The sequence below is a fragment of the Cetorhinus maximus genome, chromosome 25 (assembly GCF_964194155.1).
Source record: "Cetorhinus maximus chromosome 25, sCetMax3.hap1.1, whole genome shotgun sequence".
In the NCBI taxonomy this organism is placed as follows: Eukaryota; Metazoa; Chordata; class Chondrichthyes; order Lamniformes; family Cetorhinidae; genus Cetorhinus; species Cetorhinus maximus.
In genome coordinates this window covers 46,945,977-47,016,416 of record NC_135903.1, presented here as the reverse complement: position 1 = coordinate 47,016,416, position 70,440 = coordinate 46,945,977, and positions in this window count along the sequence as shown.

Here is a 70,440-nt window from a genome sequence, read left to right as displayed (position 1 = left end):
AAAAGATCAACAACAACCTCAACATGGAAAAACTCCAACAATTTCAACAACAAACGCAACAATGAAAAACACCAAAAAATTCAACAACAACCTCAACTTTGACAAACATCAGCAAATTCAAGTACCTCAGCATTGAAAAACACAAAGAAATACAACTGCAACCTCAACTTTGAAAAATAGAAATAAGTTAAAAAAATACCATTGCTAACACCAATAAATTCAACAGCAACCTCAATATTGAAAATCAACTACGAATTCAACAACAACCTCAACATTGCAAAACAACATCAAATTCAAAAACAAAATCAATATTGAAAATCACGAACAATTTCAACAACAACCTCAACACTGAAAAACACCAAAAAATTCAACAACAACCTCAACATTCAAAAACAACAACAAGTTTAACAAAAACCTCAACAATGAAAAACACCAACAAATTCAACAAAAACCTCAACTTTTAAAAACACCAACAAATTCAACAACCTCAACATTGAAAAACAGCAAAAAATTCAACTGCAAACTCAACTTTGAAAAATACAAAAAAGTTTAAAAAAACATTGAACAACACATTCAACAACAACCTCAATATTGAAAAACACCAGCAGATTTAACAGCATCCTCAAAAATGAGAAACATCAATAAATTCAACAACAACAACGAAAAACACTACAAAATTGAACGAGAACCTCAACATTGAAAAACTCCAACAATTTCAACAACAACCTCAACAAAGACAAACACCAAAAAATCCAACAACAAACTCCACATTGAAAATCGCCAACAAATTCAACAACAACCTCAACAATGAAGAACATCAAAAAATTCAACTTCAACCTCAACATTCAAAAACACCAACAAATTCAACAAAAACCTCAACAATGAAAAACACGAACAAATTCAACAACAACCTCAACTTTGAAAAACACCAACAAATTAGACAACATCAACATTGAGAAACACCAACAAATTCAACTGCAAACTCAACTTTGAAAAATACAAAAAAATTTAAAAAAAAACAAATTGTTAACACCAATAAATTCAACAACAACCTCAATATTGAAAATCACCAACAAATTGAACAACCTCAACATTGTAAAACACCAGCAAATTCAACAACAACCTCAATATTGAAAATCACTGACAAATTCAGCAACAACTTCAACAATGAAAAACACCAAAAAATTGAACAACAACCTCAACTTTGATAGACACCAATAAATTCAACTGCAACCTCAACTGTGAAAAATACAAAAACTTCAAAAAAAACCATTGATAACACCAGTGAATTCAACAACAAACTTAATACTGAAAATCACCAACAAATTCAACAACAACCTCAACATTCAAAAACACCAACAAATTCAACAAAAACCTCAACAATGAAAAACTACCAAAAAATTCAACAACAACCTCAACTTTGAAAAACACCAACAACTTCAACAACATCAACATTGAAAAACACCAACAAATTCAACTGCAAACTCTACTTTGAAAATACAAAAAAGTTAAGAAAAAACCATTGATAACACCAACAAATTCAACAACAACCTCAATATTGAAAACCACCATCAAATTGAAAAACAACCTCAACATTGTAAAACACCAACAAATTCAACAACAACCTCAATATTGAAAATCACCGACAAATTCAACAACAACCTCAACAATGAAAAACACCAAAAAATTCAACAACAACCTCAACAATGAAAAACACCAAAAAGATCGACAACAACATCAACATGGAAAAACTCCAACAATTTCAACAACAACCGCAACAATGAAAAACACCAAAAAATTCAAAAAACAAAGTCAATATTGAAAATCAACAACAAATTCAACAACAACTTCAACAATGAAAAACCCCAAAAAATTCAACAACAACCTCAACATTCAATAACACCAACAAATTCAACTGCAACCTCAACTTTGAAAAATACAAGAATTTCAAATAGAACCATTGATAACACCAATAAATTAAACAACAAACCAAATATTGCAAAACACCAACAAATACAACAAAAATCTCAACATTGAAAAACTCCAACAAATTCAACAACAACTTCAACAATGAAAAACACCGAAAAATTCAACAACAACCTCAACATTCAAAAACACCAACAAATTTAACAAAAACCTCAACTTTGAAAAATACAAAAAAGTTAAAAAAATACCATTCATAACACCAATAAATTTCACAACAACCTCAATATTGAAAATCACCAACAAATTCAACAAGGACCTCAACATTGAAAATCTCCAACAATTTCAACAACAACCGCAACAATGAAAAACACCAAAAAATTCAAAAAGCAAACTCAACATTGAAAATCACCAAAAAATTCAACAACATCTTCAACATTCAAAAACACCAAAAAATTCAACAAAAACCTCAACAATGAAAAACAACAAAAAATTCAACAAAAACCTCAACTTTGAAAAACACCAACAAATTCAACAACATCAACATTGAAAAACACCAACAAATTCAACTGCAAACTCAACTTTGAAAAATACAAAAAAGTTAAAAAAAAACCATTGATAACACCAACAAATTCAACAACAACCTCAATATTGAAAACCACCAACAAATTGAAAAACAACCTCAACATTGTAAAACACCAACAAATTCAACAACAACCTCAATATTGAAAATCACCGACAAATTCAACAACAACCTCAACAATGAAAAACACCAAAAAATTCAACAACAACCTCAACAATGAAAAACACCAAAAAGATGAACAACAACATCAACATGGAAAAACTCCAACAATTTCAACAACAACCTTAACATTGAAAAACTCCAACAATTTCAACAGCAACAATGAAAAACACCAAAAAATTCAACAACAAACTCCACATTGAAATTCCTCAACAAATTCAACAACAACCACAACAATGAACAACATCAAAAAATTCAACATCAACCTCAACTTTGAAAAACAGCAACAAATCAACTGCAACCTCAACTGAGAAAAAAACAAAAAATTTCAGAAAAACGATTGATAACACCAATAAATTCAACAACAAACTTAGTATTGAAAATCACCAACAAATTCAACAACAACCTCAACATTCAAAAACACCAACAAATTCAACAAAGACCTCATCATTGAAAAACACCATCTAATTCAACAACAACCTCAACATTCAAAAACACCAACAAATTCAACAACAACCTCAACAATGAAAAACATCAAAAAATTCAACAACAACAACCTCAATATTGACAAACTCCAACAATTTCAACAGCAAGCGCAACAATGAAAAACACCAAAAAATTCAAAGACAAACTCGACATTGAAATTCACCAACAACTTTGAAAAACACCAACAAATTCAACTGCAACCTCAACTGTGAAAAATTCAATAAATTTCAGAAAAAAAACTATTGATAACACCAATAAATTCAGCAACAAACAACAGCATCAACATTCAAAAACACCAACAAATTCAACAAAAACCTCAAGAGTGAAAAACACAGAAAAATTCAACAACAACCTCAACTTTGAAAAACACCAACAAATTCAACACCATCAACATTGAAAAACACCAACAAATTCAACTGCAAATTCAACTTTGAAAAATACAAAAAAGTTAAAAAAAAAACCATTGATGACACCAATAAATTCAACACCAAACTTAATATTGAAAATCACCAACAAATTCAACAACAACCTCAAGATTGCAAAACAACAACAAATACAACAACCTCAACAAAGAAAAACAACAAAAAATTCAACAACAGCATCAACATTCAAAAACACCAACAAATTCAACAAAAACCTCAAGAGTGAAAAGCACCCTTGTTGTTGAATTTATTGGTGATTTTCAATGATGAGGTTGTTGAATTTATTGGTGTTGTCAATGGTTTTTTTTGATCTTTTTTGTATTTTTCAAAGTTGAGGTTGCGGTTGAATTTGTTGGTGTTTTTCAATGTTGAGGTTGTTGAATTTGTTGGCGTTTTTCAAAGTTGAGGTTGTTGTTGAATTTTTTGCTGTTTTTCATTGTTGAGGTTTTTGTTGAATTTGTTGGTGTTTTTGAATGTTGAGGTTGTTGTTGAATTTTTTGGAGTTTTTCAATGTTGAGGTTGTTGTTGAATCTGTTGGTGTTTTTCAATGCTGCGGTGGTTGAATTTGTTGGTGTTTTTCAAAGTTGACGTTGTTGTTGAATTTTTTGGAGTTTTTAATTGTTGAGGTTTTTGTTGAATTTTTTTGATGATTTTCATTGTTGATGTAGTTGTTGAATTTATTGGTGATTTTAAATAATGAGCTTCTTGTTGAATTTATTGGTGTATTCAATGTTTTTTATTGAATATTTTTGTATTTTTCAAAGTTGAGGTTGCAGTTGAATTTGTTGCTGTTTCTCAATGTTGAGGTTGTTGAATTTTTTGGTGTTTTTCAAAGTTGAGGTTGTTGTTGAATTTTTTGGTGTTTTTCATTGTTGAGTTTTTTGTTGAATTTGTTGTTGTTTTTGAATGTTGAGGTTGTTGTTGAATTTTTTGCTGTTTTTCATTGTTGAGGTTGTTGTTGAAATTGTTGGACTTATTCAATGTTGAGGTTGTTGTTGAATTTTTTGGTGTTTTTTATTTTTGATGTTGTTGTTGAATTTGTTGGTGTTTTCGCAAGTTGTGGTTGTTGTTGAACTTGTTGGTGTTTTTCAAAGTTGAGGTTGTTGTTGAATTTTTTGTTGTTTTTCAAGGTTGAGGTTTTTGGTGAATTTGTTGGTGTTTTTCAATGTTGAGATTGTTGTTGAATTTGTTGGTGTTTTTCAAAGTTGAGGTTGCTGTTCAATTTTTTGGTGTTTTTCAATGTTGATGTTTTTGTTGAATTTGTTGGTGTTTTTGAATGTTGAGGTTGTTGATGAGTGTTTTGTTGTTATTCATTGTTGAGGTTGTTTTTGAATTTGTTTGTGTTTTTGAATGTTGAGGTTGTTGTTGAATTGTTTGGTGTTTTTCATTGTTGTGGTCGTTGTTGTTGAATTTTTTGATATTTTTCATTGTTGAGGTTGTTGTAAAATTTGTTGGTGATTTTCAATATTGAGGTTGTTGTTGAATTTGTTGGTGTTATCAATTTTTATTTTGTTGAACCTTTTTGTATTTTTAAAAGTTGAGGTTGTTGTTGAATTTGTTGGTGTTTTTCAATGTTGAGGTTGTTGAATTTGTTGGTTTTTTTCAAAGCTGAGTTTGTTGTTGAATTTGTTGGTGTATTTGAATGTTGAGGTTGTTAAATCTGTTGGTGTTTTTCAAAATTGAGGTTGTAGTGGTATTTTTTGGTGTTTTTCATTGTTGAGGTTTTTGTTGAATTTCTGGTGTTTTTCATTGTTGAGGTCATTGTGGAATTTGTTTGTGATTTTCAATATTGAGGTTGTAGTTGAATTTGTTGGTGTTTTTCCATGTTGAGGTTTTTGAATTTGTTGCTGTTTTGCAAAGTTGAGGTTGTTGTTGAATATTTTGGTGTTTTTCAATCTTGAGGTTGTTGTTGAATTTTTTGGTGATTTTCAATATTGAGGTTGTTGTTGAATTTATTGGTGTATTCAATGCTTTCTTTTGAATCTTTTTGTATTTTTCAAATTTGAGGTTGCAGTTGAATTTGTTGCTCTTTCTCAAAGTTGAGGTTGTTGAATTTTTTGTTGTTTTTCAAAGTTGAGGTTATTGTTGAATGTTTTGATGTTATTCATTGCTGAGGTTGTTGTTGAATTTGTTGGTGATTTTCAATGTTGAGGTTGTTGAATTTATTGGCGTTATCAATGGTTTTTTTTGATCTATTTTGTATTTTTCAAAGTTGAGGTTGCGGTTGAATTTGTTGGTGTTTTTCAATGTTGAGGTTGTTGAATTTGTTGGCGTTTTTCAAAGTTGAGGTTGTTGTTGAATTTTTTTACTGTTTTTCATTGTTCAGGTTGTTGAATTTGTTGGTGTTTTAAAATGTTGAGGTTGTTGTTGAATTTGTTGGTGTTTTTCAATGCTGCGGTTGTTGAATTTGTTGGTGTTTTTCAAAGTTGACGTTGTTGTTGAAATTTTTGGAGATTTTAATTGTTGAAGTTTTTGTTGAATTTGTTGTTGTTTTTGAATGTTGAGGTTGTTGTTGAATTTTTTGCTGTTTTTCATTGTTGAGGTTGTTGTTGAAATTGTTGGAGTAATTCAATGTTGAGGTTGTTGTTGAATTTTTTGGTGTTTTTTATTGTTGAGGTTGTTGTTGAATTTGTTGGTGATTTTCAATGTTGAGGTTGTTGAATTTATTGGCGTTATCAATGGTTTTTTTTGATCTATTTTGTATTTTTCAAAGTTGAGGTTGCGGTTGAATTTGTTGGTGTTTTTCAATGTTGAGGTTGTTGAATTTGTTGGCGTTTTTCAAAGTTGAGGTTGTTGTTGAATTTTTTTACTGTTTTTCATTGTTCAGGTTGTTGAATTTGTTGGTGTTTTTGAATGTTGAGGTTGTTGTTGAATTTGTTGGTGTTTTTCAATGCTGCGGTTGTTGAATTTGTTGGTGTTTTTCAAAGTTGACGTTGTTGTTGAAATTTTTGGAGATTTTAATTGTTGAGGTTTTTGTTGAATTCGATGTTGTTTTTGAATGTTGAGGTTGTTGTTGAATTTTTTGCTGTTTTTCATTGTTGAGGTTGTTGTTGAAATTGTTGGAGTAATTCAATGTTGAGGTTGTTGTTGAATTTTTTGGTGTTTTTTATTGTTGAGGTTGTTGTTGAATTTGTTGGTGTTTTCGAATGTTGAGATTGTTGTTGAATTTGTTGGTGTTTTTCAAAGTTGAGGTTGTTGTTGAATTTTTTTGGTGTTTTTCAAGGTTGAGGTTTTTGGTGAATTTGTTGGTGTTTTTGAATGTTGAGATTGTTGTTGAATTTGTTGGTGTTTTTCAATATTGAGGTTGTTGTTGAACTTTTTGGTGTTTTTCATTGTTGAGGTTTTTGTTGAATTTGTTGGTGTTTTTGAATGTTGTGGTTGTTGTTGAATTTTTTGATGTTATCATTGTTGAGGTTTTTGTTGAATTTGTAGGTGTTTTGGAATGTTGAGGTTGTTGTTGAATTTTTTGATGTTTTTCATTGTTGAGGTTGTTGTTGAATTTTTTGGTGCTTTTGAATGTTGAGTTTGTTGTTGAATTTTTTGGTGTTTTTCATTGTTGAGGTTGTTTATGAATTTGTTGATGTTTTTCAATGTTGAGGTTATTGTTGAATTTGTTTGTGTTTTGCAATGTTGAAGTTGTTGTTGAATTTTTTGGTGTTTTTCATTGTTGAAATTTTGGTTGAATTTCTTGGTGTTTTTGAATGTTGAGGTTGCTGTTTTTATGTTTTGGTGTTTTTGAATGTTGAGGTTGTTGTTGAATTTTTTGGTGTTTTTCATTGTTTAGGTTGTTGTTGAATTTTATGGTGTTTTTCAATGTTGAGGTTTTTGTTGAATTTGTTGGTGTTTTTCAATGTTGTGGTTGTTGTTGAATTTTTTGGTGTTATCATTGTTGAGGTTTTTGTTGAATTTGTTGGTGTTTTGGAATGTTGAGGTTGCTGTTGAATTTTTTGATGTTTTTCATTGTTGAGGTTGTTGTTGAATTTTTTGGTAGTTTTGAATGTTGAGTTTGTTGTTGAATTTTTTGGTGTTTTTCATTGTTGAGGTTGTTGCTTTAATTGTTGGAGTTTTTCAATGTTGAGGTTTTTGTTGAATCCTTTGGTGATTTTCATTGTTGATGTCGTTGTTGTTGAATTTTTTCGTGTTATCAATCTGTTTTTTTAAACTCTTTTGTGTTTTTCAAACTTGAGTTTGCACTTTAATTTGTTGGTATTTTTCAATGTTGATGTTGTTGAATTTGTTGGTGTTTTTCAAAGTTGTGATTGTTGTTGAATGTTTTGGTGTTTTCATTGTTGAAGTTTTTGTTGAATTTCTTGGTGTTTTGGAATGTTGAGGTTGTTGTTGTATTTTTTGATGTTTTTCAATGTTGAGATTTATGTTGAATTTGATGGTGATTTTCAATTTTGAGTTTGTTGTTGAATTTTTTGGTGTTTTTCATTTTTGTGGTACTTGTTGAAATTGTTGCAGTTTTTCAATGTTGAGGTTGTTATTGATTATTTTGTTTTCTTTCATTGTTGAGGTTGTTGTTGAATTTTTTGGTGTTTTTCATTGTTGAGGTTGCAGTTGAATTTTTTGATGTTATTCATTGCTGAGGTTGTTGTTGAATTTCTTGGTGATTTTCAATGTTGAGGGTGTTGATGAGTGTTTTGTTGTTATTCATTGTTGAGGTTGTTTTTGAATTTGTTTGTGTTTTTGAATGTTGAGGTTGTTGTTGAATTGTTTGGTGTTTTTCATTGTTGTGGTCGTTGTTGTTGAATTTTTTGATATTTTTCATTGTTGAGGTTGTTGTAAAATTTGTTGGTGATTTTCAATATTGAGGTTGTTGTTGAATTTGTTGGTGTTATCAATTTTTATTTTGTTGAACCTTTTTGTATTTTTAAAAGTTGATGTTGTTGTTGAATTTGTTGGTGTTTTTCAATGTTGAGGTTGTTGAATTTGTTGGTGTTTTTCAAAGCTGAGTTTGTTGTTGAATTTGTTGGTGTATTTGAATGTTGAGGTTGTTAAATCTGTTGGTGTTTTTCAAAATTGAGGTTGTAGTGGTATTTTTTGGTGTTTTTCATTGTTGAGGTTTTTGTTGAATTTGTTGGTGTTTTTCATTGTTGAGGTCATTGTGGAATTTGTTTGTGATTTTCAATATTGAGGTTGTAGTTGAATTTGTTGGTGTTTTTCCATGTTGAGGTTTTTGAATTTGTTGCTGTTTTGCAAAGTTGAGGTTGTTGTTGAATATTTTGGTGTTTTTCAATGTTGAGGTTGTTGTTGAATTTTTTGGTGATTTTCAATATTGAGGTTGTTGTTGAATTTATTGGTGTATTCAATGCTTTTTTTTGAATCTTTTTGTATTTTTCAAATTTGAGGTTGCAGTTCAATTTGTTGCTGTTTCTCAAAGTTGAGGTTGTTGAATTTTTTGTTGTTTTTCAAAGTTGAGATTATTGTTGAATTTCTTTGCTGTTTTTCATTGTTGAGGTTGTTGAATTTGTTGGTGTTTTTGAATGTTGAGGTTGTTGTTGAATTTATTGGTGTTTTTCAATGTTGAGGTTGATGTTGAATTTGTTGGTGTTTTTCAATGCTGCGGTTGTTGAATTTGTTGGTGTTTTTCAAAGTTGACGTTGTTGTTGAATTTATTGGAGTTTTTAATTGTTGAGGTTTTTGTTGAATTTGGTGTTGTTTTTGAATGTTGAGGTTGTTGTTGAATTTTTTGCTGTTTTTCATTGTTGAGGTTGTTGTTGAAATTGTTGGAGTTATTCAATGTTGAGGTTGTTGTTGAATTTTTTGGTGTTTTTTATTGTTGAGGTTCTTTTGAATTTGTTGGTGTTTTCGAAAGTTGAGGTTGTTGTTGAATTTTTTTGGTGTTTTTCAAGGTTGAGGTTTTTGGTGAATTTGTTGGTGTTTTTGAATGTTGAGATTGTTGTTGAATTTGTTGGTGTTTTTCAAAGTTGAGGTTGCTGTTGAATTTTTTGGTGTTTTTCAATGTTGATGTTTTTATTGAATTTGTTGGTGTTTTTAAATGTTGAGGTTGTTGATGAATTTGTTGGTGATTTTGAATATTGAGGTTGTTGTTGAATTTTTGGTGTTTTTCAATGTTGAGGTTTTTGTTGAATTTGTTGGTGTTTTTCAATGTTGTGGTTGTTGTTGAATTTTTTGGTGTTATCATTGTTGAGGTTTTTGTTGAATTTGTAGGTGTTTTGGAATGATGAGGTTGTTGTTGAAGTTTTTGATGTTTTTCATTGTTGAGGTTGTTGTTGAATTTTTTGGTGCTTTTGAATGTTGAGTTTGTTGTTGAATTTTTTGGTGTTTTTCATTGTTGAGTTTGTTTATGAATTTGTTGGTGTTTTTCAATGTTGAGGTTATTGTTGAATTTGTTTGTGTTTTGCAATGTTGAAGTTGTTGTTGAATTTTTTGGTGTTTTTCATTGTTGAAATTTTGGTTGAATTCCTTGGTGTTTTTGAATGTTGAGGTTGTTGTTTTTATTTTTTGGTGTTTTTGAATGTTGAGGTTGTTGTTGAATTTTTTGGTGTTTTTCATTGTTTAGGTTGTTGTTGAATTTTATGGTGTTTTTCAATGTTGAGGTTTTTGTTGAATTTGTTGGTATTTTTCAATGTTGTGGTTGTTGTTGAATTTTTTGGTGTTATCATTGTTGAGGTTTTTGTTGAATTTGTTGGTGTTTTGGAATGTTGAGGTTGCTGTTGAATTTTTTGATGTTTTTCATTGTTGAGATTGTTGTTGAATTTTTTGGTGCTTTTGAATGTTGAGTTTGTTGTTGAATTTTTTGGTGTTTTTCATTGTTGAGGTTGTTGCTGTAATTGTTGGAGTTTTTCAATGTTGAGGCTTTTGTTGAATTCTTTGGTGATTTTGATTGTTGATGTCATTGTTGTTGAATTTTTTTGCTGTTTTTCATTGTTGAGGTTGTTGATGAATTTGTTGGTGATTTTCAATGTTGAGGTTGTTGTTGAATTTATTCGTGTTATCAATCTGTTTTTTTTTGAACTCTTTTGTGTTTTTCAAACTTGAGTTTGCACTTTAATTTGTTGGTATTTTTCAATGTTGATGTTGTTGAATTTGTTGGTGTTTTTCAAAGTTGTGATTGTTGTTGAATGTTTTGGTGTTTACATTGTTGAGGTTTTTGTTGAATTTCTTGGTGTTTTGGAATGTTGAGGTTGTTGTTGTATTTTTTGATGTTTTTCAATGTTGAGATTTATGTTGAATTTGATGGTGATTTTCAATTTTGAGTTTGTTGTTGAATTTTTTGGTGTTTTTCATTCTTGTGGTACTTGTTGAAATTGTTGCAGTTTTTCAATGTTGAGGTTGTTATTGATTATTTTGTTTTCTTTCATTGTTGAGGTTGTTGTTGAATTTTTTGGTGTTTTTCATTGTTGAGGTTGCAGTTGAATTTTTTGATGTTTTTCATTGCTGAGGTTGTTGTTGAATTTGTTGGTGATTTTCAATGTTGAGGTTGTTGAATTTGTTGGTGTTTTTCAAAGTTGAGGTTGTTGTAGAATTTTATGGTGCTTTTCATTGTTGAGGTTTTTGTTGAACTTGTTGGTATTTTTCAATGTTGAGGTAGTTGTTGAATTTGTTGCTGTTTTTCAATGTTGAGGTTGTTGAATTTGTTGGTGTGTTTCAAAGTTGATGTTGTTGTTGAATTTTTTGGTGTTTTTAATTGTTGAGATTTTTGTTGAATATGTTGGTAGTTATGAATGTTGAGGTTGTTGCTGAATTTTTTAATGTTTTCCACTGTTGAGGTTGGTGTTGAATTTGCTGCTCTTTTTCAATGTTGAGGTTGTTGAAGTTGTTCGTGTTTTTCAAAGTTGAGGTTGTTGTTGAATTTTATGGTGCTTTTCATTGTTGAGGTTTTTGTTGAACTTGTTGGTATTTTTCAATGTTGAGGTAGTTGTTGAATTTGTTGCTGTTTTTCAATGTTGAGGTTGTTGAATTTGTTGGTGTGTTTCAAAGTTGATGTTGTTGTTGAATTTTTTGGTGTTTTTAATTGTTGAGATTTTTGTTGAATATGTTGGTAGTTTTGAATGTTGAGGTTGTTGCTGAATTTTTTAATGTTTTCCACTGTTGAGGTTGGTGTTGAATTTGCTGCTCTTTTTCAATGTTGAGGTTGTTGAAGTTGTTCGTGTTTTTCAAAGTTGAGGTTGTTGTTGAATTTGTTTATTGTACTTTTTTGTATTTTTCCAAATTGAGGTTGCAATTGAATTTTTTGGTATTTTTAAATGTTGAGGTTGTTGAAGTTGTTGGTGTTTTTCATTGTTGAGGATTTTGTTGAATTTGTTGTTGTTTTTGAATGTTGAGGTTGTTGAATTTCTTGCTGTTATCAATGGCTTTTTTTGAACTTTTTTGTATTTTTCAATATTGAGGTTGTTGAATTTGTTGGTGTTTTTCAAAGTTGAGGTTGTTGTAGAATTTTATGGTGCTTTTCATTGTTGAGGTTTTTGGTGAATTTGTTGGTGTTTTTGAATGTTGAGATTGTTGTTGAATTTGTTGGTGTTTTTCAAAGTTGAGGTTGCTGTTGAATTTTTTGGTGTTTTTCAATGTTGATGTTTTTATTGAATTTGTTGGTGTTTTTAAATGTTGAGGTTGTTGATGAATTTGTTGGTGATTTTGAATATTGAGGTTGTTGTTGAATTTTTGGTGTTTTTCAATGTTGAGGTTTTTGTTGAATTTGTTGGTGTTTTTCAATGTTGTGGTTGTTGTTGAATTTTTTGGTGTTATCATTGTTGAGGTTTTTGTTGAATTTGTAGGTGTTTTGGAATGATGAGGTTGTTGTTGAAGTTTTTGATGTTTTTCATTGTTGCGGTTGTTGTTGAATTTTTTGGTGCTTTTGAATGTTGAGTTTGTTGTTGAATTTTTTGGTGTTTTTCATTGTTGAGTTTGTTTATGAATTTGTTGGTGTTTTTCAATGTTGAGGTTATTGTTGAATTTGTTTGTGTTTTGCAATGTTGAAGTTGTTGTTGAATTTTTTGGTGTTTTTCATTGTTGAAATTTTGGTTGAATTCCTTGGTGTTTTTGAATGTTGAGGTTGTTGTTTTTATTTTTTGGTGTTTTTGAATGTTGAGGTTGTTGTTGAATTTTTTGGTGTTTTTCATTGTTTAGGTTGTTGTTGAATTTTATGGTGTTTTTCAATGTTGAGGTTTTTGTTGAATTTGTTGGTATTTTTCAATGTTGTGGTTGTTGTTGAATTTTTTGGTGTTATCATTGTTGAGGTTTTTGTTGAATTTGTTGGTGTTTTGGAATGTTGAGGTTGCTGTTGAATTTTTTGATGTTTTTCATTGTTGAGATTGTTGTTGAATTTTTTGGTGCTTTTGAATGTTGAGTTTGTTGTTGAATTTTTTGGTGTTTTTCATTGTTGAGGTTGTTGCTGTAATTGTTGGAGTTTTTCAATGTTGAGGCTTTTGTTGAATTCTTTGGTGATTTTGATTGTTGATGTCATTGTTGTTGAATTTTTTTGCTGTTTTTCATTGTTGAGGTTGTTGATGAATTTGTTGGTGATTTTCAATGTTGAGGTTGTTGTTGAATTTATTCGTGTTATCAATCTGTTTTTTTTTTGAACTCTTTTGTGTTTTTCAAACTTGAGTTTGCACTTTAATTTGTTGGTATTTTTCAATGTTGATGTTGTTGAATTTGTTGGTGTTTTTCAAAGTTGTGATTGTTGTTGAATGTTTTGGTGTTTACATTGTTGAGGTTTTTGTTGAATTTCTTGGTGTTTTGGAATGTTGAGGTTGTTGTTGTATTTTTTGATGTTTTTCAATGTTGAGATTTATGTTGAATTTGATGGTGATTTTCAATTTTGAGTTTGTTGTTGAATTTTTTGGTGTTTTTCATTCTTGTGGTACTTGTTGAAATTGTTGCAGTTTTTCAATGTTGAGGTTGTTATTGATTATTTTGTTTTCTTTCATTGTTGAGGTTGTTGTTGAATTTTTTGGTGTTTTTCATTGTTGAGGTTGCAGTTGAATTTTTTGATGTTTTTCATTGCTGAGGTTGTTGTTGAATTTGTTGGTGATTTTCAATGTTGAGGTTGTTGAATTTGTTGGTGTTTTTCAAAGTTGAGGTTGTTGTAGAATTTTATGGTGCTTTTCATTGTTGAGGTTTTTGTTGAACTTGTTGGTATTTTTCAATGTTGAGGTAGTTGTTGAATTTGTTGCTGTTTTTCAATGTTGAGGTTGTTGAATTTGTTGGTGTGTTTCAAAGTTGATGTTGTTGTTGAATTTTTTGGTGTTTTTAATTGTTGAGATTTTTGTTGAATATGTTGGTAGTTATGAATGTTGAGGTTGTTGCTGAATTTTTTAATGTTTTCCACTGTTGAGGTTGGTGTTGAATTTGCTGCTCTTTTTCAATGTTGAGGTTGTTGAAGTTGTTCGTGTTTTTCAAAGTTGAGGTTGTTGTTGAATTTTATGGTGCTTTTCATTGTTGAGGTTTTTGTTGAACTTGTTGGTATTTTTCAATGTTGAGGTAGTTGTTGAATTTGTTGCTGTTTTTCAATGTTGAGGTTGTTGAATTTGTTGGTGTGTTTCAAAGTTGATGTTGTTGTTGAATTTTTTGGTGTTTTTAATTGTTGAGATTTTTGTTGAATATGTTGGTAGTTTTGAATGTTGAGGTTGTTGCTGAATTTTTTAATGTTTTCCACTGTTGAGGTTGGTGTTGAATTTGCTGCTCTTTTTCAATGTTGAGGTTGTTGAAGTTGTTCGTGTTTTTCAAAGTTGAGGTTGTTGTTGAATTTGTTTATTGTACTTTTTTGTATTTTTCCAAATTGAGGTTGCAATTGAATTTTTTGGTATTTTTAAATGTTGAGGTTGTTGAAGTTGTTGGTGTTTTTCATTGTTGAGGATTTTGTTGAATTTGTTGTTGTTTTTGAATGTTGAGGTTGTTGAATTTCTTGCTGTTATCAATGGCTTTTTTTGAACTTTTTTGTATTTTTCAATATTGAGGTTGTTGAATTTGTTGGTGTTTTTCAAAGTTGAGGTTGTTGTAGAATTTTATGGTGCTTTTCATTGTTGAGGTTTTTGGTGAATTTGTTGGTGTTTTTGAATGTTGAGATTGTTGTTGAATTTGTTGGTGTTTTTCAAAGTTGAGGTTGCTGTTGAATTTTTTGGTGTTTTTCAATGTTGATGTTTTTATTGAATTTGTTGGTGTTTTTAAATGTTGAGGTTGTTGATGAATTTGTTGGTGATTTTGAATATTGAGGTTGTTGTTGAATTTTTGGTGTTTTTCAATGTTGAGGTTTTTGTTGAATTTGTTGGTGTTTTTCAATGTTGTGGTTGTTGTTGAATTTTTTGGTGTTATCATTGTTGAGGTTTTTGTTGAATTTGTAGGTGTTTTGGAATGATGAGGTTGTTGTTGAAGTTTTTGATGTTTTTCATTGTTGAGGTTGTTGTTGAATTTTTTGGTGCTTTTGAATGTTGAGTTTGTTGTTGAATTTTTTGGTGTTTTTCATTGTTGAGTTTGTTTATGAATTTGTTGGTGTTTTTCAATGTTGAGGTTATTGTTGAATTTGTTTGTGTTTTGCAATGTTGAAGTTGTTGTTGAATTTTTTGGTGTTTTTCATTGTTGAAATTTTGGTTGAATTCCTTGGTGTTTTTGAATGTTGAGGTTGTTGTTTTTATTTTTTGGTGTTTTTGAATGTTGAGGTTGTTGTTGAATTTTTTGGTGTTTTTCATTGTTTAGGTTGTTGTTGAATTTTATGGTGTTTTTCAATGTTGAGGTTTTTGTTGAATTTGTTGGTATTTTTCAATGTTGTGGTTGTTGTTGAATTTTTTGGTGTTATCATTGTTGAGGTTTTTGTTGAATTTGTTGGTGTTTTGGAATGTTGAGGTTGCTGTTGAATTTTTTGATGTTTTTCATTGTTGAGATTGTTGTTGAATTTTTTGGTGCTTTTGAATGTTGAGTTTGTTGTTGAATTTTTTGGTGTTTTTCATTGTTGAGGTTGTTGCTGTAATTGTTGGAGTTTTTCAATGTTGAGGCTTTTGTTGAATTCTTTGGTGATTTTGATTGTTGATGTCATTGTTGTTGAATTTTTTTGCTGTTTTTCATTGTTGAGGTTGTTGATGAATTTGTTGGTGATTTTCAATGTTGAGGTTGTTGTTGAATTTATTCGTGTTATCAATCTGTTTTTTTTGAACTCTTTTGTGTTTTTCAAACTTGAGTTTGCACTTTAATTTGTTGGTATTTTTCAATGTTGATGTTGTTGAATTTGTTGGTGTTTTTCAAAGTTGTGATTGTTGTTGAATGTTTTGGTGTTTACATTGTTGAGGTTTTTGTTGAATTTCTTGGTGTTTTGGAATGTTGAGGTTGTTGTTGTATTTTTTGATGTTTTTCAATGTTGAGATTTATGTTGAATTTGATGGTGATTTTCAATTTTGAGTTTGTTGTTGAATTTTTTGGTGTTTTTCATTCTTGTGGTACTTGTTGAAATTGTTGCAGTTTTTCAATGTTGAGGTTGTTATTGATAATTTTGTTTTCTTTCATTGTTGAGGTTGTTGTTGAATTTTTTGGTGTTTTTCATTGTTGAGGTTGCAGTTGAATTTTTTGATGTTTTTCATTGCTGAGGTTGTTGTTGAATTTGTTGGTGATTTTCAATGTTGAGGTTGTTGAATTTGTTGGTGTTTTTCAAAGTTGAGGTTGTTGTAGAATTTTATGGTGCTTTTCATTGTTGAGGTTTTTGTTGAACTTGTTGGTATTTTTCAATGTTGAGGTAGTTGTTGAATTTGTTGCTGTTTTTCAATGTTGAGGTTGTTGAATTTGTTGGTGTGTTTCAAAGTTGATGTTGTTGTTGAATTTTTTGGTGTTTTTAATTGTTGAGATTTTTGTTGAATATGTTGGTAGTTTTGAATGTTGAGGTTGTTGCTGAATTTTTTAATGTTTTCCACTGTTGAGGTTGGTGTTGAATTTGCTGCTCTTTTTCAATGTTGAGGTTGTTGAAGTTGTTCGTGTTTTTCAAAGTTGAGGTTGTTGTTGAATTTTATGGTGCTTTTCATTGTTGAGGTTTTTGTTGAACTTGTTGGTATTTTTCAATGTTGAGGTAGTTGTTGAATTTGTTGCTGTTTTTCAATGTTGAGGTTGTTGAATTTGTTGGTGTGTTTCAAAGTTGATGTTGTTGTTGAATTTTTTGGTGTTTTTAATTGTTGAGATTTTTGTTGAATATGTTGGTAGTTTTGAATGTTGAGGTTGTTGCTGAATTTTTTAATGTTTTCCACTGTTGAGGTTGGTGTTGAATTTGCTGCTCTTTTTCAATGTTGAGGTTGTTGAAGTTGTTCGTGTTTTTCAAAGTTGAGGTTGTTGTTGAATTTGTTTATTGTACTTTTTTGTATTTTTCCAAATTGAGGTTGCAATTGAATTTTTTGGTATTTTTAAATGTTGAGGTTGTTGAAGTTGTTGGTGTTTTTCATTGTTGAGGATTTTGTTGAATTTGTTGTTGTTTTTGAATGTTGAGGTTGTTGAATTTCTTGCTGTTATCAATGGCTTTTTTTGAACTTTTTTGTATTTTTCAATATTGAGGTTGTTGAATTTGTTGGTGTTTTTCAAAGTTGAGGTTGTTGTAGAATTTTATGGTGCTTTTCATTGTTGAGGTTTTTGTTGAACTTGTTGGTATTTTTCAATGTTGAGGTAGTTGTTGAATTTGTTGCTGTTTTTCAATGTTGAGGTTGTTGAATTTGTTGGTGTGTTTCAAAGTTGATGTTGTTGTTGAATTTTTTGGTGTTTTTAATTGTTGAGATTTTTGTTGAATATGTTGGTAGTTTTGAATGTTGAGGTTGTTGTTGAATTTTTTGATGTTTTCCACTGTTGAGGTTGGTGTTGAATTTGCTGCTCTTTTTCAATGTTGAGGTTGTTGAAGTTGTTCGTGTTTTTCAAAGTTGAGGTTGTTGTTGAATTTGTTTATTGTACTTTTTTGCATTTTTCAAAAATGAGGTTGCAATTGAATTTTTAGGTATTTTTAAATGTTGAGGTTGTTGAAGTTGTTGGTGTTTTTCATTGTTGAGGATTTTGTTGAATTCGTTGGTGTTTTTGAATGTTGAGGTTGTTGAATTTGTTGGTGTTTTGCAATGTTGAGGTTGTTGTTGAGTTTGTTGGTGATTTTCAATATTGAGGTTGTTGTTGAATTTATTGGTGTTATCAATTGTTTTGTTTTAACCCTTTTGTATTTTTTAAAGTTGAGGTTGCTGTTGAATTTGTTGTTGTTTTTGAAAGTTGAGGTTGTTGTTGAATTTTTTGGAATTTTTCATTGTTGAGGTTTTTGTTGACTTTGTTGGTGTTTTTGAATGTTGAGGTAGATGAATTTGTTGGTGTTTTTCAAAGTTGAGGTTGTTGTTGAAAATTTTGGTGTTTTTCATTGTTGAGGTTTCTGTTGAATTTGTTGGTGTTTTTGAATGTTGACGTTGTTGAATTTGTTGGTGTTTTTCATTCTTGAGGTTTTTGTTGAATTTGCTGGTGTTTTTCATTGTTGAGGTTGTTGTTGTTGAATTTTTTGATGCCATTCATTGTTGAGGTTCTTGTTGAATTTGTTGGTGATTTTCAATGTTGAAGTTGTTGTTGAATTTATTCGTGTTATCAATGCTTTTTCATGAACTTTTTTGTATTTTTCAAAGTCGAGGTTGCAGGTGAATTTGTTGGTGTTATTCAATGTTGAGGTTGTTGAATTTGTTGGTGTTTTTCATTGTTGGAATTTTTGTTGAATTCGTTGGTGTTTTTGAATTTTGTTGTTGAATTTTGAGGTTGTTGTTGAATTTTTTGATGTTTTTAATTTTTGAGGTTGTTGTAGAATTAGTTGGTGATTTTCAATTTGAGTTTGTTGTTGAATTTATTGGTGTTATCAATGGCTTTGTTTTAACCCTTGTGTATTTTTCAAAGTTGAGCTTGCAGATGAATTTGTTGGATTTATTGAAAGTTGAGGTCCTTGTTGATTATTTTGATGTTTTTCATTGTTGAGGTTGTTGTTGAATTTGATGTTCTTTTTGAATGTTGAGGTTGTTGAATTTGTTGGTGTATTTCAAAGTTGAGGTTGTTGTTGAATTTTATGGTGCTTTTCATTGTTGAGGTTTTTGTTGAACTTGTTGGTATTTTTCAATGTTGAGGTAGTTGTTGAATTTGTTGCTGTTTTTCAATGTTGAGGTTGTTGAATTTGTTGGTGTGTTTCAAAGTTGATGTTGTTGTTGAATTTTTTGGTGTTTTTAATTGTTGAGATTTTTGTTGAATATGTTGGTAGTTTTGAATGTTGAGGTTGTTGCTGAATTTTTTAATGTTTTCCACTGTTGAGGTTGGTGTTGAATTTGCTGCTCTTTTTCAATGTTGAGGTTGTTGAAGTTGTTCGTGTTTTTCAAAGTTGAGGTTGTTGTTGAATTTGTTTATTGTACTTTTTTGTATTTTTCCAAATTGAGGTTGCAATTGAATTTTTTGGTATTTTTAAATGTTGAGGTTGTTGAAGTTGTTGGTGTTTTTCATTGTTGAGGATTTTGTTGAATTTGTTGTTGTTTTTGAATGTTGAGGTTGTTGAATTTCTTGCTGTTATCAATGGCTTTTTTTGAACTTTTTTGTATTTTTCAATATTGAGGTTGTTGAATTTGTTGGTGTTTTTCAAAGTTGAGGTTGTTGTAGAATTTTATGGTGCTTTTCATTGTTGAGGTTTTTGGTGAATTTGTTGGTGTTTTTGAATGTTGAGATTGTTGTTGAATTTGTTGGTGTTTTTCAAAGTTGAGGTTGCTGTTGAATTTTTTGGTGTTTTTCAATGTTGATGTTTTTATTGAATTTGTTGGTGTTTTTAAATGTTGAGGTTGTTGATGAATTTGTTGGTGATTTTGAATATTGAGGTTGTTGTTGAATTTTTGGTGTTTTTCAATGTTGAGGTTTTTGTTGAATTTGTTGGTGTTTTTCAATGTTGTGGTTGTTGTTGAATTTTTTGGTGTTATCATTGTTGAGGTTTTTGTTGAATTTGTAGGTGTTTTGGAATGATGAGGTTGTTGTTGAAGTTTTTGATGTTTTTCATTGTTGAGGTTGTTGTTGAATTTTTTGGTGCTTTTGAATGTTGAGTTTGTTGTTGAATTTTTTGGTGTTTTTCATTGTTGAGTTTGTTTATGAATTTGTTGGTGTTTTTCAATGTTGAGGTTATTGTTGAATTTGTTTGTGTTTTGCAATGTTGAAGTTGTTGTTGAATTTTTTGGTGTTTTTCATTGTTGAAATTTTGGTTGAATTCCTTGGTGTTTTTGAATGTTGAGGTTGTTGTTTTTATTTTTTGGTGTTTTTGAATGTTGAGGTTGTTGTTGAATTTTTTGGTGTTTTTCATTGTTTAGGTTGTTGTTGAATTTTATGGTGTTTTTCAATGTTGAGGTTTTTGTTGAATTTGTTGGTATTTTTCAATGTTGTGGTTGTTGTTGAATTTTTTGGTGTTATCATTGTTGAGGTTTTTGTTGAATTTGTTGGTGTTTTGGAATGTTGAGGTTGCTGTTGAATTTTTTGATGTTTTTCATTGTTGAGATTGTTGTTGAATTTTTTGGTGCTTTTGAATGTTGAGTTTGTTGTTGAATTTTTTGGTGTTTTTCATTGTTGAGGTTGTTGCTGTAATTGTTGGAGTTTTTCAATGTTGAGGCTTTTGTTGAATTCTTTGGTGATTTTGATTGTTGATGTCATTGTTGTTGAATTTTTTTGCTGTTTTTCATTGTTGAGGTTGTTGATGAATTTGTTGGTGATTTTCAATGTTGAGGTTGTTGTTGAATTTATTCGTGTTATCAATCTGTTTTTTTTGAACTCTTTTGTGTTTTTCAAACTTGAGTTTGCACTTTAATTTGTTGGTATTTTTCAATGTTGATGTTGTTGAATTTGTTGGTGTTTTTCAAAGTTGTGATTGTTGTTGAATGTTTTGGTGTTTACATTGTTGAGGTTTTTGTTGAATTTCTTGGTGTTTTGGAATGTTGAGGTTGTTGTTGTATTTTTTGATGTTTTTCAATGTTGAGATTTATGTTGAATTTGATGGTGATTTTCAATTTTGAGTTTGTTGTTGAATTTTTTGGTGTTTTTCATTCTTGTGGTACTTGTTGAAATTGTTGCAGTTTTTCAATGTTGAGGTTGTTATTGATAATTTTGTTTTCTTTCATTGTTGAGGTTGTTGTTGAATTTTTTGGTGTTTTTCATTGTTGAGGTTGCAGTTGAATTTTTTGATGTTTTTCATTGCTGAGGTTGTTGTTGAATTTGTTGGTGATTTTCAATGTTGAGGTTGTTGAATTTGTTGGTGTTTTTCAAAGTTGAGGTTGTTGTAGAATTTTATGGTGCTTTTCATTGTTGAGGTTTTTGTTGAACTTGTTGGTATTTTTCAATGTTGAGGTAGTTGTTGAATTTGTTGCTGTTTTTCAATGTTGAGGTTGTTGAATTTGTTGGTGTGTTTCAAAGTTGATGTTGTTGTTGAATTTTTTGGTGTTTTTAATTGTTGAGATTTTTGTTGAATATGTTGGTAGTTATGAATGTTGAGGTTGTTGCTGAATTTTTTAATGTTTTCCACTGTTGAGGTTGGTGTTGAATTTGCTGCTCTTTTTCAATGTTGAGGTTGTTGAAGTTGTTCGTGTTTTTCAAAGTTGAGGTTGTTGTTGAATTTTATGGTGCTTTTCATTGTTGAGGTTTTTGTTGAACTTGTTGGTATTTTTCAATGTTGAGGTAGTTGTTGAATTTGTTGCTGTTTTTCAATGTTGAGGTTGTTGAATTTGTTGGTGTGTTTCAAAGTTGATGTTGTTGTTGAATTTTTTGGTGTTTTTAATTGTTGAGATTTTTGTTGAATATGTTGGTAGTTTTGAATGTTGAGGTTGTTGCTGAATTTTTTAATGTTTTCCACTGTTGAGGTTGGTGTTGAATTTGCTGCTCTTTTTCAATGTTGAGGTTGTTGAAGTTGTTCGTGTTTTTCAAAGTTGAGGTTGTTGTTGAATTTGTTTATTGTACTTTTTTGTATTTTTCCAAATTGAGGTTGCAATTGAATTTTTTGGTATTTTTAAATGTTGAGGTTGTTGAAGTTGTTGGTGTTTTTCATTGTTGAGGATTTTGTTGAATTTGTTGTTGTTTTTGAATGTTGAGGTTGTTGAATTTCTTGCTGTTATCAATGGCTTTTTTTGAACTTTTTTGTATTTTTCAATATTGAGGTTGTTGAATTTGTTGGTGTTTTTCAAAGTTGAGGTTGTTGTAGAATTTTATGGTGCTTTTCATTGTTGAGGTTTTTGTTGAACTTGTTGGTATTTTTCAATGTTGAGGTAGTTGTTGAATTTGTTGCTGTTTTTCAATGTTGAGGTTGTTGAATTTGTTGGTGTGTTTCAAAGTTGATGTTGTTGTTGAATTTTTTGGTGTTTTTAATTGTTGAGATTTTTGTTGAATATGTTGGTAGTTTTGAATGTTGAGGTTGTTGTTGAATTTTTTGATGTTTTCCACTGTTGAGGTTGGTGTTGAATTTGCTGCTCTTTTTCAATGTTGAGGTTGTTGAAGTTGTTCGTGTTTTTCAAAGTTGAGGTTGTTGTTGAATTTGTTTATTGTACTTTTTTGCATTTTTCAAAAATGAGGTTGCAATTGAATTTTTAGGTATTTTTAAATGTTGAGGTTGTTGAAGTTGTTGGTGTTTTTCATTGTTGAGGATTTTGTTGAATTCGTTGGTGTTTTTGAATGTTGAGGTTGTTGAATTTGTTGGTGTTTTGCAATGTTGAGGTTGTTGTTGAGTTTGTTGGTGATTTTCAATATTGAGGTTGTTGTTGAATTTATTGGTGTTATCAATTGTTTTGTTTTAACCCTTTTGTATTTTTTAAAGTTGAGGTTGCTGTTGAATTTGTTGTTGTTTTTGAAAGTTGAGGTTGTTGTTGAATTTTTTGGAATTTTTCATTGTTGAGGTTTTTGTTGACTTTGTTGGTGTTTTTGAATGTTGAGGTAGATGAATTTGTTGGTGTTTTTCAAAGTTGAGGTTGTTGTTGAAAATTTTGGTGTTTTTCATTGTTGAGGTTTCTGTTGAATTTGTTGGTGTTTTTGAATGTTGACGTTGTTGAATTTGTTGGTGTTTTTCATTCTTGAGGTTTTTGTTGAATTTGCTGGTGTTTTTCATTGTTGAGGTTGTTGTTGTTGAATTTTTTGATGCCATTCATTGTTGAGGTTCTTGTTGAATTTGTTGGTGATTTTCAATGTTGAAGTTGTTGTTGAATTTATTCGTGTTATCAATGCTTTTTCATGAACTTTTTTGTATTTTTCAAAGTCGAGGTTGCAGGTGAATTTGTTGGTGTTATTCAATGTTGAGGTTGTTGAATTTGTTGGTGTTTTTCATTGTTGGAATTTTTGTTGAATTCGTTGGTGTTTTTGAATTTTGTTGTTGAATTTTGAGGTTGTTGTTGAATTTTTTGATGTTTTTAATTTTTGAGGTTGTTGTAGAATTAGTTGGTGATTTTCAATTTGAGTTTGTTGTTGAATTTATTGGTGTTATCAATGGCTTTGTTTTAACCCTTGTGTATTTTTCAAAGTTGAGCTTGCAGATGAATTTGTTGGATTTATTGAAAGTTGAGGTCCTTGTTGATTATTTTGATGTTTTTCATTGTTGAGGTTGTTGTTGAATTTGATGTTCTTTTTGAATGTTGAGGTTGTTGAATTTGTTGGTGTATTTCAAAGTTGAGATTGTTGTTGAATTTGTTGGTGATATTTAACATTGAGGTTGTTGTTGTATTTGTTGGTGTTATCAATTTTTATTTTGTTGAACTTCTTTGTATTTTTAAAAGTTGAGGTTGTTGTTGAATTTGTTGGTGTTTTTCAATGTTGAGGTTGTTGAATTTGTTGGTGTTTTTCAAAGTTGAGGTTGTTGTTGAATTTGTTGGTGTTTTTGAATGTTGAGGTTGTTGTTGAATTTGTTTGGTGATTTTCAATATTGAGGTTGTTGTTGAATTTGTTGATGTTTTTCATTGTTGAGGTTGTTGTTGATTTTGTTGCTGATTTTCAATGTTGAGTTTGTTGTTGAATTTTTTCTTACTTTTCATAGTTGAGGTTGTTGTTGAAATTGATGGAGTTTTTCAATGTTGATGTTGTTGTTGAATTTTTTGGTGTTTTTCATTGTTGAGGTTGTTGTTGTTGAATTTCTTAATGTCATTCATTGTTGAGGTTGTTGTTGAATTTATTGATGTTATCAATTGTTTTTTATGAACTTTCTTGTATTTTTCAAAGTTGAGATTGCTGTTGAATTTGTTGGTATTTTTCAATGTTGAGGTTCTTGACTTTGTTGTTGTTTTTTAAAGTTGAGGTTGTTGTTGAATTTTTTGGTGTTTTTCATTGTTGAAGTTTTCGTTGAATTTTTCGGTGTTTTTGAATGTTGAGGTTTTTATTGAATTTTTACATGTTTTTCATTTTTGAGGTTGTTGTTGAATTTGTTGGTGATTTTCAATTTTGTGTTTGTTGTTGAATATTTGGCTGTTTTTCATAGTTTAGGTTGTTGTTGAAATTGATGGAGCTTTTCAATGTTGAGGTTGTTGTTGAATTTTTTGGTGTTTTTCATTGTTGAGTTTGTTGTTGATGAATTATTTGATGTTATTCACTGTTGAGGTTGTTGTGGAATTTGTTGGTGATTTTCAATATTGAGGTTGTTGTTGAATTTAATGGTGTTATCATTGGTTTTTTTTGCACTTTTTTGTATTTTTCAAAATTGAGGTTGCAGTTGAATTTGTTGGTATTTTTCAATGTTAAGGTTGTTGTAATTGTTGGTGTTTTTCATTGTTGAGGATTTTGTTGAATTCGTTGCTGGTTTTGAACGTTGAGTTTTTTGAATTTGTTGGTGTTTTGCAATGTTGAGGTTGTTGTTGAGTTTGTTGGTGATTTTCAATACTGAGGTTGTTGTTGAATTTATTGGTGTTATCAATTGTTTTGTTTTAACCCTTTTGTATTTTTCAAAGTTGAGGTTGCAGTTGAATTTGTTGCTGTTTTTGAAAATTGAGGTTGTTGTTGAATTTTTTGGTATTTTTAATTGTTGAGGTTTTTGTTGACTTTGTTGGTGTTTTTGAATGTTGAGGTAGTTGAATTTGTTGGTGTTTTTCAAAGTTGAGGTTGTTGTTGTAAATTTTGGTGTTTTTCATTGTTGAGGTTTTTGTTGAATTTGTTGGTGTTTTTGAATGTTGAGGTTGTTGAATTTGTTGGTCTTTTTCATCCTTGAGGTTTTTGTTGAATTTGTTGGTGTTTTTCATTGTTGAGGTTGTTGTTGAATTTGTTGCTGATTTTCAATGTTGAGTTTGTTGTTGAATTGTTTGTTGTTTTTCATAGTTGAGGTTGTCACTGAAATTGTGGGAGTTTTTCAATGATCAGGTTGTTGTTGAATTTTTTGGTGTTTTTCATTGTTGAGGTTGTTGTTGTTGAATTTTTTGATGTCATTCATTGTTGAGGTTCTTGTTGAATTTGTTGGTGATTTTCAATACTGAAGTTGTTGTTGAATTTATTCGTGTTATCAAAGCTTTTATTATGAAATTTTTTGTATTTTTCAAAGTTGAGGTTGCAGTTGAATTTGTTGGTATTTTTCAATGTTGTAGTTGTTGAATTTGTTGGTGTTTTTTAAAGTTGAGGTTGTTGTTGAATTTTTTGATGTTTTTCATTTTTGAGATTGTTGTTGAATTTGTTGGTGATTTTCAATGTTGAGTTTGTTGTTGAATTATTTGGTGTTTTTCAATTTTGAGGTTGTTGTTGAATTTGTTGGTGTTTTGCAATGTTGAGGTTTTTGTTGAAATTTTTGGTGATTTTCAATATCGATGTTGTTGAATTTGCTGCTCTTATTCAATGTTGAGGTTGTTGAATTTGTTGGTGTTTTTTAAGGTTGAGGTTGTTGTTTAATTTGTTGGTGATATTTAATATAGAGGTTTTGTTGAATTTATTGGTGTTATAAATTATTATTTTGTTGAACTTTTTTGTATTTTTAAAGGTTAAGGTTGTAGTTGAATTTGTTGGTGTTTTTAAATGCTGAGATTGTTGTATTTGTTGGTGTTTTTCAATGTTGAGATGGTGTTGAATTTGTTGGTGTTTTTCAATGTTGAGGTTGTTGAATCTGTTGGTCTTTTTGAATGTTGAGGTTGTTGTTGAATTTTTTGATGTTTTTCGTTGTTGAGGTTGTTGTTGAAATTGTTGGAGTTTTTCAATGTTGTGTTTGTTGTTGAATTTTTTTGTGTTTTTCATTGTTGAGGTTGTTTTTGTTCAATTTTTTGATGTTATTCATTGTTGAGGTTGTTGTTGAATTTGTGGGTGATTTTCAATATTGAGGTTGTTAATTAATTTATTGGTGGTATCAATGTATTTTTTTTAACTTTTTTATATTTTTCAAAGTTCTAGTTGCAGTTGAATTTGTTGGTGTTTTTCAAAGTCGAGGATGTTGAATGTGTTGGTGCTTTTCAAAGTTGAGGTTGTGGTTGAATACTTTGGTGTTTTTCATTGTTGAGGTTTTTGTTCAATTTGTTGGTGTTTTGCAATGTTGAGAATGTTGTTGTCCTTGTTGGTGATTTTCAATATTGAGGTTGTTGTTGAATTTTTTGGTGTTTTTCATTGTTGAGGTTTTTGTTGAATTTGTTTTCTTTTGAATGTTCAGGTTTTTTTTTGAATTTTTTGTTGTTTTTCATTGTTGAGGCTGTTGTTGAATTTGTTGGAGATTTTCAAAGTTGAGTTTGTTGTTGAATTTTTCGGTGTTTTTCTTTATTGAGGTTGTTGTTGAAATTGTTGGAGTTTTTCAATGCTGAGGTTGTTAAATTTGTTGATGTATTTCAAAGTTGAGGTTGTTGTTGAATTTTTTTGGTGTTTTTCATTGTTGTGGTTTTTGTTGAATTTGTTGGTGCTTTTAAAAGATGAGGTTGTTGTTGAATTTTTGCGGTTTTTCATTGTTTATGTTTTGTTGAATTTGTTGGTGTTTTTGAATGTTGAGGTTGTTGGTGAATTTTTTAGTGTCTTTCAATGTTGAGTTTGTTGTTGAATTGTTTGGTGTTATTGAATGTTGAGGTTGTTGTTGAATTTGATGGTGATTTTCAATATTGAGGTTGTTGTTGAATTTATTGGTGTATTCAATGTTTTTTTTTTGAATCTTTTTGTATTTTTCAAAGTTGAGGTTGATGTTGTATTTGTTGCTGTTGTTTTAATGTTGAAGTTGTTGCATTTGTTGGTGTTTTTCAAAGCTGAGGTTGTTGTTGAATTTTTTGGTGTTTTTCATTGGTAATGTTGTTGTTGAATTTGTTGGTGTTATTGAATGTTGAGGTTGTTGTTGAATCATTTGCTGTTTTTCAATGTTGAGGTTGTTGTTGTTGAATTTTTGATGTTATTCATTGTTGAGGTTGTTGTTCAATTTGTTGGCGATTTTAAATACTCAGGTTATTGTTGAATTTATTCGTGTTATCAATGGATTGTTTTTTGAATTTTTTTCTATTTTTCAAAGTTGATGTTGCAGTTGAATATTTTGGTGTTTATCAATGTTGAGGTTGTTGTTGAATTTGATGGTGATATTCAATATTGAGGTTGTTAATGAATTTATTGGTGTGTTCAATGTTTCTTTTTAAATTTTTTTGTATTTTTCAAAGTTGAGGTTGCAGTTGAATTTGATGATGTTTTTCAATGTTGAGGTTGTTGAATTTGTTGGTGTTTTTCAAATTTGAGGTTGTTGTTGAATTTTTTGGTGTTTTTCATTGTAGAGGTTTTTGTTGAATTTGCTGGTGTTTTTGAATGTTGAGATTGGTGTTGAACTTTTTGGTGTTTTTCATTGTTGAGGTTTTTGTTGAATTTGTTGGTGTTTTTGAATGTTGACGTCGTTGTTGAATTTTTTGTTGTTTTTCATTGTTGAGGTTGTTGTTGAATTTGTTGGTGTTTTGCAATGTAGAGGTTGTTGTTGAATTTGTTGGTGATTTTCAATGTTGAGATTGTTGTTGAATTTATTGGTGTTATCAATATTTTTTATTGAACTTTTTTGTATTTTTCAAAGTTGAGGTTGCAGTTGAATTTGTTGGTGTTTTTCAATGTTGAGGTTTTTGAATTTGTTGGTGTGTTGCAATGTTGAGGTTGTTGTTGACTTGCTGGTAACTTTCAATATTGAGCTTGTTGTTGAATTAATTGTTGTTATCAATGGTTTTTTTTTTAACATTTTTGTACTATTCAAAGTTGAGTTTGCAGTTGAATTTTTTGTTGTTTTTCATTGTTGATGTTGATGTTGAATTTATTGGTGATATTAAATATTGAGGTTGTTTTTGAATTTGTTGGTGTTATCAATTCGTATTTTTTTGTACTTTTTTGTATTTTTAAAAGTTGAGGTTGTTGTTGAATTTGTTGGTGTTCTGCAATGTTGAGGTTGTTGAATTTGTTGGTGTTTTTTCAAAGTTGATGTTGTTGTTAGAATTATTTCTGTGTTTTTCATTGTTGAGGTTTTTGTTGAATTTGTTGGTGTTTTTGAATGTTGAGGTTGTTGATGTATTTTTTGGTGTTTTTCATTGTTGAGGTTGTTGTTGAATTTGTTGGTGTTTTTGAATGTTGAGGTTGTTGTTGAATTGTTTGGTGTTTTTCATTGTTGTCGTTGTTGTTGTTGTTGAATTTTTGATGTTTTTCATTGTTGAGGTTGTTGTTAAATTTGTTGCTCTTTTTCAATGTTGAGGTTGTTGAATTTGTTGGTGTTTTTCAAAGCTGAGTTTGTTGTTGAACTTGTTGGTGTATTTGAATGTTGAGGTTATTAAATCTGTTGGTGTTTTTCAAATTGAGGTTGTTGTTGAATTTTTTGTTGTTTTTCATTGTTGATGTTGATGTTGAATTTATTGGTGATATTAAATATTGAGGTTGTTTTTGAATTTGTTGGTGTTATCAATTCGTATTTTTTTGTACTTTTTTGTATTTTTAAAAGTTGAGGTTGTTGTTGAATTTGTTGGTGTTCTGCAATGTTGAGGTTGTTGAATTTGTTGGTGTTTTTTCAAAGTTGATGTTGTTGTTAGAATTATTTCTGTGTTTTTCATTGTTGAGGTTTTTGTTGAATTTGTTGGTGTTTTTGAATGTTGAGGTTGTTGATGTATTTTTTGGTGTTTTTCATTGTTGAGGTTGTTGTTGAATTTGTTGGTGTTTTTGAATGTTGAGGTTGTTGTTGAATTGTTTGGTGTTTTTCATTGTTGTCGTTGTTGTTGTTGTTGAATTTTTGATGTTTTTCATTGTTGAGGTTGTTGTTAAATTTGTTGCTCTTTTTCAATGTTGAGGTTGTTGAATTTGTTGGTGTTTTTCAAAGCTGAGTTTGTTGTTGAACTTGTTGGTGTATTTGAATGTTGAGGTTATTAAATCTGTTGGTGTTTTTCAAATTGAGGTTGTTGTTGAATTTTTTGGTGTTTTTCATTGTTGAGGTTTTTGTTGAATTTTTTGGTGTTTTTGAATGTTGAGGTTGTTGATGAATTTTTTGGTGTTTATCATTGTTGAGGTTGTTGAATTTCTTGGTATTTTTCAAAGTTGACGTTGTTGTTGAATTTTGTGGTGTTTTTAATTGTTGAGGTTTTTGTTGAATTTGTTGGTGATTTTGAATGTTGAGGTTGTTGTTGAATTTTTTGGTGTTTTTCATTGTTGAGGTTGTTGTTGAATTTGTTGGTGTTTTGCAATGTAGAGGTTGTTGTTGAATTTGTTGGTGATTTTCAATGTTGAGATTGTTGTTGAATTTATTGGTGTTATCAATATATTTTATTGAACTTTTTTGTATTTTTCAAAGTTGAGGTTGCAGTTGAATTTGTTGGTGTTTTTCAATGCTGAGGTTTTTGAATTTGTTGGTGTGTTGCAATGTTGAGGTTGTTGTTGACTTGCTGGTAATTTTCAATATTGAGCTTGTTGTTGAATTAATTGTTGTTATCAATGTTTTTTTTTGAACATTTTTGTAGTATTCAAAGTTGAGTTTGCAGTTGAATTTTTTGTTGTTTTTCATTGTTGATGTTGTTGTTGAATTTATTGGTGATATTAAATATTGAGGTTGTTTTTGAATTTGTTGGTGTTATCAATTCGTATTTTTTTGTACTTTTTTGTATTTTTAAAAGTTGAGGTTGTTGTTGAATTTGTTGGTGTTCTGCAATGTTGAGGTTGTTGAATTTGTTGGTGTTTTTTCAAAGTTGAGGTTGTTGTTAGAATTATTTCTGTGTTTTTCATTGTTGAGGTTTTTGTTGAATTTGTTGGTGTTTTTGAATGTTGAGGTTGATGTTGAATTTTTTGATCTTTTTCATTGTTGAGGTTGTTGTTCAATTTGTTGGTGATTTTCAATGTTGAGTTTTTTGTTGAATTTTGTGGTGTTTTAAATTGTTGTGGTTGTTGTTGAAATTGTTGGAGCATTTCTATGTTGAGGTTGTTGTTGAATATTATGGTGTTATTCATTGTTGAGGTTGTTGTTGTTGAATTTTTTGATGTTATTCATTATTGAGGTTGTAGTTCAATATGTTGGTGATTTTCAATATTGAGGTTGTTGTTGAATTTATTTGTGCTATCAATGGTTTTTTTAAAAATCTTTTTTCTATGTTTCAATGTTGAGGTTGCAGTAAAATTTGTTGGTGTTTTTCAATGTTGTGGTTTGGTGAATTTGATGGAGTTTTTCAAAATTGAGGTTGCTATTGAATTTTTTGTTGTTTTTCATTGTTGAGGCTGTTGTTGAATTTGTTGGTGATTTTCAAAGTTGAGTATGTTGTTGAATTTTTCGGTGAATTTTTCTTTGTTGAGGTTGTTGATGAAATTGTTGGAGTTTTTCAATGCTGAGGTTGTTGGTGAATTTTTTGGTATTTTTTATTTAGAGGTTGTTGTTGTTGAATTTTTTGATGTTATTCATTGTTCAGGTTGTTGTTGAATTTGTTGGTGATTTTCAATATTGAGGTTGGTGTTGAATTTATTGGTGCTTTCAATGGTTTTTTTTGAACTTTTTTGTATTTTTTAAAGTTGAGGTTGCAGTTGAATTTGTTGGTGTTTTTAAATGTTGAGGTTGTTGAATTTGTTGGTGTTTTTGAATGTTGAGGTTGTTGTTGAATTTTTGGAGTTTTTCATTGTTGAGGTTGTTGTTGAACTTGTTGGTGTTTTTCAATGTTGAGGTAGTTGTTGAATTTGTTGCTGTTTTTCAATGTTGAGGTTGTTGAATTTGTTGGTGTGTTTCAAAGTTGATGTTGTTGTTGAATTTTTTAATGTTTTCCACTGTTGAGGTTGGTGTTGAATTTGCTGCTCTTTTTCAATGTTGAGGTTGTTGAAGTTGTTCGTGTTTTTCAAAGTTGAGGTTGTTGTTGAATTTGTTTATTGTACTTTTTTGTATTTTTCCAAATTGAGGTTGCAATTGAATTTTTTGGTATTTTTAAATGTTGAGGTTGTTGAAGTTGTTGGTGTTTTTCATTGTTGAGGATTTTGTTGAATTTGTTGTTGTTTTTGAATGTTGAGGTTGTTGAATTTCTTGCTGTTATCAATGGCTTTTTTTGAACTTTTTTGTATTTTTCAATATTGAGGTTGTTGAATTTGTTGGTGTTTTTCAAAGTTGAGGTTGTTGTAGAATTTTATGGTGCTTTTCATTGTTGAGGTTTTTGTTGAACTTGTTGGTATTTTTCAATGTTGAGGTAGTTGTTGAATTTGTTGCTGTTTTTCAATGTTGAGGTTGTTGAATTTGTTGGTGTGTTTCAAAGTTGATGTTGTTGTTGAATTTTTTGGTGTTTTTAATTGTTGAGATTTTTGTTGAATATGTTGGTAGTTTTGAATGTTGAGGTTGTTGTTGAATTTTTTGATGTTTTCCACTGTTGAGGTTGGTGTTGAATTTGCTGCTCTTTTTCAATGTTGAGGTTGTTGAAGTTGTTCGTGTTTTTCAAAGTTGAGGTTGTTGTTGAATTTGTTTATTGTACTTTTTTGCATTTTTCAAAAATGAGGTTGCAATTGAATTTTTAGGTATTTTTAAATGTTGAGGTTGTTGAAGTTGTTGGTGTTTTTCATTGTTGAGGATTTTGTTGAATTCGTTGGTGTTTTTGAATGTTGAGGTTGTTGAATTTGTTGGTGTTTTGCAATGTTGAGGTTGTTGTTGAGTTTGTTGGTGATTTTCAATATTGAGGTTGTTGTTGAATTTATTGGTGTTATCAATTGTTTTGTTTTAACCCTTTTGTATTTTTTAAAGTTGAGGTTGCTGTTGAATTTGTTGTTGTTTTTGAAAGTTGAGGTTGTTGTTGAATTTTTTGGAATTTTTCATTGTTGAGGTTTTTGTTGACTTTGTTGGTGTTTTTGAATGTTGAGGTAGATGAATTTGTTGGTGTTTTTCAAAGTTGAGGTTGTTGTTGAAAATTTTGGTGTTTTTCATTGTTGAGGTTTCTGTTGAATTTGTTGGTGTTTTTGAATGTTGACGTTGTTGAATTTGTTGGTGTTTTTCATTCTTGAGGTTTTTGTTGAATTTGCTGGTGTTTTTCATTGTTGAGGTTGTTGTTGTTGAATTTTTTGATGCCATTCATTGTTGAGGTTCTTGTTGAATTTGTTGGTGATTTTCAATGTTGAAGTTGTTGTTGAATTTATTCGTGTTATCAATGCTTTTTCATGAACTTTTTTGTATTTTTCAAAGTCGAGGTTGCAGGTGAATTTGTTGGTGTTATTCAATGTTGAGGTTGTTGAATTTGTTGGTGTTTTTCATTGTTGGAATTTTTGTTGAATTCGTTGGTGTTTTTGAATTTTGTTGTTGAATTTTGAGGTTGTTGTTGAATTTTTTGATGTTTTTAATTTTTGAGGTTGTTGTAGAATTAGTTGGTGATTTTCAATTTGAGTTTGTTGTTGAATTTATTGGTGTTATCAATGGCTTTGTTTTAACCCTTGTGTATTTTTCAAAGTTGAGCTTGCAGATGAATTTGTTGGATTTATTGAAAGTTGAGGTCCTTGTTGATTATTTTGATGTTTTTCATTGTTGAGGTTGTTGTTGAATTTGATGTTCTTTTTGAATGTTGAGGTTGTTGAATTTGTTGGTGTATTTCAAAGTTGAGATTGTTGTTGAATTTGTTGGTGATATTTAACATTGAGGTTGTTGTTGTATTTGTTGGTGTTATCAATTTTTATTTTGTTGAACTTCTTTGTATTTTTAAAAGTTGAGGTTGTTGTTGAATTTGTTGGTGTTTTTCAATGTTGAGGTTGTTGAATTTGTTGGTGTTTTTCAAAGTTGAGGTTGTTGTTGAATTTGTTGGTGTTTTTGAATGTTGAGGTTGTTGTTGAATTTGTTTGGTGATTTTCAATATTGAGGTTGTTGTTGAATTTGTTGATGTTTTTCATTGTTGAGGTTGTTGTTGATTTTGTTGCTGATTTTCAATGTTGAGTTTGTTGTTGAATTTTTTCTTACTTTTCATAGTTGAGGTTGTTGTTGAAATTGATGGAGTTTTTCAATGTTGATGTTGTTGTTGAATTTTTTGGTGTTTTTCATTGTTGAGGTTGTTGTTGTTGAATTTCTTAATGTCATTCATTGTTGAGGTTGTTGTTGAATTTATTGATGTTATCAATTGTTTTTTATGAACTTTCTTGTATTTTTCAAAGTTGAGATTGCTGTTGAATTTGTTGGTATTTTTCAATGTTGAGGTTCTTGACTTTGTTGTTGTTTTTTAAAGTTGAGGTTGTTGTTGAATTTTTTGGTGTTTTTCATTGTTGAAGTTTTCGTTGAATTTTTCGGTGTTTTTGAATGTTGAGGTTTTTATTGAATTTTTACATGTTTTTCATTTTTGAGGTTGTTGTTGAATTTGTTGGTGATTTTCAATTTTGTGTTTGTTGTTGAATATTTGGCTGTTTTTCATAGTTTAGGTTGTTGTTGAAATTGATGGAGCTTTTCAATGTTGAGGTTGTTGTTGAATTTTTTGGTGTTTTTCATTGTTGAGTTTGTTGTTGATGAATTATTTGATGTTATTCACTGTTGAGGTTGTTGTGGAATTTGTTGGTGATTTTCAATATTGAGGTTGTTGTTGAATTTAATGGTGTTATCATTGGTTTTTTTTGCACTTTTTTGTATTTTTCAAAATTGAGGTTGCAGTTGAATTTGTTGGTATTTTTCAATGTTAAGGTTGTTGTAATTGTTGGTGTTTTTCATTGTTGAGGATTTTGTTGAATTCGTTGCTGGTTTTGAACGTTGAGTTTTTTGAATTTGTTGGTGTTTTGCAATGTTGAGGTTGTTGTTGAGTTTGTTGGTGATTTTCAATACTGAGGTTGTTGTTGAATTTATTGGTGTTATCAATTGTTTTGTTTTAACCCTTTTGTATTTTTCAAAGTTGAGGTTGCAGTTGAATTTGTTGCTGTTTTTGAAAATTGAGGTTGTTGTTGAATTTTTTGGTATTTTTAATTGTTGAGGTTTTTGTTGACTTTGTTGGTGTTTTTGAATGTTGAGGTAGTTGAATTTGTTGGTGTTTTTCAAAGTTGAGGTTGTTGTTGTAAATTTTGGTGTTTTTCATTGTTGAGGTTTTTGTTGAATTTGTTGGTGTTTTTGAATGTTGAGGTTGTTGAATTTGTTGGTCTTTTTCATCCTTGAGGTTTTTGTTGAATTTGTTGGTGTTTTTCATTGTTGAGGTTGTTGTTGAATTTGTTGCTGATTTTCAATGTTGAGTTTGTTGTTGAATTGTTTGTTGTTTTTCATAGTTGAGGTTGTCACTGAAATTGTGGGAGTTTTTCAATGATCAGGTTGTTGTTGAATTTTTTGGTGTTTTTCATTGTTGAGGTTGTTGTTGTTGAATTTTTTGATGTCATTCATTGTTGAGGTTCTTGTTGAATTTGTTGGTGATTTTCAATACTGAAGTTGTTGTTGAATTTATTCGTGTTATCAAAGCTTTTATTATGAAATTTTTTGTATTTTTCAAAGTTGAGGTTGCAGTTGAATTTGTTGGTATTTTTCAATGTTGTAGTTGTTGAATTTGTTGGTGTTTTTTAAAGTTGAGGTTGTTGTTGAATTTTTTGATGTTTTTCATTTTTGAGATTGTTGTTGAATTTGTTGGTGATTTTCAATGTTGAGTTTGTTGTTGAATTATTTGGTGTTTTTCAATTTTGAGGTTGTTGTTGAATTTGTTGGTGTTTTGCAATGTTGAGGTTTTTGTTGAAATTTTTGGTGATTTTCAATATCGATGTTGTTGAATTTGCTGCTCTTATTCAATGTTGAGGTTGTTGAATTTGTTGGTGTTTTTTAAGGTTGAGGTTGTTGTTTAATTTGTTGGTGATATTTAATATAGAGGTTTTGTTGAATTTATTGGTGTTATAAATTATTATTTTGTTGAACTTTTTTGTATTTTTAAAGGTTAAGGTTGTAGTTGAATTTGTTGGTGTTTTTAAATGCTGAGATTGTTGTATTTGTTGGTGTTTTTCAATGTTGAGATGGTGTTGAATTTGTTGGTGTTTTTCAATGTTGAGGTTGTTGAATCTGTTGGTCTTTTTGAATGTTGAGGTTGTTGTTGAATTTTTTGATGTTTTTCGTTGTTGAGGTTGTTGTTGAAATTGTTGGAGTTTTTCAATGTTGTGTTTGTTGTTGAATTTTTTTGTGTTTTTCATTGTTGAGGTTGTTTTTGTTCAATTTTTTGATGTTATTCATTGTTGAGGTTGTTGTTGAATTTGTGGGTGATTTTCAATATTGAGGTTGTTAATTAATTTATTGGTGGTATCAATGTATTTTTTTTAACTTTTTTATATTTTTCAAAGTTCTAGTTGCAGTTGAATTTGTTGGTGTTTTTCAAAGTCGAGGATGTTGAATGTGTTGGTGCTTTTCAAAGTTGAGGTTGTGGTTGAATACTTTGGTGTTTTTCATTGTTGAGGTTTTTGTTCAATTTGTTGGTGTTTTGCAATGTTGAGAATGTTGTTGTCCTTGTTGGTGATTTTCAATATTGAGGTTGTTGTTGAATTTTTTGGTGTTTTTCATTGTTGAGGTTTTTGTTGAATTTGTTTTCTTTTGAATGTTCAGGTTTTTTTTTGAATTTTTTGTTGTTTTTCATTGTTGAGGCTGTTGTTGAATTTGTTGGAGATTTTCAAAGTTGAGTTTGTTGTTGAATTTTTCGGTGTTTTTCTTTATTGAGGTTGTTGTTGAAATTGTTGGAGTTTTTCAATGCTGAGGTTGTTAAATTTGTTGATGTATTTCAAAGTTGAGGTTGTTGTTGAATTTTTTTGGTGTTTTTCATTGTTGTGGTTTTTGTTGAATTTGTTGGTGCTTTTAAAAGATGAGGTTGTTGTTGAATTTTTGCGGTTTTTCATTGTTTATGTTTTGTTGAATTTGTTGGTGTTTTTGAATGTTGAGGTTGTTGGTGAATTTTTTAGTGTCTTTCAATGTTGAGTTTGTTGTTGAATTGTTTGGTGTTATTGAATGTTGAGGTTGTTGTTGAATTTGATGGTGATTTTCAATATTGAGGTTGTTGTTGAATTTATTGGTGTATTCAATGTTTTTTTTTTGAATCTTTTTGTATTTTTCAAAGTTGAGGTTGATGTTGTATTTGTTGCTGTTGTTTTAATGTTGAAGTTGTTGCATTTGTTGGTGTTTTTCAAAGCTGAGGTTGTTGTTGAATTTTTTGGTGTTTTTCATTGGTAATGTTGTTGTTGAATTTGTTGGTGTTATTGAATGTTGAGGTTGTTGTTGAATCATTTGCTGTTTTTCAATGTTGAGGTTGTTGTTGTTGAATTTTTGATGTTATTCATTGTTGAGGTTGTTGTTCAATTTGTTGGCGATTTTAAATACTCAGGTTATTGTTGAATTTATTCGTGTTATCAATGGATTGTTTTTTGAATTTTTTTCTATTTTTCAAAGTTGATGTTGCAGTTGAATATTTTGGTGTTTATCAATGTTGAGGTTGTTGTTGAATTTGATGGTGATATTCAATATTGAGGTTGTTAATGAATTTATTGGTGTGTTCAATGTTTCTTTTTAAATTTTTTTGTATTTTTCAAAGTTGAGGTTGCAGTTGAATTTGATGATGTTTTTCAATGTTGAGGTTGTTGAATTTGTTGGTGTTTTTCAAATTTGAGGTTGTTGTTGAATTTTTTGGTGTTTTTCATTGTAGAGGTTTTTGTTGAATTTGCTGGTGTTTTTGAATGTTGAGATTGGTGTTGAACTTTTTGGTGTTTTTCATTGTTGAGGTTTTTGTTGAATTTGTTGGTGTTTTTGAATGTTGACGTCGTTGTTGAATTTTTTGTTGTTTTTCATTGTTGAGGTTGTTGTTGAATTTGTTGGTGTTTTGCAATGTAGAGGTTGTTGTTGAATTTGTTGGTGATTTTCAATGTTGAGATTGTTGTTGAATTTATTGGTGTTATCAATATTTTTTATTGAACTTTTTTGTATTTTTCAAAGTTGAGGTTGCAGTTGAATTTGTTGGTGTTTTTCAATGTTGAGGTTTTTGAATTTGTTGGTGTGTTGCAATGTTGAGGTTGTTGTTGACTTGCTGGTAACTTTCAATATTGAGCTTGTTGTTGAATTAATTGTTGTTATCAATGGTTTTTTTTTTAACATTTTTGTACTATTCAAAGTTGAGTTTGCAGTTGAATTTTTTGTTGTTTTTCATTGTTGATGTTGATGTTGAATTTATTGGTGATATTAAATATTGAGGTTGTTTTTGAATTTGTTGGTGTTATCAATTCGTATTTTTTTGTACTTTTTTGTATTTTTAAAAGTTGAGGTTGTTGTTGAATTTGTTGGTGTTCTGCAATGTTGAGGTTGTTGAATTTGTTGGTGTTTTTTCAAAGTTGATGTTGTTGTTAGAATTATTTCTGTGTTTTTCATTGTTGAGGTTTTTGTTGAATTTGTTGGTGTTTTTGAATGTTGAGGTTGTTGATGTATTTTTTGGTGTTTTTCATTGTTGAGGTTGTTGTTGAATTTGTTGGTGTTTTTGAATGTTGAGGTTGTTGTTGAATTGTTCGGTGTTTTTCATTGTTGTCGTTGTTGTTGTTGTTGAATTTTTGATGTTTTTCATTGTTGAGGTTGTTGTTAAATTTGTTGCTCTTTTTCAATGTTGAGGTTGTTGAATTTGTTGGTGTTTTTCAAAGCTGAGTTTGTTGTTGAACTTGTTGGTGTATTTGAATGTTGAGGTTATTAAATCTGTTGGTGTTTTTCAAATTGAGGTTGTTGTTGAATTTTTTGGTGTTTTTCATTGTTGAGGTTTTTGTTGAATTTTTTGGTGTTTTTGAATGTTGAGGTTGTTGATGAATTTTTTGGTGTTTATCATTGTTGAGGTTGTTGAATTTCTTGGTATTTTTCAAAGTTGACGTTGTTGTTGAATTTTGTGGTGTTTTTAATTGTTGAGGTTTTTGTTGAATTTGTTGGTGATTTTGAATGTTGAGGTTGTTGTTGAATTTTTTGGTGTTTTTCATTGTTGAGGTTGTTGTTGAATTTGTTGGTGTTTTGCAATGTAGAGGTTGTTGTTGAATTTGTTGGTGATTTTCAATGTTGAGATTGTTGTTGAATTTATTGGTGTTATCAATATTTTTTATTGAACTTTTTTGTATTTTTCAAAGTTGAGGTTGCAGTTGAATTTGTTGGTGTTTTTCAATGCTGAGGTTTTTGAATTTGTTGGTGTGTTGCAATGTTGAGGTTGTTGTTGACTTGCTGGTAATTTTCAATATTGAGCTTGTTGTTGAATTAATTGTTGTTATCATGTTTTTTTTTTGAACATTTTTGTAGTATTCAAAGTTGAGTTTGCAGCTGAATTTTTTGTTGTTTTTCATTGTTGATGTTGTTGTTGAATTTATTGATGATATTAAATATTGAGGTTGTTTTTGAATTTGTTGGTGTTATCAATTCGTATTTTTTTGTACTTTTTTGTATTTTTAAAAGTTGAGGTTGTTGTTGAATTTGTTGGTGTTCTGCAATGTTGAGGTTGTTGAATTTGTTGGTGTTTTTTCAAAGTTGAGGTTGTTGTTAGAATTATTTCTGTGTTTTTCATTGTTGAGGTTTTTGTTGAATTTGTTGGTGTTTTTGAATGTTGAGGTTGATGTTGAATTTTTTGATCTTTTTCATTGTTGAGGTTGTTGTTCAATTTGTTGGTGATTTTCAATGTTGAGTTTTTTGTTGAATTTTGTGGTGTTTTAAATTGTTGTGGTTGTTGTTGAAATTGTTGGAGCTTTTCTATGTTGAGGTTGTTGTTGAATATTATGGTGTTATTCATTGTTGAGGTTGTTGTTGTTGAATTTTTTGATGTTATTCATTATTGAGGTTATAGTTCAATTTGTTGGTGATTTTCAATATTGAGGTTGTTGTTGAATTTATTTGTGCTATCAATGGTTTTTTTAAAAATCTTTTTTCTATGTTTCAATGTTGAGGTTGCAGTAAAATTTGTTGGTGTTTTTCAATGTTGAGGTTTGGTGAATTTGATGGAGTTTTTCAAAATTGAGGTTGCTATTGAATTTTTTGGTGTTTTTCATTGTTGAGGTTTTTGTTGAATTTGTTTTGTTTTTTGAATGTTCAAGTTTTCTTTGAATTTTTTGTTGTTTTTCATTGTTGAGGCTGTTGTTGAATTTGTTGGTGATTTTCAAAGTTGAGTATGTTGTTGAATTTTTCGGTGAATTTTTCTTTGTTGAGGTTGTTGATGAAATTGTTGGAGTTTTTCAATGCTGAGGTTGTTGGTGAATTTTTTGGTATTTTTTATTTAGAGGTTGTTGTTGTTGAATTTTTTGATGTTATTCATTGTTCAGGTTGTTGTTGAATTTGTTGGTGATTTTCAATATTGAGGTTGGTGTTGAATTTATTGGTGCTTTCAATGGTTTTTTTTGAACTTTTTTGTATTTTTTAAAGTTGAGGTTGCAGTTGAATTTGTTGGTGTTTTTAAATGTTGAGGTTGTTGAATTTGTTGGTGTATTTGAATGTTGAGGTTGTTGTTGAATTTTTGGAGTTTTTCATTGTTGAGGTTGTTGTTGAACTTGTTGGTGTTTTTCAATGTTGAGGTTGTTGTTGAATTTCTTGGAGTTTTTCAATGTTGAGGTTGTTGAAGTTGTTGGTGTTTTTAAAGTTGAGGTTTTTGTTCAATTTGTTGGTGTTTTGGATGTTGAGGTTTTTGTTGAATTTTTTTGATGTTTTTCATTGTTGAGGTTGTTGTTGAATTTGATGGTGTTTTTCAATGTTGAGGTTGTTGAATTTTTTGGTGTTTTTCAAAGTTTAGGTTGCCATTGAATTTTTTGGGTGATTTTCATTGTTGAGGTTGTTGTTGAATTTGTTGGTGTTTTTGAATGTTGAGGTTGTTGAATCTGTTGGAGTTTTTGAATGTTGAGGTTGTTGTTGAATTTTTTGGTGTTTTTCATTGTTGATGTTGTTGTTGAATTTGTTGGTGTTATTGAATGTTGAGGTTGTTGTTGAATTTGATGGTGATTTTCAATATTGAGGTTGTTGTTGAATTTATTGGTGTATTCAAAGTTTTTTTTTGAATCTTTTTGTATTTTTCAAAGTTGAGGTTGATGTTGTATTTGCTGCTGTTGTTTTAATGTTGAGGTTGTTGCATTTGTTGGTGTTTTTCAAAGTTGAGGTTGTTGTTGAATTTTTTGGTGTTTTTCATTGTTGATGTTGTTGTTGAATTTGTTGGTGTTATTGAGTGTTGAGGTTGTTGTTGCATATGTTGATGATTTTCAAAATTGAGGTTGTTGTTGAATCAGTTGGTGTTTTTCAATGTTGAGGTTGTTGATGTTGAATTTTTGATGTTATTCATTGTTGAGATTGTTGTTCAATTTGTTGATGATTTTAAATACTCAGGTTATTGTTGAATTTATTCGTGTTATCAATGGGTTTTTTTTTGGAATTTTTTTGTATTTTTCAAAGTTGATGTTGCAGTTGAATTTTTTGGTGTCTTTCAATGTTGAGGTTGTTGTTGAATATTTTGGTGTTTATCAATGTTGAGGTTGTTGTTGAATTTGATGGTGATTTTCAATATTGAGGTTGTTAATGAATTTATTGGTGTATTCAATGTTTTTTTTTAAACTTTTTTGTATTTTACAAAGTTGAGGTTGCAGTTCAATTTGATGATGTTTTTCAATGTTGAGGTTGTTGAATTTGTTGGTGTTTTCCAAATTTGAGGTTGTTGTTGAATTTTTTGGTGTTTTTCATTGTAGAGGTTTTAGTTGAATTTGCTGGTGTTTTTGAATGTTGAGATTGTTGTTGAAGTTTTTGGTGTTTTTCATTGTTGAGGTTTTTGTTGAATTTGTTGATGTTTTTGAATGTTGAGGTTGTTGTTGAATTTTTCGTTGTTTTTCATTGTTGAGGTTGTTGTTGAATTTGTTGGTGTTTTGCAATGTAGAGGTTGTTGTTGAATTTGTTGGTGATTTTCAATATTGAGATTGTTGTTGAATTTATTGGTGTTATCAATATTTTTTATTGAACTTTTTTGTATTTTTCAAAGTTGAGGTTGCAGTTGAATTTGTTGGTGTTTTTCAATGTTTTGGTTGTTGAATTTGTTGGTTTTTTTCAAAGTTGAGGTTGTTGTTGAATTTTTTGGTGTTTTTCATTGTTGAGGTTGTTGTTGTTGAATTTTTTGATGTTTTTCATTGTTGAGGTTGTTGTTGAATTTGTTGGTGATTTTCAATATTGAGGTTGTTGTTGAATTTATTGGTGTTATCAATGTTTTTTTAAAAACCTTTTCGTATTTTTCAAAGTTGAGGTTGCACTTGAATTTGTTCGTGTTTTTCAATGTTGAGGTTGTTGAATTTGTTGGTGTTTTACAATGTTGAGGATGTTGTTGAATTTTATGGTGTTTTTGAATGTTGAGGTTGTTGTTGAATTTTTTGATGTTTTTCATTGTTGAGGTTGTTGTTGAATTTGTTGGTGTTTTCACTGTTGAGGTTTTTGTTGAATTTGTTGGTGTTTTGGAATGTTGAGGTTGTTGTTCAAATTGTTGGAGTTTTTCAATGTTGAGGGTGTTGTTGAATTTTTTGGTGTTTTTCATTGTTGAGGTCGCTGTTGTTGAATTTTTTGCTGTTTTTCATTGTTGAGGTTGTTGTTGAATTTTTTGATGTTTATCATTGCTGAGGTTGTTGTTGAATTTGTTGGTGTTTTTCAATGTTGAGGTTGTTGTTGAATTTGTTGGTCTTTTTCATTGTTGAGGATGTTATTGAATTTGTTGATGATTTTCAATGTTGAGGTTGTCAAATTTATTGGTGTTATCAATGGTTTTTTTTGAACTTTTTTGTATTTTTCAAAGTTGAGGTTGCAGTTGAATTTGCTGCTGTTTTACAATGTTGAGGTTGTTGTATTTGTTGGTGTTTTTCCAAGTTGAGGTTGTTGTTGAATTTTTTGGTGTTTTTCATTGTTGAGATTTTTGTTGAATTTGTTCATGTTTTTGAATGTTGAGGTTGTTGTTGAATTTTTTGGTGTTTTTCATTGTTGAGGTTGTTGTTGAATTTGTTGGTGTTTCTCAATGTTGAGGTTGTTGAATTTGTTGGTGTTTTTCAAAGTTGAGGTTGTTGTTGATTTTCTTGATGTTTTTAATTGTTGAGGTTGTTGTTGAATTTTTTGATGTTTTTCATTGTTGAGGTTGTTGTTGAATTTGTTGGTGTTTTTCAAATTTGAGGTTGTTGTTGAATTTTTTGGTGTTTTTCATTGTACAGGTTTTTGTTGAATTTGCTGGTGTTTTTGAATGTTGAGATTGTTGTTGAATTTTTCGTTGTTTTTCATTGTTGAGGTTTTTGTTGAATTTGTTGGTGTTTTGCAATGTAGAGGTTGTTGTTGAATTTGTTGGTGATTTTCAATATTGAGATTGTTGTTGAATTTATTGGTGATATCAATATTTTTTATTGAACTTTTTTGTATTTTTCAAAGTTGAGGTTGCAGTTGAATTTGTTGGTGTTTTTCAATGTTTTGGTTGTTGAATTTGTTGGTTTTTTTCAAAGTTGAGGTTGTTGTTGAATTTTTTGGTGCTTTTCATTGTTGAGGTTGTTGTTGTTGAATTTTTTGATGTTTTTCATTGTTGAGGTTGTTGTTGAATTTGTTGGTGATTTTCAATATTGAAGTTGTTGTTGAATTTATTGGTGTTATCAATGTTTTTTTAAAAACCTTTTCGCATTTTTCAAAGTTGAGGTTGCACTTGAATTTGTTTATGTTTTTCAATGTTGAGGTTGTTGAATTTGTTGGTGTTTTGCACTGTTGAGCTTGTTGTTGAATTTTTTGGTGTTTTTCAATGTTGAGGTTTTTGTTGAATTTGTTGGTGTTTTTGAATGTTGAAGTTGTTGTTGAATTTTTTGATGTTTTTCATTGTTGAGGTTTTTGTTGAATTTGTTGGTGTTTTCACTGTTGAGGTTTTTGTTGAATTTGCTGGTGTTTTGGCATGTTGAGGTTGTTGTTCAAATTGTTGGAGTTTTTCAATGTTGAGGGTGTTGTTGAATTTTTTGGTGTTTTTCATTGTTGAGGTCGCTGTTGTTGAATTTTTTGCTGTTTTTCATTGTTGAGGTTGTTGTTGAATTTTTTGATGTTTATCATTGCTGAGGTTGTTCTTGAATTTGTTGGTGTTTTTCAATGTTGAGGTTGTTGAATTTGTTGGTGTTTTTCAAAGTTGAGGTTGTTGTTGAATTTGTTGGTGTTTTTGAATGTTGAGGTTGTTGTTGAATTTGTTTGGTGATTTTCAATATTGAGGTTGTTGTTGAATTTGTTGATGTTTTTCATTGTTGAGGTTGTTGTTGAATTTGTTGGTGTTTTTCAATGTTGAGGTTGTTGTTGAATTTGTTGGTGTTTTTCAATGTTGAGGTTGTTGAATTTGTTGGTGTTTTTCAAAGTTGAGGTTGTTGTTGAATTTGTTGGTGTTTTTGAATGTTGAGGTTGTTGTTGAATTTGTTTGGTGATTTTCAATATTGAGGTTGTTGTTGAATTTGTTGATGTTTTTCATTGTTGAGGTTGTTGTTGATTTTGTTGCTGATTTTCAATGTTGAGTTTGTTGTTGAATTTTTTCTTCCTTTTCATAGTTGAGGTTGTTGTTGAAATTGATGGAGTTTTTCAATGTTGATGTTGTTGTTGAATTTTTTGGTGTTTTTCATTGTTGAGGTTGTTGTTGTTGAATTTTTTAATGTCATTCATTGTTGAGATTGTTGTTGAATTTATTGATGTTATCAATTGTTTTTTATGAACTTTCTTGTATTTTTCAAAGTTGAGATTGCTGTTGAATTTGTTGGTATTTTTCAATGTTGAGGTTCTTGACTTTGTTGGTGTTTTTTAAAGTTGAGGTTGTTGTTGAATTTTTTGGTGTTTTTCATTGTTGAGGTTTTCGTTCAATTTATCGGTGTTTTTGAATGTTGAGGTTTTTATTGAATTTTTACATGTTTTTCATTTTTGAGGTTGTTGTTGAATTTGTTTGGTGATTTTCAATATTGAGGTTGTTGTTGAATTTGTTGATGTTTTTCATTGTTGAGGTTGTTGTTGAATTTGTTGGTGTTTTTCAATGTTGAGGTTGTTGTTGAATTTGTTGGTGTTTTTCAATGTTGAGGTTGTTGAATTTGTTGGTGTTTTTCAAAGTTGAGGTTGTTGTTGAATTTGTTGGTGTTTTTGAATGTTGAGGTTGTTGTTGAATTTGTTTGGTGATTTTCAATATTGAGGTTGTTGTTGAATTTGTTGCTGTTTTTCTTTGTTGAGGTTGTTGATGAAATTGTTGGAGTTTTTCAATGCTGAGGTTGTTGGTGAATTTTTTGGTATTTTTTATTTAGCGGTTGTTGTTGTTGAATTTTTTGATGTTATTCATTGTTCAGGTTGTTGTTGAATTTGTTGGTGATTTTCAATATTGAGGTTGGTGTTGAATTTATTGGTGCTTTCAATGGTTTTTTTTGAACTTTTTTGTATTTTTTAAAGTTGAGGTTGCAGTTGAATTTGTTGGTGTTTTTAAATGTTGAGGTTGTTGAATTTGTTGGTGTATTTGAATGTTGAGGTTGTTGTTGAATTTTTGGAGTTTTTCATTGTTGAGGTTGTTGTTGAACTTGTTGGTGTTTTTCAATGTTGAGGTTGTTGTTGAATTTCTTGGAGTTTTTCAATGTTGAGGTTGTTGAAGTTGTTGGTGTTTTTAAAGTTGAGGTTTTTGTTCAATTTGTTGGTGTTTTGGATGTTGAGGTTTTTGTTGAATTTTTTTGATGTTTTTCATTGTTGAGGTTGTTGTTGAATTTGATGGTGTTTTTCAATGTTGAGGTTGTTGAATTTTTTGGTGTTTTTCAAAGTTTAGGTTGCCATTGAATTTTTTGGGTGATTTTCATTGTTGAGGTTGTTGTTGAATTTGTTGGTGTTTTTGAATGTTGAGGTTGTTGAATCTGTTGGAGTTTTTGAATGTTGAGGTTGTTGTTGAATTTTTTGGTGTTTTTCATTGTTGATGTTGTTGTTGAATTTGTTGGTGTTATTGAATGTTGAGGTTGTTGTTGAATTTGATGGTGATTTTCAATATTGAGGTTGTTGTTGAATTTATTGGTGTATTCAAAGTTTTTTTTTGAATCTTTTTGTATTTTTCAAAGTTGAGGTTGATGTTGTATTTGCTGCTGTTGTTTTAATGTTGAGGTTGTTGCATTTGTTGGTGTTTTTCAAAGTTGAGGTTGTTGTTGAATTTTTTGGTGTTTTTCATTGTTGATGTTGTTGTTGAATTTGTTGGTGTTATTGAGTGTTGAGGTTGTTGTTGCATATGTTGATGATTTTCAAAATTGAGGTTGTTGTTGAATCAGTTGGTGTTTATCAATGTTGAGGTTGTTGATGTTGAATTTTTGATGTTATTCATTGTTGAGATTGTTGTTCAATTTGTTGATGATTTTAAATACTCAGGTTATTGTTGAATTTATTCGTGTTATCAATGGGTTTTTTTTTGGAATTTTTTTGTATTTTTCAAAGTTGATGTTGCAGTTGAATTTTTTGGTGTCTTTCAATGTTGAGGTTGTTGTTGAATATTTTGGTGTTTATCAATGTTGAGGTTGTTGTTGAATTTGATGGTGATTTTCAATATTGAGGTTGTTAATGAATTTATTGGTGTATTCAATGTTTTTTTTTAAACTTTTTTGTATTTTACAAAGTTGAGGTTGCAGTTCAATTTGATGATGTTTTTCAATGTTGAGGTTGTTGAATTTGTTGGTGTTTTCCAAATTTGAGGTTGTTGTTGAATTTTTTGGTGTTTTTCATTGTAGAGGTTTTAGTTGAATTTGCTGGTGTTTTTGAATGTTGAGATTGTTGTTGAAGTTTTTGGTGTTTTTCATTGTTGAGGTTTTTGTTGAATTTGTTGATGTTTTTGAATGTTGAGGTTGTTGTTGAATTTTTCGTTGTTTTTCATTGTTGAGGTTGTTGTTGAATTTGTTGGTGTTTTGCAATGTAGAGGTTGTTGTTGAATTTGTTGGTGATTTTCAATATTGAGATTGTTGTTGAATTTATTGGTGTTATCAATATTTTTTATTGAACTTTTTTGTATTTTTCAAAGTTGAGGTTGCAGTTGAATTTGTTATTGTTTTTCAATGTTTTGGTTGTTGAATTTGTTGGTTTTTTTCAAAGTTGAGGTTGTTGTTGAATTTTTTGGTGTTTTTCATTGTTGAGGTTGTTGTTGTTGAATTTTTTGATGTTTTTCATTGTTGAGGTTGTTGTTGAATTTGTTGGTGATTTTCAATATTGAGGTTGTTGTTGAATTTATTGGTGTTATCAATGTTTTTTTAAAAACCTTTTCGTATTTTTCAAAGTTGAGGTTGCACTTGAATTTGTTCGTGTTTTTCAATGTTGAGGTTGTTGAATTTGTTGGTGTTTTACAATGTTGAGGATGTTGTTGAATTTTATGGTGTTTTTGAATGTTGAGGTTGTTGTTGAATTTTTTGATGTTTTTCATTGTTGAGGTTGTTGTTGAATTTGTTGGTGTTTTCACTGTTGAGGTTTTTGTTGAATTTGTTGGTGTTTTGGAATGTTGAGGTTGTTGTTCAAATTGTTGGAGTTTTTCAATGTTGAGGGTGTTGTTGAATTTTTTGGTGTTTTTCATTGTTGAGGTCGCTGTTGTTGAATTTTTTGCTGTTTTTCATTGTTGAGGTTGTTGTTGAATTTTTTGATGTTTATCATTGCTGAGGTTGTTGTTGAATTTGTTGGTGTTTTTCAATGTTGAGGTTGTTGTTGAATTTGTTGGTCTTTTTCATTGTTGAGGATGTTATTGAATTTGTTGATGATTTTCAATGTTGAGGTTGTCAAATTTATTGGTGTTATCAATGGTTTTTTTTGAACTTTTTTGTATTTTTCAAAGTTGAGGTTGCAGTTGAATTTGCTGCTGTTTTACAATGTTGAGGTTGTTGTATTTGTTGGTGTTTTTCCAAGTTGAGGTTGTTGTTGAATTTTTTGGTGTTTTTCATTGTTGAGATTTTTGTTGAATTTGTTCATGTTTTTGAATGTTGAGGTTGTTGTTGAATTTTTTGGTGTTTTTCATTGTTGAGGTTGTTGTTGAATTTGTTGGTGTTTCTCAATGTTGAGGTTGTTGAATTTGTTGGTGTTTTTCAAAGTTGAGGTTGTTGTTGATTTTCTTGATGTTTTTAATTGTTGAGGTTGTTGTTGAATTTTTTGATGTTTTTCATTGTTGAGGTTGTTGTTGAATTTGTTGGTGTTTTTCAAATTTGAGGTTGTTGTTGAATTTTTTGGTGTTTTTCATTGTACAGGTTTTTGTTGAATTTGCTGGTGTTTTTGAATGTTGAGATTGTTGTTGAATTTTTCGTTGTTTTTCATTGTTGAGGTTTTTGTTGAATTTGTTGGTGTTTTGCAATGTAGAGGTTGTTGTTGAATTTGTTGGTGATTTTCAATATTGAGATTGTTGTTGAATTTATTGGTGATATCAATATTTTTTATTGAACTTTTTTGTATTTTTCAAAGTTGAGGTTGCAGTTGAATTTGTTGGTGTTTTTCAATGTTTTGGTTGTTGAATTTGTTGGTTTTTTTCAAAGTTGAGGTTGTTGTTGAATTTTTTGGTGCTTTTCATTGTTGAGGTTGTTGTTGTTGAATTTTTTGATGTTTTTCATTGTTGAGGTTGTTGTTGAATTTGTTGGTGATTTTCAATATTGAAGTTGTTGTTGAATTTATTGGTGTTATCAATGTTTTTTTAAAAACCTTTTCGCATTTTTCAAAGTTGAGGTTGCACTTGAATTTGTTTATGTTTTTCAATGTTGAGGTTGTTGAATTTGTTGGTGTTTTGCACTGTTGAGCTTGTTGTTGAATTTTTTGGTGTTTTTCAATGTTGAGGTTTTTGTTGAATTTGTTGGTGTTTTTGAATGTTGAAGTTGTTGTTGGATTTTTTGATGTTTTTCATTGTTGAGGTTTTTGTTGAATTTGTTGGTGTTTTCACTGTTGAGGTTTTTGTTGAATTTGCTGGTGTTTTGGCATGTTGAGGTTGTTGTTCAAATTGTTGGAGTTTTTCAATGTTGAGGGTGTTGTTGAATTTTTTGGTGTTTTTCATTGTTGAGGTCGCTGTTGTTGAATTTTTTGCTGTTTTTCATTGTTGAGGTTGTTGTTGAATTTTTTGATGTTTATCATTGCTGAGGTTGTTCTTGAATTTGTTGGTGTTTTTCAATGTTGAGGTTGTTGAATTTGTTGGTGTTTTTCAAAGTTGAGGTTGTTGTTGAATTTGTTGGTGTTTTTGAATGTTGAGGTTGTTGTTGAATTTGTTTGGTGATTTTCAATATTGAGGTTGTTGTTGAATTTGTTGATGTTTTTCATTGTTGAGGTTGTTGTTGAATTTGTTGGTGTTTTTCAATGTTGAGGTTGTTGTTGAATTTGTTGGTGTTTTTCAATGTTGAGGTTGTTGAATTTGTTGGTGTTTTTCAAAGTTGAGGTTGTTGTTGAATTTGTTGGTGTTTTTGAATGTTGAGGTTGTTGTTGAATTTGTTTGGTGATTTTCAATATTGAGGTTGTTGTTGAATTTGTTGATGTTTTTCATTGTTGAGGTTGTTGTTGATTTTGTTGCTGATTTTCAATGTTGAGTTTGTTGTTGAATTTTTTCTTCCTTTTCATAGTTGAGGTTGTTGTTGAAATTGATGGAGTTTTTCAATGTTGATGTTGTTGTTGAATTTTTTGGTGTTTTTCATTGTTGAGGTTGTTGTTGTTGAATTTTTTAATGTCATTCATTGTTGAGATTGTTGTTGAATTTATTGATGTTATCAATTGTTTTTTATGAACTTTCTTGTATTTTTCAAAGTTGAGATTGCTGTTGAATTTGTTGGTATTTTTCAATGTTGAGGTTCTTGACTTTGTTGGTGTTTTTTAAAGTTGAGGTTGTTGTTGAATTTTTTGGTGTTTTTCATTGTTGAGGTTTTCGTTCAATTTATCGGTGTTTTTGAATGTTGAGGTTTTTATTGAATTTTTACATGTTTTTCATTTTTGAGGTTGTTGTTGAATTTGTTTGGTGATTTTCAATATTGAGGTTGTTGTTGAATTTGTTGATGTTTTTCATTGTTGAGGTTGTTGTTGAATTTGTTGGTGTTTTTCAATGTTGAGGTTGTTGTTGAATTTGTTGGTGTTTTTCAATGTTGAGGTTGTTGAATTTGTTGGTGTTTTTCAAAGTTGAGGTTGTTGTTGAATTTGTTGGTGTTTTTGAATGTTGAGGTTGTTGTTGAATTTGTTTGGTGATTTTCAATATTGAGGTTGTTGTTGAATTTGTTGCTGTTTTTCATTGTTGAGGTTGTTGTTGATTTTGTTGCTGATTTTCAATGTTGAGTTTGTTGTTGAATTTTTTCTTCCTTTTCATAGTTGAGGTTGTTGTTGAAATTGATGGAGTTTTTCAATGTTGATGTTGTTGTTGAATTTTTTGGTGTTTTTCATTGTTGAGGTTGTTGTTGTTGAATTTTTTAATGTCATTCATTGTTGAGATTGTTGTTGAATTTATTGATGTTATCAATTTTTTTTTATGAACTTTCTTGTATTTTTCAAAGTTGAGATTGCTGTTGAATTTGTTGGTATTTTTCAATGTTGAGGTTCTTGACTTTGTTGGTGTTTTTCCAAGTTGAGGTTGTTGTTGAATTTTTTGGTGTTTTTCATTGTTGAGATTTTTGTTGAATTTGTTCATGTTTTTGAATGTTGAGGTTGTTGTTGAATTTTTTGGTGTTTTTCATTGTTGAGGTTGTTGTTGAATTTGTTGGTGTTTCTCAATGTTGAGGTTGTTGAATTTGTTGGTGTTTTTCAAAGTTGAGGTTGTTGTTGATTTTCTTGATGTTTTTAATTGTTGAGGTTGTTGTTGAATTTTTTGATGTTTTTCATTGTTGAGGTTGTTGTTGAATTTGTTGGTGTTTTTCAAATTTGAGGTTGTTGTTGAATTTTTTGGTGTTTTTCATTGTACAGGTTTTTGTTGAATTTGCTGGTGTTTTTGAATGTTGAGATTGTTGTTGAATTTTTCGTTGTTTTTCATTGTTGAGGTTTTTGTTGAATTTGTTGGTGTTTTGCAATGTAGAGGTTGTTGTTGAATTTGTTGGTGATTTTCAATATTGAGATTGTTGTTGAATTTATTGGTGATATCAATATTTTTTATTGAACTTTTTTGTATTTTTCAAAGTTGAGGTTGCAGTTGAATTTGTTGGTGTTTTTCAATGTTTTGGTTGTTGAATTTGTTGGTTTTTTTCAAAGTTGAGGTTGTTGTTGAATTTTTTGGTGCTTTTCATTGTTGAGGTTGTTGTTGTTGAATTTTTTGATGTTTTTCATTGTTGAGGTTGTTGTTGAATTTGTTGGTGATTTTCAATATTGAAGTTGTTGTTGAATTTATTGGTGTTATCAATGTTTTTTTAAAAACCTTTTCGCATTTTTCAAAGTTGAGGTTGCACTTGAATTTGTTTATGTTTTTCAATGTTGAGGTTGTTGAATTTGTTGGTGTTTTGCACTGTTGAGCTTGTTGTTGAATTTTTTGGTGTTTTTCAATGTTGAGGTTTTTGTTGAATTTGTTGGTGTTTTTGAATGTTGAAGTTGTTGTTGAATTTTTTGATGTTTTTCATTGTTGAGGTTTTTGTTGAATTTGTTGGTGTTTTCACTGTTGAGGTTTTTGTTGAATTTGCTGGTGTTTTGGCATGTTGAGGTTGTTGTTCAAATTGTTGGAGTTTTTCAATGTTGAGGGTGTTGTTGAATTTTTTGGTGTTTTTCATTGTTGAGGTCGCTGTTGTTGAATTTTTTGCTGTTTTTCATTGTTGAGGTTGTTGTTGAATTTTTTGATGTTTATCATTGCTGAGGTTGTTCTTGAATTTGTTGGTGTTTTTCAATGTTGAGGTTGTTGAATTTGTTGGTGTTTTTCAAAGTTGAGGTTGTTGTTGAATTTGTTGGTGTTTTTGAATGTTGAGGTTGTTGTTGAATTTGTTTGGTGATTTTCAATATTGAGGTTGTTGTTGAATTTGTTGATGTTTTTCATTGTTGAGGTTGTTGTTGAATTTGTTGGTGTTTTTCAATGTTGAGGTTGTTGTTGAATTTGTTGGTGTTTTTCAATGTTGAGGTTGTTGAATTTGTTGGTGTTTTTCAAAGTTGAGGTTGTTGTTGAATTTGTTGGTGTTTTTGAATGTTGAGGTTGTTGTTGAATTTGTTTGGTGATTTTCAATATTGAGGTTGTTGTTGAATTTGTTGATGTTTTTCATTGTTGAGGTTGTTGTTGATTTTGTTGCTGATTTTCAATGTTGAGTTTGTTGTTGAATTTTTTCTTCCTTTTCATAGTTGAGGTTGTTGTTGAAATTGATGGAGTTTTTCAATGTTGATGTTGTTGTTGAATTTTTTGGTGTTTTTCATTGTTGAGGTTGTTGTTGTTGAATTTTTTAATGTCATTCATTGTTGAGATTGTTGTTGAATTTATTGATGTTATCAATTGTTTTTTATGAACTTTCTTGTATTTTTCAAAGTTGAGATTGCTGTTGAATTTGTTGGTATTTTTCAATGTTGAGGTTCTTGACTTTGTTGGTGTTTTTTAAAGTTGAGGTTGTTGTTGAATTTTTTGGTGTTTTTCATTGTTGAGGTTTTCGTTCAATTTATCGGTGTTTTTGAATGTTGAGGTTTTTATTGAATTTTTACATGTTTTTCATTTTTGAGGTTGTTGTTGAATTTGTTTGGTGATTTTCAATATTGAGGTTGTTGTTGAATTTGTTGATGTTTTTCATTGTTGAGGTTGTTGTTGAATTTGTTGGTGTTTTTCAATGTTGAGGTTGTTGTTGAATTTGTTGGTGTTTTTCAATGTTGAGGTTGTTGAATTTGTTGGTGTTTTTCAAAGTTGAGGTTGTTGTTGAATTTGTTGGTGTTTTTGAATGTTGAGGTTGTTGTTGAATTTGTTTGGTGATTTTCAATATTGAGGTTGTTGTTGAATTTGTTGCTGTTTTTCATTGTTGAGGTTGTTGTTGATTTTGTTGCTGATTTTCAATGTTGAGTTTGTTGTTGAATTTTTTCTTCCTTTTCATAGTTGAGGTTGTTGTTGAAATTGATGGAGTTTTTCAATGTTGATGTTGTTGTTGAATTTTTTGGTGTTTTTCATTGTTGAGGTTGTTGTTGTTGAATTTTTTAATGTCATTCATTGTTGAGATTGTTGTTGAATTTATTGATGTTATCAATTTTTTTTTATGAACTTTCTTGTATTTTTCAAAGTTGAGATTGCTGTTGAATTTGTTGGTATTTTTCAATGTTGAGGTTCTTGACTTTGTTGGTGTTTTTTAAAGTTGAGGTTGTTGTTGAATTTTTTGGTGTTTTTCATTGTTGAGGTTTTCGTTGAATTTATCGGTGTTTTTGAATGTTGAGGTTTTTATTGAATTTTTACATGTTTTTCATTTTTGAGGTTGTTGTTGAATTTGTTGGTGATTTTCAATTTTGTGTTTGTTGTTGAATATTTGGCTGTTTTTCATAGTTGAGGTTGTTGTTGAAATTGATGGAGCTTTTCAATGTTGAGGTTGTTGTTGAATTTTTTGGTGTTTTTCATTGTTGAGTTTGTTGTTGATGAATTATTTGATGTTATTCACTGTTGAGGTTGTTGTGGAATTTGTTGGTGATTTTCAATATTGAGGTTGTTGTTGAATTTAATGGTGTTATCAATGGTTTTTTTGCACTTTTTTGTATTTTTCAAAATTGAGGTTGCAGTTGAATTTGTTGGTATTTTTCAATGTTAAGGTTGTTGTAATTGTTGGTGTTTTTCATTGTTGAGGATTTTGTTGAATTCGTTGCTGGTTTTGAACGTTGAGTTTTTTGAATTTGTTGGTGTTTTGCAATGTTGAGGTTGTTGTTGAGTTTGTTGGTGATTTTCAATACTGAGGTTGTTGTTGAATTTATTGGTGTTATCAATTGTTTTGTTTTAACCCTTTTGTATTTTTCAAAGTTGAGGTTGCAGTTGAATTTGTTGCTGTTTTTGAAAATTGAGGTTGTTGTTGAATTTTTTGGTATTTTTAATTGTTGAGGTTTTTGTTGACTTTGTTGGTGTTTTTGAATGTTGAGGTAGTTGAATTTGTTGGTGTTTTTCAAAGTTGAGGTTGTTGTTGTAAATTTTGGTGTTTTTCATTGTTGAGGTTTTTGTTGAATTTGTTGGTGTTTTTGAATGTTGAGGTTGTTGAATTTGTTGGTCTTTTTCATCCTTGAGGTTTTTGTTGAATTTGTTGGTGTTTTTCATTGTTGAGGTTGTTGTTGAATTTGTTGCTGATTTTCAATGTTGAGTTTGCTGTTGAATTGTTTGTTGTTTTTCATAGTTGAGGTTGTCACTGAAATTGTTGGAGTTTTTCAATGATCAGGTTGTTGTTGAATTTTTTGGTGTTTTTCATTGTTGAGGTTGTTGTTGAATTTTTTGATGTCATTCATTGTTGAGGTTCTTGTTGAATTTGTTGGTGATTTTCAATACTGAAGTTGTTGTTGAATTTATTCGTGTTATCAAAGCTTTTATTATGAAATTTTTTGTATTTTTCAAAGTTGAGGTTGTAGTTGAATTTGTTGGTATTTTTCAATGTTGTAGTTGTTGAATTTGTTGGTGTTTTTTAAAGTTGAGGTTGTTGTTGAATTTTTTGATGTTTTTCATTTTTGAGATTGTTGTTGAATTTGTTGGTGATTTTCAATGTTGAGTTTGTTGTTGAATTATTTGGTGTTTTTCAATTTTGAGGTTGTTGTTGAATTTGTTGGTGTTTTGCAATGTTGAGGTTTTTGTTGAAATTTTTGGTGATTTTCAATATCGATGTTGTTGAATTTGCTGCTCTTATTCAATGTTGAGGTTGATTAATTTGTTGGTGTTTTTTAAGGTTGAGGTTGTTGTTTAATTTGTTGGTGATATTTAATATAGTGGTTTTGTTGAATTTATTGGTGTTATAAATTATTATTTTGTTGAACTTTTTTGTATTTTTAAAGGTTAAGGTTGTAGTTGAATTTGTTGGTGTTTTTAAATGCTGAGATTGTTGTATTTGTTGGTGTTTTTCAATGTTGAGATGGTGTTGAATTTGTTGGTGTTTTTCAATGTTGAGGTTGTTGAATCTGTTGGTCTTTTTGAATGTTGAGGTTGTTGTTGAATTTTTTGATGTTTTTCGTTGTTGAGGTTGTTGTTGAAATTGTTGGAGTTTTTCAATGTTGTGTTTGTTGTTGAATTTTTTTGTGTTTTTCATTGTTGAGGTTGTTTTTGTTCAATTTTTTGATGTTATTCATTGTTGAGGTTGTTGTTGAATTTGTGGGTGATTTTCAATATTGAGGTTGTTAATTAATTTATTGGTGGTATCAATGTATTTTTTTTAACTTTTTTATATTTTTCAAAGTTCTAGTTGCAGTTGAATTTGTTGGTGTTTTTCAAAGTCGAGGATGTTGAATGTGTTGGTGCTTTTCAAAGTTGAGGTTGTGGTTGAATACTTTGGTGTTTTTCATTGTTGAGGTTTTTGTTCAATTTGTTGGTGTTTTGCAATGTTGAGAATGTTGTTGTCCTTGTTGGTGATTTTCAATATTGAGGTTGTTGTTGAATTTTTTGGTGTTTTTCATTGTTGAGGTTTTTGTTGAATTTGTTTTCTTTTGAATGTTCAGGTTTTTTTTTGAATTTTTTGTTGTTTTTCATTGTTGAGGCTGTTGTTGAATTTGTTGGAGATTTTCAAAGTTGAGTTTGTTGTTGAATTTTTCGGTGTTTTTCTTTATTGAGGTTGTTGTTGAAATTGTTGGAGTTTTTCAATGCTGAGGTTGTTAAATTTGTTGATGTATTTCAAAGTTGAGGTTGTTGTTGAATTTTTTTGGTGTTTTTCATTGTTGTGGTTTTTGTTGAATTTGTTGGTGCTTTTAAAAGATGAGGTTGTTGTTGAATTTTTGCGGTTTTTCATTGTTTATGTTTTGTTGAATTTGTTGGTGTTTTTGAATGTTGAGGTTGTTGGTGAATTTTTTAGTGTCTTTCAATGTTGAGTTTGTTGTTGAATTGTTTGGTGTTATTGAATGTTGAGGTTGTTGTTGAATTTGATGGTGATTTTCAATATTGAGGTTGTTGTTGAATTTATTGGTGTATTCAATGTTTTTTTTTTGAATCTTTTTGTATTTTTCAAAGTTGAGGTTGATGTTGTATTTGTTGCTGTTGTTTTAATGTTGAAGTTGTTGCATTTGTTGGTGTTTTTCAAAGCTGAGGTTGTTGTTGAATTTTTTGGTGTTTTTCATTGGTAATGTTGTTGTTGAATTTGTTGGTGTTATTGAATGTTAAGGTTGTTGTTGAATCATTTGCTGTTTTTCAATGTTGAGGTTGTTGTTGTTGAATTTTTGATGTTATTCATTGTTGAGGTTGTTGTTCAATTTGTTGGCGATTTTAAATACTCAGGTTATTGTTGAATTTATTCGTGTTATCAATGGATTGTTTTTTGAATTTTTTTCTATTTTTCAAAGTTGATGTTGCAGTTGAATATTTTGGTGTTTATCAATGTTGAGGTTGTTGTTGAATTTGATGGTGATATTCAATATTGAGGTTGTTAATGAATTTATTGGTGTGTTCAATGTTTCTTTTTAAATTTTTTTGTATTTTTCAAAGTTGAGGTTGCAGTTGAATTTGATGATGTTTTTCAATGTTGAGGTTGTTGAATTTGTTGGTGTTTTTCAAATTTGAGGTTGTTGTTGAATTTTTTGGTGTTTTTCATTGTAGAGGTTTTTGTTGAATTTGCTGGTGTTTTTGAATGTTGAGATTGGTGTTGAACTTTTTGGTGTTTTTCATTGTTGAGGTTTTTGTTGAATTTGTTGGTGTTTTTGAATGTTGACGTCGTTGTTGAATTTTTTGTTGTTTTTCATTGTTGAGGTTGTTGTTGAATTTGTTGGTGTTTTGCAATGTAGAGGTTGTTGTTGAATTTGTTGGTGATTTTCAATGTTGAGATTGTTGTTGAATTTATTGGTGTTATCAATATTTTTTATTGAACTTTTTTGTATTTTTCAAAGTTGAGGTTGCAGTTGAATTTGTTGGTGTTTTTCAATGTTGAGGTTTTTGAATTTGTTGGTGTGTTGCAATGTTGAGGTTGTTGTTGACTTGCTGGTAACTTTCAATATTGAGCTTGTTGTTGAATTAATTGTTGTTATCAATGGTTTTTTTTTTAACATTTTTGTACTATTCAAAGTTGAGTTTGCAGTTGAATTTTTTGTTGTTTTTCATTGTTGATGTTGATGTTGAATTTATTGGTGATATTAAATATTGAGGTTGTTTTTGAATTTGTTGGTGTTATCAATTCGTATTTTTTTGTACTTTTTTGTATTTTTAAAAGTTGAGGTTGTTGTTGAATTTGTTGGTGTTCTGCAATGTTGAGGTTGTTGAATTTGTTGGTGTTTTTTCAAAGTTGATGTTGTTGTTAGAATTATTTCTGTGTTTTTCATTGTTGAGGTTTTTGTTGAATTTGTTGGTGTTTTTGAATGTTGAGGTTGTTGATGTATTTTTTGGTGTTTTTCATTGTTGAGGTTGTTGTTGAATTTGTTGGTGTTTTTGAATGTTGAGGTTGTTGTTGAATTGTTTGGTGTTTTTCATTGTTGTCGTTGTTGTTGTTGTTGAATTTTTGATGTTTTTCATTGTTGAGGTTGTTGTTAAATTTGTTGCTCTTTTTCAATGTTGAGGTTGTTGAATTTGTTGGTGTTTTTCAAAGCTGAGTTTGTTGTTGAACTTGTTGGTGTATTTGAATGTTGAGGTTATTAAATCTGTTGGTGTTTTTCAAATTGAGGTTGTTGTTGAATTTTTTGGTGTTTTTCATTGTTGAGGTTTTTGTTGAATTTTTTGGTGTTTTTGAATGTTGAGGTTGTTGATGAATTTTTTGGTGTTTATCATTGTTGAGGTTGTTGAATTTCTTGGTATTTTTCAAAGTTGACGTTGTTGTTGAATTTTGTGGTGTTTTTAATTGTTGAGGTTTTTGTTGAATTTGTTGGTGATTTTGAATGTTGAGGTTGTTGTTGAATTTTTTGGTGTTTTTCATTGTTGAGGTTGTTGTTGAATTTGTTGGTGTTTTGCAATGTAGAGGTTGTTGTTGAATTTGTTGGTGATTTTCAATGTTGAGATTGTTGTTGAATTTATTGGTGTTATCAATATTTTTTATTGAACTTTTTTGTATTTTTCAAAGTTGAGGTTGCAGTTGAATTTGTTGGTGTTTTTCAATGCTGAGGTTTTTGAATTTGTTGGTGTGTTGCAATGTTGAGGTTGTTGTTGACTTGCTGGTAATTTTCAATATTGAGCTTGTTGTTGAATTAATTGTTGTTATCAATGTTTTTTTTTGAACATTTTTGTAGTATTCAAAGTTGAGTTTGCAGTTGAATTTTTTGTTGTTTTTCATTGTTGATGTTGTTGTTGAATTTATTGGTGATATTAAATATTGAGGTTGTTTTTGAATTTGTTGGTGTTATCAATTCGTATTTTTTTGTACTTTTTTGTATTTTTAAAAGTTGAGGTTGTTGTTGAATTTGTTGGTGTTCTGCAATGTTGAGGTTGTTGAATTTGTTGGTGTTTTTTCAAAGTTGAGGTTGTTGTTAGAATTATTTCTGTGTTTTTCATTGTTGAGGTTTTTGTTGAATTTGTTGGTGTTTTTGAATGTTGAGGTTGATGTTGAATTTTTTGATCTTTTTCATTGTTGAGGTTGTTGTTCAATTTGTTGGTGATTTTCAATGTTGAGTTTTTTGTTGAATTTTGTGGTGTTTTAAATTGTTGTGGTTGTTGTTGAAATTGTTGGAGCATTTCTATGTTGAGGTTGTTGTTGAATATTATGGTGTTATTCATTGTTGAGGTTGTTGTTGTTGAATTTTTTGATGTTATTCATTATTGAGGTTGTAGTTCAATATGTTGGTGATTTTCAATATTGAGGTTGTTGTTGAATTTATTTGTGCTATCAATGGTTTTTTTAAAAATCTTTTTTCTATGTTTCAATGTTGAGGTTGCAGTAAAATTTGTTGGTGTTTTTCAATGTTGTGGTTTGGTGAATTTGATGGAGTTTTTCAAAATTGAGGTTGCTATTGAATTTTTTGTTGTTTTTCATTGTTGAAGCTGTTGTTGAATTTGTTGGTGATTTTCAAAGTTGAGTATGTTGTTGAATTTTTCGGTGAATTTTTCTTTGTTGAGGTTGTTGATGAAATTGTTGGAGTTTTTCAATGCTGAGGTTGTTGGTGAATTTTTTGGTATTTTTTATTTAGAGGTTGTTGTTGTTGAATTTTTTGATGTTATTCATTGTTCAGGTTGTTGTTGAATTTGTTGGTGATTTTCAATATTGAGGTTGGTGTTGAATTTATTGGTGCTTTCAATGGTTTTTTTTGAACTTTTTTGTATTTTTTAAAGTTGAGGTTGCAGTTGAATTTGTTGGTGTTTTTAAATGTTGAGGTTGTTGAATTTGTTGGTGTTTTTGAATGTTGAGGTTGTTGTTGAATTTTTGGAGTTTTTCATTGTTGAGGTTGTTGTTGAACTTGTTGGTGTTTTTCAATGTTGGGCGTTGTTGTTGAATTTTTTTGGTGTTTTTCATTGTTGAGGTTGTTGTTGAATTTCTTGGAGTTTTTCAATGCTGAGGTTGTTGAAGTTGTTGGTGTTTTTAAAGTTGAGGATGTTAGTGAATATTTTGGTGTTTTTCATTGTTGATGTTCTTGTTGAATTTGTTGGTGTATTTCATAGTTGAGGTTGTTGTTGAATTTTTTGGTTTTTTGCATTGTTGAGGTTTTTGTTCAATTTGTTGGTGTTTTGGATGTTGAGGTTTTTGTTGAATTTTTTGATGTTTTTCATTGTTGAGGTTGTTGTTGAATTTGATGGTGTTTTTCAATGTTGAGGTTGTTGAATTTTTTGGTGTTTTTCAAAGTTTAGGTTGCCATTGAATTTTTTGGGTGATTCTCATTGTTGAGGTTGTTGTTGAATTTGTTGGTGATTTTGAATGTTGAGGTTGTTGAATCTGTTGGAGTTTTTGAATGTTGAGGTTGTTGTTGAATTTTTTGGTGTTTTTCATTGTTGATGTTGTTGTTGAATTTGTTGGTGTTATTGAATGTTGAGGTTGTTGTTGAATTTGATGGTGATTTTCAATATTGAGGTTGTTGTTGAATTTATTGGTGTATTCAAAGTTTTTTTTTGAATCTTTTTGTATTTTTCAAAGTTGAGGTTGATGTTGTATTTGCTGCTGTTGTTTTAATGTTGAGGTTGTTGCATTTGTTGGTGTTTTTCAAAGTTGAGGTTGTTGTTGAATTTTTTGGTGTTTTTCATTGTTGATGTTGTTGTTGAATTTGTTGGTGTTATTGAGTGTTGAGGTTGTTGTTGCATATGTTGATGATTTTCAAAATTGAGGTTGTTGTTGAATCAGTTGGTGTTTTTCAATGTTGAGGTTGTTGATGTTGAATTTTTGATGTTATTCATTGTTGAGATTGTTGTTCAATTTGTTGATGATTTTAAATACTCAGGTTATTGTTGAATTTATTCGTGTTATCAATGGGTTTTTTTTTGAATTTTTTTGTATTTTTCAAAGTTGATGTTGCAGTTGAATTTTTTGGTGTCTTTCAATGTTGAGGTTGTTGTTGAATATTTTGGTGTTTATCAATGTTGAGGTTGTTGTTGAATTTGATGGTGATTTTCAATATTGAGGTTGTTAATGAATTTATTGGTGTATTCAATGTTTTTTTTTAAACTTTTTTGTATTTTACAAAGTTGAGGTTGCAGTTCAATTTGATGATGTTTTTCAATGTTGAGGTTGTTGAATTTGTTGGTGTTTTCCAAATTTGAGGTTGTTGTTGAATTTTTTGGTGTTTTTCATTGTAGAGGTTTTAGTTGAATTTGCTGGTGTTTTTGAATGTTGAGATTGTTGTTGAAGTTTTTGGTGTTTTTCATTGTTGAGGTTTTTGTTGAATTTGTTGGTGTTTTTGAATGTTGAGGTTGTTGTTGAATTTTTCGTTGTTTTTCATTGTTGAGGTTGTTGTTGAATTTCTTGGTGTTTTGCAATGTAGAGGTTGTTGTTGAATTTGTTGGTGATTTTCAATGTTTTGGTTGTTGAATTTGTTGGTTTTTTTCAAAGTTGAGGTTGTTGTTGAATTTTTTGGTGTTTTTCATTGTTGAGGTTGTTGTTGTTGAATTTTTTGATGTTTTTCATTGTTGAGGTTGTTGTTGAATTTGTTGGTGATTTTCAATATTGAGGTTGTTGTTGAATTTATTGGTGTTATCAATGTTTTTTTAAAAACCTTTTCGTATTTTTCAAAGTTGAGGTTGCACTTGAATTTGTTCGTGTTTTTCAATGTTGAGGTTGTTGAATTTGTTGGTGTTTTACAATGTTGAGGATGTTGTTGAATTTTATGGTGTTTTTGAATGTTGAGGTTGTTGTTGAATTTTTTGATGTTTTTCATTGTTGAGGTTGTTGTTGAATTTGTTGGTGTTTTCACTGTTGAGGTTTTTGTTGAATTTGTTGGTGTTTTGGAATGTTGAGGTTGTTGTTCAAATTGTTGGAGTTTTTCAATGTTGAGGGTGTTGTTGAATTTTTTGGTGTTTTTCATTGTTGAGGTCGCTGTTGTTGAATTTTTTGCTGTTTTTCATTGTTGAGGTTGTTGTTGAATTTTTTGATGTTTATCATTGCTGAGGTTGTTGTTGAATTTGTTGGTGTTTTTCAATGTTGAGGTTGTTGTTGAATTTGTTGGTCTTTTTCATTGTTGAGGATGTTATTGAATTTGTTGATGATTTTCAATGTTGAGGTTGTCAAATTTATTGGTGTTATCAATGGTTTTTTTTGAACTTTTTTGTATTTTTCAAAGTTGAGGTTGCAGTTGAATTTGCTGCTGTTTTACAATGTTGAGGTTGTTGTATTTGTTGGTGTTTTTCCAAGTTGAGGTTGTTGTTGAATTTTTTGGTGTTTTTCATTGTTGAGATTTTTGTTGAATTTGTTCATGTTTTTGAATGTTGAGGTTGTTGTTGAATTTTTTGGTGTTTTTCATTGTTGAGGTTGTTGTTGAATTTGTTGGTGTTTCTCAATGTTGAGGTTGTTGAATTTGTTGGTGTTTTTCAAAGTTGAGGTTGTTGTTGATTTTCTTGATGTTTTTAATTGTTGAGGTTGTTGTTGAATTTTTTGATGTTTTTCATTGTTGAGGTTGTTGTTGAATTTGTTGGTGTTTTTCAAATTTGAGGTTGTTGTTGAATTTTTTGGTGTTTTTCATTGTACAGGTTTTTGTTGAATTTGCTGGTGTTTTTGAATGTTGAGATTGTTGTTGAATTTTTCGTTGTTTTTCATTGTTGAGGTTTTTGTTGAATTTGTTGGTGTTTTGCAATGTAGAGGTTGTTGTTGAATTTGTTGGTGATTTTCAATATTGAGATTGTTGTTGAATTTATTGGTGATATCAATATTTTTTATTGAACTTTTTTGTATTTTTCAAAGTTGAGGTTGCAGTTGAATTTGTTGGTGTTTTTCAATGTTTTGGTTGTTGAATTTGTTGGTTTTTTTCAAAGTTGAGGTTGTTGTTGAATTTTTTGGTGCTTTTCATTGTTGAGGTTGTTGTTGTTGAATTTTTTGATGTTTTTCATTGTTGAGGTTGTTGTTGAATTTGTTGGTGATTTTCAATATTGAAGTTGTTGTTGAATTTATTGGTGTTATCAATGTTTTTTTAAAAACCTTTTCGCATTTTTCAAAGTTGAGGTTGCACTTGAATTTGTTTATGTTTTTCAATGTTGAGGTTGTTGAATTTGTTGGTGTTTTGCACTGTTGAGCTTGTTGTTGAATTTTTTGGTGTTTTTCAATGTTGAGGTTTTTGTTGAATTTGTTGGTGTTTTTGAATGTTGAAGTTGTTGTTGAATTTTTTGATGTTTTTCATTGTTGAGGTTTTTGTTGAATTTGTTGGTGTTTTCACTGTTGAGGTTTTTGTTGAATTTGCTGGTGTTTTGGCATGTTGAGGTTGTTGTTCAAATTGTTGGAGTTTTTCAATGTTGAGGGTGTTGTTGAATTTTTTGGTGTTTTTCATTGTTGAGGTCGCTGTTGTTGAATTTTTTGCTGTTTTTCATTGTTGAGGTTGTTGTTGAATTTTTTGATGTTTATCATTGCTGAGGTTGTTCTTGAATTTGTTGGTGTTTTTCAATGTTGAGGTTGTTGAATTTGTTGGTGTTTTTCAAAGTTGAGGTTGTTGTTGAATTTGTTGGTGTTTTTGAATGTTGAGGTTGTTGTTGAATTTGTTTGGTGATTTTCAATATTGAGGTTGTTGTTGAATTTGTTGATGTTTTTCATTGTTGAGGTTGTTGTTGAATTTGTTGGTGTTTTTCAATGTTGAGGTTGTTGTTGAATTTGTTGGTGTTTTTCAATGTTGAGGTTGTTGAATTTGTTGGTGTTTTTCAAAGTTGAGGTTGTTGTTGAATTTGTTGGTGTTTTTGAATGTTGAGGTTGTTGTTGAATTTGTTTGGTGATTTTCAATATTGAGGTTGTTGTTGAATTTGTTGATGTTTTTCATTGTTGAGGTTGTTGTTGATTTTGTTGCTGATTTTCAATGTTGAGTTTGTTGTTGAATTTTTTCTTACTTTTCATAGTTGAGGTTGTTGCTGAAATTGATGGAGTTTTTCAATGTTGATGTTGTTGTTGAATTTTTTGGTGTTTTTCATTGTTGAGGTTGTTGTTGTTGAATTTTTTAATGTCATTCATTGTTGAGATTGTTGTTGAATTTATTGATGTTATCAATTGTTTTTTATGAACTTTCTTGTATTTTTCAAAGTTGAGATTGCTGTTGAATTTGTTGGTATTTTTCAATGTTGAGGTTCTTGACTTTGTTGGTGTTTTTTAAAGTTGAGGTTGTTGTTGAATTTTTTGGTGTTTTTCATTGTTGAGGTTTTCGTTCAATTTATCGGTGTTTTTGAATGTTGAGGTTTTTATTGAATTTTTACATGTTTTTCATTTTTGAGGTTGTTGTTGAATTTGTTTGGTGATTTTCAATATTGAGGTTGTTGTTGAATTTGTTGATGTTTTTCATAGTTGAGGTTGTTGTTGAATTTGTTGGTGTTTTTCAATGTTGAGGTTGTTGTTGAATTTGTTGGTGTTTTTCAATGTTGAGGTTGTTGAATTTGTTGGTGTTTTTCAAAGTTGAGGTTGTTGTTGAATTTGTTGGTGTTTTTGAATGTTGAGGTTGTTGTTGAATTTGTTTGGTGATTTTCAATATTGAGGTTGTTGTTGAATTTGTTGATGTTTTTCATTGTTGAGGTTGTTGTTGATTTTGTTGCTGATTTTCAATGTTGAGTTTGTTGTTGAATTTTTTCTTACTTTTCATAGTTGAGGTTGTTGTTGAAATTGATGGAGTTTTTCAATGTTGATGTTGTTGTTGAATTTTTTGGTGTTTTTCATTGTTGAGGTTGTTGTTGTTGAATTTTTTAATGTCATTCATTGTTGAGATTGTTGTTGAATTTATTGATGTTATCAATTTTTTTTTATGAACTTTCTTGTATTTTTCAAAGTTGAGATTGCTGTTGAATTTGTTGGTATTTTTCAATGTTGAGGTTCTTGACTTTGTTGGTGTTTTTTAAAGTTGAGGTTGTTGTTGAATTTTTTGGTGTTTTTCATTGTTGAGGTTTTCGTTGAATTTATCGGTGTTTTTGAATGTTGAGGTTTTTATTGAATTTTTACATGTTTTTCATTTTTGAGGTTGTTGTTGAATTTGTTGGTGATTTTCAATTTTGTGTTTGTTGTTGAATATTTGGCTGTTTTTCATAGTTGAGGTTGTTGTTGAAATTGATGGAGCTTTTCAATGTTGAGGTTGTTGTTGAATTTTTTGGTGTTTTTCATTGTTGAGTTTGTTGTTGATGAATTATTTGATGTTATTCACTGTTGAGGTTGTTGTGGAATTTGTTGGTGATTTTCAATATTGAAGTTGTTGTTGAATTTAATGGTGTTATCAATGGTTTTTTTGCACTTTTTTGTATTTTTCAAAATTGAGGTTGCAGTTGAATTTGTTGGTATTTTTCAATGTTAAGGTTGTTGTAATTGTTGGTGTTTTTCATTGTTGAGGATTTTGTTGAATTCGTTGCTGGTTTTGAACGTTGAGTTTTTTGAATTTGTTGGTGTTTTGCAATGTTGAGGTTGTTGTTGAGTTTGTTGGGTGATTTTCAATACTGAGGTTGTTGTTGAATTTATTGGTGTTATCAATTGTTTTGTTTTAACCCTTTTGTATTTTTCAAAGTTGAGGTTGCAGTTGAATTTGTTGCTGTTTTTGAAAATTGAGGTTGTTGTTGAATTTTTTGGTATTTTTAATTGTTGAGGTTTTTGTTGACTTTGTTGGTGTTTTTGAATGTTGAGGTAGTTGAATTTGTTGGTGTTTTTCAAAGTTGAGGTTGTTGTTGTAAATTTTGGTGTTTTTCATTGTTGAGGTTTTTGTTGAATTTGTTGGTGTTTTTGAATGTTGAGGTTGTTGAATTTGTTGGTCTTTTTCATCCTTGAGGTTTTTGTTGAATTTGTTGGTGTTTTTCATTGTTGAGGTTGTTGTTGAATTTGTTGCTGATTTTCAATGTTGAGTTTGCTGTTGAATTGTTTGTTGTTTTTCATAGTTGAGGTTGTCACTGAAATTGTTGGAGTTTTTCAATGATCAGGTTGTTGTTGAATTTTTTGGTGTTTTTCATTGTTGAGGTTGTTGTTGTTGAATTTTTTGATGTCATTCATTGTTGAGGTTCTTGTTGAATTTGTTGGTGATTTTCAATACTGAAGTTGTTGTTGAATTTATTCGTGTTATCAAAGCTTTTATTATGAAATTTTTTGTATTTTTCAAAGTTGAGGTTGCAGTTGAATTTGTTGGTATTTTTCAATGTTGTAGTTGTTGAATTTGTTGGTGTTTTTTAAAGTTGAGGTTGTTGTTGAATTTTTTGATGTTTTTCATTTTTGAGATTGTTGTTGAATTTGTTGGTGATTTTCAATGTTGAGTTTGTTGTTGAATTATTTGGTGTTTTTCAATTTTGAGGTTGTTGTTGAATTTGTTGGTGTTTTGCAATGTTGAGGTTTTTGTTGAAATTTTTGGTGATTTTCAATATCGATGTTGTTGAATTTGCTGCTCTTATTCAATGTTGAGGTTGATTAATTTGTTGGTGTTTTTTAAGGTTGAGGTTGTTGTTTAATTTGTTGGTGATATTTAATATAGTGGTTTTGTTGAATTTATTGGTGTTATAAATTATTATTTTGTTGAACTTTTTTGTATTTTTAAAGGTTAAGGTTGTAGTTGAATTTGTTGGTGTTTTTAAATGCTGAGATTGTTGTATTTGTTGGTGTTTTTCAATGTTGAGATGGTGTTGAATTTGTTGGTGTTTTTCAATGTTGAGGTTGTTGAATCTGTTGGTCTTTTTGAATGTTGAGGTTGTTGTTGAATTTTTTGATGTTTTTCGTTGTTGAGGTTGTTGTTGAAATTGTTGGAGTTTTTCAATGTTGTGTTTGTTGTTGAATTTTTTTGTGTTTTTCATTGTTGAGGTTGTTTTTGTTCAATTTTTTGATGTTATTCATTGTTGAGGTTGTTGTTGAATTTGTGGGTGATTTTCAATATTGAGGTTGTTAATTAATTTATTGGTGGTATCAATGTATTTTTTTAACTTTTTTATATTTTTCAAAGTTCTAGTTGCAGTTGAATTTGTTGGTGTTTTTCAAAGTCGAGGATGTTGAATGTGTTGGTGCTTTTCAAAGTTGAGGTTGTGGTTGAATACTTTGGTGTTTTTCATTGTTGAGGTTTTTGTTCAATTTGTTGGTGTTTTGCAATGTTGAGAATGTTGTTGTCCTTGTTGGTGATTTTCAATATTGAGGTTGTTGTTGAATTTTTTGGTGTTTTTCATTGTTGAGGTTTTTGTTGAATTTGTTTTCTTTTGAATGTTCAGGTTTTTTTTTGAATTTTTTGTTGTTTTTCATTGTTGAGGCTGTTGTTGAATTTGTTGGAGATTTTCAAAGTTGAGTTTGTTGTTGAATTTTTCGGTGTTTTTCTTTATTGAGGTTGTTGTTGAAATTGTTGGAGTTTTTCAATGCTGAGGTTGTTAAATTTGTTGATGTATTTCAAAGTTGAGGTTGTTGTTGAATTTTTTTGGTGTTTTTCATTGTTGTGGTTTTTGTTGAATTTGTTGGTGCTTTTAAAAGATGAGGTTGTTGTTGAATTTTTGCGGTTTTTCATTGTTTATGTTTTGTTGAATTTGTTGGTGTTTTTGAATGTTGAGGTTGTTGGTGAATTTTTTAGTGTCTTTCAATGTTGAGTTTGTTGTTGAATTGTTTGGTGTTATTGAATGTTGAGGTTGTTGTTGAATTTGATGGTGATTTTCAATATTGAGGTTGTTGTTGAATTTATTGGTGTATTCAATGTTTTTTTTTGAATCTTTTTGTATTTTTCAAAGTTGAGGTTGATGTTGTATTTGTTGCTGTTGTTTTAATGTTGAAGTTGTTGCATTTGTTGGTGTTTTTCAAAGCTGAGGTTGTTGTTGAATTTTTTGGTGTTTTTCATTGGTAATGTTGTTGTTGAATTTGTTGGTGTTATTGAATGTTGAGGTTGTTGTTGAATCATTTGCTGTTTTTCAATGTTGAGGTTGTTGTTGTTGAATTTTTGATGTTATTCATTGTTGAGGTTGTTGTTCAATTTGTTGGCGATTTTAAATACTCAGGTTATTGTTGAATTTATTCGTGTTATCAATGGATTGTTTTTTGAATTTTTTTCTATTTTTCAAAGTTGATGTTGCAGTTGAATATTTTGGTGTTTATCAATGTTGAGGTTGTTGTTGAATTTGATGGTGATATTCAATATTGAGGTTGTTAATGAATTTATTGGTGTGTTCAATGTTTCTTTTTAAATTTTTTTGTATTTTTCAAAGTTGAGGTTGCAGTTGAATTTGATGATGTTTTTCAATGTTGAGGTTGTTGAATTTGTTGGTGTTTTTCAAATTTGAGGTTGTTGTTGAATTTTTTGGTGTTTTTCATTGTAGAGGTTTTTGTTGAATTTGCTGGTGTTTTTGAATGTTGAGATTGGTGTTGAACTTTTTGGTGTTTTTCATTGTTGAGGTTTTTGTTGAATTTGTTGGTGTTTTTGAATGTTGACGTCGTTGTTGAATTTTTTGTTGTTTTTCATTGTTGAGGTTGTTGTTGAATTTGTTGGTGTTTTGCAATGTAGAGGTTGTTGTTGAATTTGTTGGTGATTTTCAATGTTGAGATTGTTGTTGAATTTATTGGTGTTATCAATATTTTTTATTGAACTTTTTTGTATTTTTCAAAGTTGAGGTTGCAGTTGAATTTGTTGGTGTTTTTCAATGTTGAGGTTTTTGAATTTGTTGGTGTGTTGCAATGTTGAGGTTGTTGTTGACTTGCTGGTAACTTTCAATATTGAGCTTGTTGTTGAATTAATTGTTGTTATCAATGGTTTTTTTTTTAACATTTTTGTACTATTCAAAGTTGAGTTTGCAGTTGAATTTTTTGTTGTTTTTCATTGTTGATGTTGATGTTGAATTTATTGGTGATATTAAATATTGAGGTTGTTTTTGAATTTGTTGGTGTTATCAATTCGTATTTTTTTGTACTTTTTTGTATTTTTAAAAGTTGAGGTTGTTGTTGAATTTGTTGGTGTTCTGCAATGTTGAGGTTGTTGAATTTGTTGGTGTTTTTTCAAAGTTGATGTTGTTGTTAGAATTATTTCTGTGTTTTTCATTGTTGAGGTTTTTGTTGAATTTGTTGGTGTTTTTGAATGTTGAGGTTGTTGATGTATTTTTTGGTGTTTTTCATTGTTGAGGTTGTTGTTGAATTTGTTGGTGTTTTTGAATGTTGAGGTTGTTGTTGAATTGTTTGGTGTTTTTCATTGTTGTCGTTGTTGTTGTTGTTGAATTTTTGATGTTTTTCATTGTTGAGGTTGTTGTTAAATTTGTTGCTCTTTTTCAATGTTGAGGTTGTTGAATTTGTTGGTGTTTTTCAAAGCTGAGTTTGTTGTTGAACTTGTTGGTGTATTTGAATGTTGAGGTTATTAAATCTGTTGGTGTTTTTCAAATTGAGGTTGTTGTTGAATTTTTTGGTGTTTTTCATTGTTGAGGTTTTTGTTGAATTTTTTGGTGTTTTTGAATGTTGAGGTTGTTGATGAATTTTTTGGTGTTTATCATTGTTGAGGTTGTTGAATTTCTTGGTATTTTTCAAAGTTGACGTTGTTGTTGAATTTTGTGGTGTTTTTAATTGTTGAGGTTTTTGTTGAATTTGTTGGTGATTTTGAATGTTGAGGTTGTTGTTGAATTTTTTGGTGTTTTTCATTGTTGAGGTTGTTGTTGAATTTGTTGGTGTTTTGCAATGTAGAGGTTGTTGTTGAATTTGTTGGTGATTTTCAATGTTGAGATTGTTGTTGAATTTATTGGTGTTATCAATATATTTTATTGAACTTTTTTGTATTTTTCAAAGTTGAGGTTGCAGTTGAATTTGTTGGTGTTTTTCAATGCTGAGGTTTTTGAATTTGTTGGTGTGTTGCAATGTTGAGGTTGTTGTTGACTTGCTGGTAATTTTCAATATTGAGCTTGTTGTTGAATTAATTGTTGTTATCAATGTTTTTTTTTGAACATTTTTGTAGTATTCAAAGTTGAGTTTGCAGTTGAATTTTTTGTTGTTTTTCATTGTTGATGTTGTTGTTGAATTTATTGGTGATATTAAATATTGAGGTTGTTTTTGAATTTGTTGGTGTTATCAATTCGTATTTTTTTGTACTTTTTTGTATTTTTAAAAGTTGAGGTTGTTGTTGAATTTGTTGGTGTTCTGCAATGTTGAGGTTGTTGAATTTGTTGGTGTTTTTTCAAAGTTGAGGTTGTTGTTAGAATTATTTCTGTGTTTTTCATTGTTGAGGTTTTTGTTGAATTTGTTGGTGTTTTTGAATGTTGAGGTTGATGTTGAATTTTTTGATCTTTTTCATTGTTGAGGTTGTTGTTCAATTTGTTGGTGATTTTCAATGTTGAGTTTTTTGTTGAATTTTGTGGTGTTTTAAATTGTTGTGGTTGTTGTTGAAATTGTTGGAGCATTTCTATGTTGAGGTTGTTGTTGAATATTATGGTGTTATTCATTGTTGAGGTTGTTGTTGTTGAATTTTTTGATGTTATTCATTATTGAGGTTGTAGTTCAATATGTTGGTGATTTTCAATATTGAGGTTGTTGTTGAATTTATTTGTGCTATCAATGGTTTTTTTAAAAATCTTTTTTCTATGTTTCAATGTTGAGGTTGCAGTAAAATTTGTTGGTGTTTTTCAATGTTGTGGTTTGGTGAATTTGATGGAGTTTTTCAAAATTGAGGTTGCTATTGAATTTTTTGTTGTTTTTCATTGTTGAGGCTGTTGTTGAATTTGTTGGTGATTTTCAAAGTTGAGTATGTTGTTGAATTTTTCGGTGAATTTTTCTTTGTTGAGGTTGTTGATGAAATTGTTGGAGTTTTTCAATGCTGAGGTTGTTGGTGAATTTTTTGGTATTTTTTATTTAGAGGTTGTTGTTGTTGAATTTTTTGATGTTATTCATTGTTCAGGTTGTTGATGAATTTGTTGGTGATTTTCAATATTGAGGTTGGTGTTGAATTTATTGGTGCTTTCAATGGTTTTTTTTGAACTTTTTTGTATTTTTTAAAGTTGAGGTTGCAGTTGAATTTGTTGGTGTTTTTAAATGTTGAGGTTGTTGAATTTGTTGGTGTTTTTGAATGTTGAGGTTGTTGTTGAATTTTTGGAGTTTTTCATTGTTGAGGTTGTTGTTGAACTTGTTGGTGTTTTTCAATGTTGGGCGTTGTTGTTGAATTTTTTTGGTGTTTTTCATTGTTGAGGTTGTTGTTGAATTTCTTGGAGTTTTTCAATGCTGAGGTTGTTGAAGTTGTTGGTGTTTTTAAAGTTGAGGATGTTAGTGAATATTTTGGTGTTTTTCATTGTTGATGTTCTTGTTGAATTTGTTGGTGTATTTCATAGTTGAGGTTGTTGTTGAATTTTTTGGTTTTTTGCATTGTTGAGGTTTTTGTTCAATTTGTTGGTGTTTTGGATGTTGAGGTTTTTGTTGAATTTTTTGATGTTTTTCATTGTTGAGGTTGTTGTTGAATTTGATGGTGTTTTTCAATGTTGAGGTTGTTGAATTTTTTGGTGTTTTTCAAAGTTTAGGTTGCCATTGAATTTTTTGGGTGATTCTCATTGTTGAGGTTGTTGTTGAATTTGTTGGTGATTTTGAATGTTGAGGTTGTTGAATCTGTTGGAGTTTTTGAATGTTGAGGTTGTTGTTGAATTTTTTGGTGTTTTTCATTGTTGATGTTGTTGTTGAATTTGTTGGTGTTATTGAATGTTGAGGTTGTTGTTGAATTTGATGGTGATTTTCAATATTGAGGTTGTTGTTGAATTTATTGGTGTATTCAAAGTTTTTTTTTGAATCTTTTTGTATTTTTCAAAGTTGAGGTTGATGTTGTATTTGCTGCTGTTGTTTTAATGTTGAGGTTGTTGCATTTGTTGGTGTTTTTCAAAGTTGAGGTTGTTGTTGAATTTTTTGGTGTTTTTCATTGTTGATGTTGTTGTTGAATTTGTTGGTGTTATTGAGTGTTGAGGTTGTTGTTGCATATGTTGATGATTTTCAAAATTGAGGTTGTTGTTGAATCAGTTGGTGTTTATCAATGTTGAGGTTGTTGATGTTGAATTTTTGATGTTATTCATTGTTGAGATTGTTGTTCAATTTGTTGATGATTTTAAATACTCAGGTTATTGTTGAATTTATTCG